This window comes from Battus philenor, unplaced genomic scaffold (assembly GCF_028537555.1).
Source record: "Battus philenor isolate CCGP_79_NKW_IND1 unplaced genomic scaffold, ilBatPhil1.0.hap1 SCAF_3, whole genome shotgun sequence".
Taxonomy (NCBI): domain Eukaryota; kingdom Metazoa; phylum Arthropoda; class Insecta; order Lepidoptera; family Papilionidae; genus Battus; species Battus philenor.
In genome coordinates this window covers 9,905,330-9,977,418 of record NW_027181693.1, presented here as the reverse complement: position 1 = coordinate 9,977,418, position 72,089 = coordinate 9,905,330, and the positions used below count along the sequence as shown (strand labels likewise).

Below are 72,089 nucleotides of genomic sequence, written 5' to 3'. Positions count from 1 at the left end.
GAACTTTGACTTCAACAAAGTGCACTTACTCTTTGAGTTGAAAATACAAATGTAGCTTAATGCGGACCTAATATTTTTTAACAAATATTACGCCGGTGACAAGTTTTTATTTTTAAGAACAATATAAATTCTATTGCGTATTCATTTTTATAAAGAAACTTCCATAATGTATTTAGAGAATAATATTGTATATTAATAATAATATTTTGACTAAAATGAATCAACAGAATTAATTAAAAGATTTAAAAAGCTAACTAACAAAAGCTAACTTCTGACTTCCAGTGAGTGGTTTTGAGACGATTAACAAAAACTTATTATTTTTACGCTTCATTATACAGCAATATTGGAAAAATACGTCAGAAAGGAACGATGACACAATTAATTGATAATAACTGAAACTTAACTCAATTTATTCAGAGTCAATATAACAGACGGTCTTACCGCTCGAGGCGATCGCTACTAGACAACCTTGATGGAGATGAATGACAAGGGCACTTTAGGGAATACTTAATATAAAATACAATAAATAAAACAACACGCTTTAAGTAACACACTCATATTAGCGCTGCGAAAGGGGTCTACCGACAAGGTGGATAGACAGCTTTGTTAATAATCATCGGAATACGCTAGATGCAGCTTCAAATCTGTTGTATTGGAAACCTCTGTGGGAGGCCTACGACTAGCATAGTAGGTCCTACTGCTGAAATAATGTTAATAATAAACATGCTTTATTATGTTTATTATATTTTTGTGTATAAGTTTAACCGTCTTAGCGAGTAAATGGCATTACAAGGTCATTCATAAAGACATCTGAAGTCCCACGATACGCAAATATGTTGCCAAATATATTTGCGTATGTTATCGTGACCTAATAATGTTTTTAAACTTAAGCAAAAAAAAAAGATCTCATTATTATAAGAATATTATCTACTGGCAAACAAAACTTTTTCTCGTGTCGTTTATTTTAAGGTTTTTATACGTAGGCGTAAAAATGTTCGTTGAATAAAATTTATTATCACAATATTCGATCAGACAGTTTACATGTGTTTATAAGTATTTAGACATTTGACAAATTTTTATTTTTGATTCTCTCTGCCTAACTGGTGTTCATTTTTACGAGGAACAAAAATAATTCTTTTTTAATTGGGCCCACAATAAATGGGTTCATTGCTAAAGTAAGAAAAAAAACTGTCGTTGTAATGTAGAGCAGCACTTCAACATTTCACTGCGCCCTCATTGAGCATTCAGCCTTTGCGCCCTTCCGACGAAACTAGATTAGTCGGAGACGCGTTTTCATTTGCCATTTTATGTCTAATTTTTTTGTACGGGTATTATAAAACGTTTTTCTTATAAATATATATCGTTACTGCTACCATTGTAAATATATTGTAATAAAGAATTAAAAAAAATCTACACCATTTTCGCAACCACTGTCGAATATAGACTTGCCCAGAAATAACCAATAAGTAAAAAAGTCGCCTGTTCTAATTTCGGATGATTCTACGCTGCGCTTGCCGGTCCATGGTCTCTACTCCGGAACTTTAAAGAAAAATGTGTTGTGTGTGTTTTAAATGTATTTATATCTTATTTTGATGCTTTTCTTGGACCGCTACGGTATTCAGAAGAGATTTTAAAGTCTTTGAGACATAAAACCATTAAATTATAAGCTTTACTGAAGCACTTTAATTATCTTTGCAATAGCTGAAATAATTGAAAAATATAGTTTCCTTCTTTAACCTAAAATATTAGCAAACCTTAATGCTATTATATAATTATGTACGAAAATTAAAATAACATATTTAAAATATGTTTTTTACTCATGTTTATATTTATACGTGGTGTAAAATCGTGTCATTATTGAAAATTAATACTTTTTAAGGGGTTACATTATTTTTATTTTGTTGACACCCAATTCTACATGAACAGCCGTAAGACGTCTATTTGGGAACATAGGCCTTATAAGTAAGTTGTTTAAGCTAACATTTGCCATCGTTGCGTACTTGTAAATAACGTACAAAGTCACGAGTTATGTTGTTGATCTCTGAAGTCATTAGATCACTGTTAGTCGAATGTAAGAAGATTCCAAAACTGCATTGTATTGGTAGTATGTTATAATTAACAAAATAATCAGTGATGTCGACAAAGAAGGCAAGGCTCTTTAAAAAAACCTTACCGAGGCTGTTTCTCCCGACATACAATAATTAAAAGTACATTAAATCTACTGTTCCAGAAAGTTCCATCCCTAAATCGGACGGTTTTGCCCCCAAGCAGAGAGAAATAGCACTTTAAATGTTTCCTCTATTTAAGTTATACAATCGTTTAGCATATTTCCTTTTAATTACGAATTAAAGTACTTCTCTTTGTTTCATTAATTGTCTTGTTTGTTCTAATGGTAAAGAGTTTTAATGTCTCATTTAATTTATACGTATCTTTTTCGGTTAACCTTATAAAGATTTGATTAAAATAAATACAACAAATTATTAAAGCGATTAAATGTAAATTATATTATGGAGTACACGATTTTGCTTTTAGGAATTTTCTACTATCATTTTATTTTCAGCACTATATTTCAATAAAGTAAAAGTATGAATACAGTAACGACTAATTATAAACGCAGTTGCGTATATTACGTATTTTTTCATGCGTTTTGCAATAATCAATGTGAAATTAAAATAAAATAAAGGAAGTTTGTTACTGATATAAAAACATATATGAAGTAAACTTCGGGTTCAAAGAACAAATATCATATGGAAAATATATATAAAAAAAATAAAAATTCATGTTAATGGATATATTTTTACTGAACGGATAGAGTTGAAAAGGAATGTGGGGTTAATACGTAAATCAAAAATTAACAAGAGACACGAACTAATTTTATTCTTGTGTACGTAAAATAATTACTTTACTGTAGTTATTACGTGCAGGGCTGTTTAATGAAATTAAAACATGAGCGGGAACGTTTCAATTTATTTGGAATGCCACCGAAGTTGCACTTCAATTGAACGTGAAAGGGACAAAGAATATTTTATATAATTTTACCATTTCTTTTCTTGCATACCAAAAGTGCGTTTGTTATTTTACATGTTAATATTATATGTATACGTCACATAACTAAATGACTTATGTCTTCTTATTTTCAGCCGATAGACGCCCACTGCAAGGCACATACCTCCTCAAAAATCGCCTCGATGACAGGTTTTGCGCTGCCAACATCAATCGACTTCCCCGCTTTAAATTAATCAAATTATAAAATACAAATCAAATTATGAATTATAAAATTTCATTGGAATTCATACACACACGGCCATTTAAATGAATGAAAACATCGCTTTGGTGAAGGTTGAACACGGACTATTTGTTTTTTTTTAAACCACTATTATTATAAGTTAATAATAAATAACTTTTGAAGCTTTTGTAATAAAAATATATACGCTTTATTAGGTAAAAATATTCTTATTATCATTATTACGCACTTTATTTGTTCCAACCATCGCTCTTTAATAAAATATAAGTTAAAAGTAATATCAGGCTAACTGGGCTTGAATATAAGGAAATATTTTATTTAGTCTGTATATTAGGTTTGCATAAAAGTATTGTCATTATTTTTTTTTTGAATAATATAAGTGTAGAAATTGTTCTGTTCCTAACTAAGATTCTCGTATCTGATCAACTAAATGGTCTTATAGAACTTTTAACACAGATTCTCTAAATTATGGCCATTAAAGCTAATTAAAAGGCAGAAGAATGTCAGGAGTATTTTTTTAACAGTTTCATTATGTAAGTCTGTATATTGAATTGACATGGTGACATATTTAAAACTGCTATTTAGCACCACACCTATCACTTAACCCGTGGACAAAGTAACATAGGGTTACGATACAGCTGTTTGGCGTAAAAAGTAATTTAATTATAAAAAATGGTCATAGGTCATTCGCAGCACGTTCACAGGTAGACTCGACGAAGCGACCTGCATTCAGCGTCACCAAGGTTGAATGTTCGTGAAGCTCCAGACGCCATCAGTTTAATGCGCTGCCCACTGCTACTTTAAATTGCAATCCGCTGGGCTTTTGTTCTTGTGTTTTGCATTTAGCTATAACTTGGGTGATTCAAGATATTCATAAATTATTATTCATACCAATAAATTTGTTTCATAGATTACGCACATGGCCATCCCTGGTTCACAGCCTGCGCATTCCATTTCACGTAATGGATTCATTAATGTGTACACAAGGCCGGTTGTTGCGATACGTCAACGATGTTGATATGTATTAAATTGCACTAAATTCTAAATATGGCCGCCGAATTTCGCTGTCACTGTTTATTCAAAGAGAGAAAAATTTGCTTCAAAGAAAAATATTCCATATTAAAAGGAAAATATTTTTACGTTTATGTTAATTGATCTATAACAAAACATTTACAGAATTATTAATAATATTTATATATATTAAATATTACCCATAAAGAATATTAAAAAGATTTTGTTATTGTGTTTATATGTAATAAACTTTGTGTATTTATGAACATAAATGTTATCAGAAAATTGAATTACTCCTTTTTATTTCAATACTAAAAGTTGTTTACTAAAATGTAACAATGTCTTGAACATTATGTTTTTTGGAGTTAGGCGATCTGATAAATAGGAGTAAGATAAGTCGAATTATTATAATTTTGTTAGGTACGACTTATATCAGGCAAAATTGTCTTACGATAATATTCGCTTATAATGGAAATTATGCTATACTTAACTGTGATCGAAGCGAAAATGTTGCTACGATTATTAAGTTAGTTGTTACTGTAATTGTAGGTACTAATATTTTCTTTTAAAGGTATTACTATAACGTTTAACTGTGCTCGATGATTAACGAGTTCGGTAACAGGTTTGTTAACAGGGTAAGATTTAACCACGAAGGTTTGTTTGCGTAATCAATTCGAGGCTTTAAATTTTTTTTTTACTGAATTTCCAAAGCGCTGCGTTCGTTATAACAACGGATAAAGCAAATTCTTTGCGGCGTGAACTCACGCTCGCATTTGCAAATGTAAGCTCTTCTCTTCCACTCACGGATGCAGGTTTTCCTACGGACTTTGAATACTAATTTCGTCAAAACCGGAATTGTGTAAGCTACCAGGAATGTTACTGGGTTTTAATACATAGCCATTGTGCGAAATTTTGCTGAAAATTGTTTGTAGAAAGAAAGAAAAATTTTGGAACTTTTATGATGAATTTCTATTGTTAATACTAAATTTGCTTATAATGTTACGTTGGATAAGTTTTGATTCCTGTAACTTAATTGCAACCATTGCACGTATAAGAAATTTTTATTATTCTTGCTTTATTTTTTTAATAAAACTTTACAATATTTCTTGTTGTGAATATGTATTTTTTTAAAAAAAGTGAATGAAATTGTGACTTAAATCAAAGCTGCAACAAAAGTTGTCGCAGACTTTGTGATTTTAAAATCGATATGTAAATGCTTTGACCGCAGGCGGAAGTAGATTTTGTTAAAGAACAGCATGCGATTTATTCTGAAAATGTAGAAATTTTAAAGTACTTTTAAGTTAAAAAATAGTTCTTTTTGTTCTCAGAGTGCATAAGCGAAAATGAGTTTGCTCGAATAAGTAGAATGTTATTAAAGAATAGTATAAAATGTAGCAAATAACTAGAACAATCAAAATATTTTAAAGCATCTGTTAAAGAACTGTTCTGACTATTTTTAACATTTTGAAAAATAATGACATTAAAACTTTTTAAATTTTTTTTTACATCTCGATTATGTCTTAGTTCTTTTGGTACGACGAAACTAACATGTATGAGGTGATAATAAATGCACATAAATACATAAATGGAGAGGTGAAACTTAATTAGTGTTATAATAAAGGATTTAAAAGAAAAAAATGAATGATAAAGTTAAAGTGATGCGGCTTGTTTATGATAATGCAGTATAGTTTTTGTAATACACAATATTCTACGAAGCACAACATCTAACAATCAAAAACACGTAAAGGATATGATTAGTAAACTATTGTTAATGTACAAAGAAACTTGAAAAAGTTTTAACTGCAATTGCAAACATTAAAGAATAAAGAATAAAATAAAGTTTGAGTGCTGAAATGCTCCATGATTGAAAACAAGCTTGAGCTCTCAGAGAGTTTCACGAGCGGATAATTGGTTACATCTTTTAAGAGTACTTCGAGAGCTAATTCTTAATATTATTATAAATTCTTGCTTTATCTAAAGTGCTAATAAATTGATAAAATAATATTTTGCTTTACGATTACTAAATGATAATTTTCATTACTTCGACACTAACATAAAATGTGATTTGTCACTAGGTACACTGAAGTGTTTATTTATATTACAATTAAAAACACTCGGAAGTGATGGGAAAATGCATGTTACAGACTGCTATAGGCTACAATCAAACTATCAGGTGAGCTAAATAATATTTGACTCCTTACTTTCTTCTGTTGTAAATAACAAACAGATTACTACCTGTCTATTCATACCGCTATATAGCTCACGCTTTCTTATTGCATATGTAGCGTCTGTCCGAAAAAGAAAGTATACTTAAGAAAGACTGGGCCTCATCAGCAAGCTTACAGTCCCTTAACAAGCCATAGAGAAAGTTATGCTTGACTCCTTTCTTCGAGATAGAATTAGACATGAGGAGATTCGTAGATTGAAAGGCAAGTTTTAGTGGCAGCTGGCAGATCAGATAGCATGCAAAACTGGTGGTCGAAACTAAAGCCGCAGTTTAAGGTTTTAGAGTGGAAACTATGGACCGGTAAGCGCAATGTAGCATATTCACCCACAAGGTAGACAGACATTGTTAATTTAGACAACGCAGGAACCAGGCAGCTTTCAATCGGTCCTGACGGAATTCTGTGTTCTATTCCAGCAGTAGAGGTCCTTCGCAGAATCAAAGTTAATTATAAGAATTAAGATTCGCATACGAATTTCTGACTAAATATCAGAATCTGTATGGATTAAAGTAAACATAACAAACAATATAGGATCAAACTAACATAACTATATTTTCAGAATTTAACGACAATAAATTTAAATAACATCGGAACATATTATTTTTATATTTAATTTGTTTAAAAAGGAAAATTGTAATGTAATTGCAAATTAAAAAAAAAACTATAATTTTAAAAGATATCATATCAACGCATGTTTTTATTAAAAATAGACTTATTAAAAAAACCACGAAGGAAAATTAAATACAGAAAATATCCGTGTTACGCGCTTTCATGTTTTTTTTCTTTGAAAATGTAATAGAAATGGAAGCGATTTAAACGCATATTAAATTTGCTTAAGAACATTTTTCCATCCAAATATAAAAAGAAAATTTTTATAGCGCGTAAGTTAACAATTTTATAGGTTTATAAAATTACTTTTTGTTGATGCTCGTTTTTTTATCAATATTTAAACAATAAACAAATCACTAAATGCGTCATAAAAATTAACTTAGTTTTTTATTTTTTTGTACTCTAACATATTGAAATAAATTCATAAAAAAGTATTGAAATCGATCGTGTTTCATTCTTTTCTTGTATTTCAGGAAATCAACACTTCTAAGTATTAATAAATAAATGTCTTTTCCGTAATATAATAATTTATTTGCATGTTTAGAACATTAACACGATATAAATATTACCATATTGTAAACCGGAATAATAAGATTGTTCCTCACATTACAAAAACTCATATTTGAGCACGTTATAAATCGCAGAACGCAAAAAGCACATATTCATTCATAACTATTATCGATAAAACTTTGGAAGACTATGTTTAGTAGACAGTAAATATGGTATTTCTACCTAAAAATTATATTTATCACATAAGTATAAAAATAATTTGTTACCCTATTTTATTTCGTACCCTCTAGTTATCCTATGGCAGTCCAATGGAATAAAATATAAACAGTACGTATTTCAGATTAATTGCTTTAAACAGGATAATAGATTTAAAAGATTTGCATGCAAATCTATATCGCCCATCTATAGCGCCCCATATCCATAAGTCAATGTTTCCAGTAATGATTAATAATGTTACGATCATACATTAAAGAAAGACGTTTTCAAAATTAAAATTAACTATTGTTTTATATCTTTCCATGCAAATTTTGTACTGTCAGAAGTTATCAGTCTGTTATATTACAAAAAAAAATAACATATTTAAGAAATATCAGGTAGGGTGATTATATAAAAGACGTAAAAACAATAAGCTTTTTTGCCGAAAATGAGTTATCCATTCGCCCCTTCAAAGCTCTCACACCTGTAATCAATCAGCCTGTATGTTGATTTATTGAGTTAACAAACAATTTCTAACAAAATGATTGCTTTTGTTCCATTTATTAATAACTTTTAGAATTATTTCATAAATTTAGGATTAAAATAGAATTTCATTGTAACGCTTTACAGCACTAGGTACACGTGTTTTAATTTAATAAGTGATTTGTACAGGAAAATAAGTGTCCCTTTTTTTTTCTTCCCCAAAACTTTTTCATATTTTCTCTTCATAAGAAACATACTTGTTCCTTAATTATAATATAAAAATAAATTGGTCTAACAATTCACGAGTTTTCCACATAGGAACATCCTTTGCGACCGATGCTATTTTTATTAATATAGCTATGTATTAGGCTATAACACATACAGAGGCGTTCGAATAACCACAAAATGAGTCATTTTTAACAAATATATGATATGCTTATAACAAATAAAACTGTGAACAAAAAAACTGTGTTCAAAAAAAACAAACATGTTGGTTTTATTTCCACGGTATTTATTTATCTGCCATCAGTATTCATAGCTCGTTAAAATGTCACTATTTATAAGAGAAACATTTGATCTTACATTTTCAGTTATGAGTTTGACTCCATGCAACAATTGTTACGTTACAAGTGCTTAGTACAACGGAATGGAGCAGACAAACAGGTCTCCAGGTTTTTTCTACATAATTCAATAGTATTTACTGAGGCTGTTATTTTATAACAAATATTTTACTCCGATTTAATTATTATGTTTCAATTAGATGAACACAAAAAGTTACTAAAATTCCATGATAGTTATAATAAAATTTGTAATAACTGTACAATTTTTAATAATCTATTTTTTATATTAAGACGTAAAGCAAATATTTCTTAATCAAAAGTAGAAAGAAGTTGTGAAACATTTTATTTCCTTTCTGTAATAAAATACACTTAAAGGTTGTTTCAAATGAAAACTTAGTCATTGAAACTTTTCAGCAGAGCCTGCGCACGAAGTATTCTGTTTTTGTGTTCTCTCAACTCTAGCGCTTTTTAGTTCGGCCAACTAGTTATTGTTTTTAGTTATACGACAATCTATATAAATATTAAAACCGTTATTTATTCATAATTTACGACCATATACGCCCATTGTCACTGACAAAGGTATAGGCTTCCCCCAAAGATACCTATGGCGCGTATACTGGACGCTGCTGCCCATCTTTAGGAAAATTGTTGTGGCAGTGGGTAGACTACGGACCTATTGTGGAGGTAGCGGACTGGCAAGCGCAGCGAAGAACGTCCACTTTCAAGGTGGATAGACGTCTTTCTTAAGCCGTTAGAAGATGTTTGATGCAGGCGTCTTCTAACCGGTCCTATTAAAAATCAATAAAAGAGATCTGTATCTTACTGCTAAAACGATGATGATTTGCAAAAGAGATGTAGCTAATGATTTTTACACCCCGCCCATTTTAATGCGAAGATTATTATTTGAAGCTAACGAAACTTATCTTTGTATGTCATGTCACCATCATCAATTCAGCCGTGAGACGTGCCCTGGCAGATTTGGGAAGCCAATTTCAATTATTAACTCGTATATATGCCAACTTTTAATAAGTTATTAAAATAATATACAAATTACTCCGACGTAAATGTACACAAGCACGGTTGTGAAACATTTACCTAAGTAAGGATAGTAATAGCACCAATACATATTAATCACACGTAAATCCATTAGTGGACAGATAGCTTATCAAATGATATAAAAGCGTTCGCTTTCATTATACATCGATTCAGTCATAATTGCGATTAATGTATATTTTGAATTTTTTATTTCAAATAATGTATTTCAATTTTTTAATTATTAAAACTCGATTAACTTGAACGACGGGCATTGCTTATGGACACTTACCATTCTAAATATCCGATGAGTATTTTTTATCGCCAGTATATTATTGCGAAAATGAGTTTATGAATGAGCACACAGATCATTACATGTATAAGGATCCCTATGACCTTTACATATTATATAGTAAAAAACGGTAATCAAAAATCTTTCCCCATTATATTCAACATTGCTAAAAATCATCAACGTTGCTAAAATTCATCATTACTAGATTTTTTTTATTTTATTTTAAAGAATAAATTAAATAAAACATTATATTACATAAAAACAATTTGAGATGAAATTCCTATGTCAGCCTAAACTTTTCCTTTGTCACCCTGGTGCTCTATTTGTTAAATTAAGATAGTGAGAAACTACATGTTTAATAATCTCTTTATCGATGGTGATTGGACATTGAAAAGAAATAAAATAAAAAAAATTGTTTCTTCATATATTGTGTTTGTATTTGCTTCTGTAGACAGTGTAGGATAATGATGTATGCTTCAAGCTTGCGGTGAACCAACGCACGCTTGCGACAATATACACAATTTAGTAGTAATTTGCGATCATCCTTTAGTCGTTAACTAATGACAGTTATGGTCAATTCTAAGTTTCCGGATTTCGTTATCAACGTTCTCCCTAACGTGATTTAAACTTCGGAAATAGATGTTATTTGCCCAATTAAATAATAATCTTAGAAGTAACTTTGCCGTGGCGTCACTGCGATATCTATTAAAAATAGCGAAACTCGGTACAGAAATCTTATTACAATGTAAACTTTTTGTAATGCGATAAATATCTTTTAAGAGTACTATTCAATATGAACAAATATGCGAAACAATAATAACAAGATATTTAAAGAAAAATTTTGAATTTGTATAAAGAATCAATAACTATTTCAGTGTCATAAAAAGAACGTGAAACAAAAGGAAATATTAAATTAAAATTTTTGAGCATCAATTCATTTCAAGTATTGACAGGAGGAAAATGAAATAGCCTTTGCTGTACAATTTCGTTTTTCCGAAAAGTCTATGAACATTGTATTTATAAAATAATAAATATTAATTTGTCACCATAATAAGTAAAACAACGCTTAAATAAACGCTAGCTTCTTTCTGATTCTTAGTAAGTAATTAGGCATGGTCTAACTAAATAAATTTGTGCCTAAACCTGTTCAAAATTATCAGCAGAATTTAAATCATTTTAGACCCCTTGAAACCTAATATTCACAAAATTTTATGCATTTTATGTACCGCATATTGCAACTACGAAATATTTCGTTCAACATGGACTATGGTCTATCTCAACAATCTCACAGTCGCTCATCGAGCCATGTAGAGTGTGCTCAGGATTTTCCTACATGATTGGGTCAGGAATAAGGAGATCTCTAGACGAAAGTAACTGACATAGCGAATTGGCAAATTAAAGTGGCATTGGCAGGGTACCATAACAGGCAAAACCGGATATTAGGATCTTAAGATTATGAAGTGAAGACCACGGACCTTCAAGTGTGTCAGACGTATCCTCACGGCGGACCCGCGACTTTATTTAAAGTCGTTAGAAGACGCTGGGAGCAGGCTGCTTTCCTATTCAAAATTTTCGACAGTATATCTCTCAATCGTATCCTTTAAAACTAAACTTGTCATAGAATAGTATACGTTTACTGGATGTTGTTTCACTTATACGTTTTCATTGTTATACTTCATATTTACACAATTTTCATCTGCAATACTTAGTTATTATTAAAGCTTTAAATTTATTCAAGTAAAATATTAACAGGAGAGGCTTTATCTGGCACAGTTGCTAGCAGTAATTCCAAATGCCACCTATTCTCGATCAATTAACTAACTTTCCGCTTTATCGCTCTACTAACACCCAAATATTTGGATAGGTGTGGGTAACTTCGCAATAACTACAACAAAGGCAGATCGAGTTCGGTAGAGAATGCTATAAACGTTTTCATATACAACAACTTGCATTGCAAGTTTAATACCATCTGTAAAATAAATAGTTATATTCCGCTTGGTTTCGACTAAAATGGAATTCATAATAGCGGTTTTAGTATTTTATATAATTACTTAACGTGAATTATTAATGTTTTACTTTAAAGTGCTAATATATTTTACAATATATACAATATTTTAATTAAAGTTAAAACTGAAATAAAAAGTATGTACGTATATGTATTCGCTTTTACATGTCTCCTTTTGTTTAGATTCTTTCTTTATGTTCTTTTTATAGGTAACTAGCTGACCTGACAGGGGTTATTCTGTGTTAGCTATGAATAATCAATTCGTACCTCGAAACGAACTGTCAAACACGCGAAGTTCTTAGCGAACTCTCAAATGTGCAGTGTCAATAGTCATTATATTTTCTGAAAATAAAAAGAAATAAAAAAAAAATAAAAAGATTCTGCGCAATTATTTAATTTTTATTCTATAAAAAATTTCCAAAATAGAAACTTGTCTGAAAAGGATGAATAAAATCGGTAGTCTTTTTCAAGTGACGTGACGTATAAACGTAGATTAAAAAATTAAAAGCGACCATTTTACAATACAATTTTAGCAGTACAAAAAGATTTTATGTTTCTATTTTCTGTTTTAATCCCTTTAATTGATTGAGATATTTCGAATTGTCAAAAAACATGTTTTTCCATCACATGACATCATCACCATCACATACTCTTAGTTGGTTGAAAATGCCTGATTATATCCAAAATAATCGTCTTCAGGAAGAGTTACTTTTCTTAACAAAACAAAACCATCGCTGGCAACAGTATCGACTTTTATTGATTTGACTGAGCCGAGCACTGCGTAGAAAATGGCCTCAATAGGCAAAAAGTACTGAATAGTTGTACTGAAGAAAAGATTCTACATGACAACGTTCGACCCCATGTAGCCAAAACCGTTCAAACCTTTTTGAAAATGCTAAAATGGGAAGTCCTACCCCATCCGTCATATTACCCACATATCGTGCCATCCTATTATTACTTCTCCCATTCGATGGCACATTGTCTGGTTGATTTGCGGTTCCGCTGATATGAGGACAAAAATGGATTCATTCATAGATTGGATGGGATAATATGTCATTTTGCAAGTACAGTATAATTTTCTAAATATACAAACATTTATTTAATCAGCATCTTTAAATTATAAATTTTAGAAACTTTTTTGTACATATAACTTTTAACTATGTCAGAGTGTTATATTTATGTTGGTTTGAGAGGTTGTAAAAAAATTATATAACATGTAGAACGATTGTGGTAGTAATATTGAGAGGTTTTGTTCTTATAATACAGAAATCACTGATATTTCCATTAGGTGTCTTTGTAACGAATTTGATATAGCACTTTTTTGTAAACAAATTAGTATTATAAAAAAGAATTGATAAAGTAGTGGTAAAAATATCTTTTCGTACAAGTTGTATAGGATTGTGCTGGCTATTGTATCGATATCATCGCCGCTACCAAATACAATGTCAATCGCCTTTATCTATTTTATCATTTAGATTTTTAAATATTTGCACTCTACGGGTTCTAGAATTTTCTTGCTAAATGGCAGAGATAGGCAAAATTATCTTTTTTTTCTTAACAAGCAAGGTATAGTAAAAATAAGAATAAAAAGATTATACGCGAAGTATTTTCAAATATAAATATACAAAGATAGTTCTGTACTTAGCTTCCAAACTATACTATTACTAATTTTAAGTGCATCAATTTTTGAGAACAATGAAATACTAGTAAAAATTGGCTTTGCGTCTTTTCTTGAAAGTTGTATTTTTGAACTTATCACTTTATTCGGTGGGGATGGCAATATATCTTAATCACAATAGTCAAGAAGAGATTACAGTCAGCGTAGCATTTTCCCTCATCATTTGTGATAGAGGTCCTTGTGCTTATTGTTTACGGTTGAGAAATATAAGAAAACATTATTTGTTTAAAACTCGCGGTAAAACTTTAGAAAAATATTGTGTTAATTTTCTAATATTTTGTATCTTAATTTAAATTAAAATACACTAAAACAATATCTGACTTGCGCCGAAATTTAAGAAGTTTTCTTAGAAATGTAATCAGCTTGATTCTGTAATTATATTAATAAGAACAATTGTTCTCAAATGTGACAATTCTACGTAACTTTTAATATCTCACTTGTCTTCAACAAATTGTTATAGTATCTTTGTAAATGTCTTCTCTCTTGCCTCGAGAACACTATACTAAATTTAAATAAAAGAATTACTTTACTAACAATCTGCCGCGAAATAATGAACCGGTTTTTAATTTTTTTGTGAGCGCGAATTGAGAATTTATTTATATTTATATATATAAAATCCTGGAAAAAGTCATAAACGTATGTTTTTGGGTTTCGATTCATAGACGCTGAAACCAATGAAATTAGTCGGCAAGTAAAACACTCGTCTCTCTCTCTCATAATTAAAGCAAAATGCGACGACACTAACGTTTCTTCAGTAATATAGCGTATCCATAATAATAATACACCATATATTGTAATACTCCTACAAAATCGAGATGGAATCTCTCTTTAAGCTTTTTAGCTACGACACGAAACTCACACAGGGTAATGCCAAGAAGACGAAAATTATCTACCTAGACGGTCACCAGAATAAAAATAGCATTTTTTTTAAAAAAAAATCGCTAATATCATTTCAATTAAAAAGCCTGAAGTATTTGTTGATCTTCCCAAAGAATTTTAATGCTACTATCGCAAAACTGGTCACGACCTCGGGGTGACAAATTTAATAATCGTATACGAAGAAATTTTGCTGAAGTGAAATAAAGAAAAACGAATTTGTACTGTCAAGTTTAACATAACGTAAATTAAATTTGATATTGTTTATTAGTCAAGCAAACGAAATTGTATTTATTATAAATTTTATCTATTTTTCTAGACACATCAAAGTTTTGCAAGTCGTGTATAAAATAAATTGAAAACAATCTTCATAGAAACAAATTTAAAAAGAACAAGAATATTACTTTACTCACCCTAATATAGAGCTATAACAGTAGTCTATAGATGAGACCATTAGTATAAAGAAAGTCTTTCCATCGTGTTGATCTCTCGCCATTTTCCAAAGGATCTCTTTGTAGATTTAGAAATGACTACGATTTGCTAAGGCTTATGTTCGGCTACTTCTGTAGGAAAGATATTAAATCCATTTCTCATAAATATCAAATGTATTAAGATGGACCATTTCTTAGTAACTGAACTCGACTGTTTGAAAATAGTTACATAAATTTAAATTGGTATATTTAATGAAGTAGTTATAAAATCTTTTTAAAATTATTTTTTGTACGTGGCTTACGACACTGAAACGATCTTACATCGAATCTCAATGAGACAGCGACTTATGGAGAGAGCTAGGCTCGGAACTTCCGGGGTCGAATGAGGAATGAGAAGATCCGTATACGGAGGAACGGTTTGGCAAATTGAACTGGCAGTAAATAGACCATATTGTAGCTAAAACAGATAGCTGCAGAACCTTAAGGTTTTGTAATGTAGACCACAGACTGGCTTTTTATTTTATTCAGGATTGTTGTGCATACTGGTATTCGTGTAAGACTTTAACAGTTTAATTAATCGCCGGGCTCGCGAGTCTTTGAGTTTCTTTTCTGGTATGTAGTTGGCCGCTTATACCATCAAATGATTCAGGTAGTGTACGGCATCTTTGAAGTATGACTTTGACGCTTCTGTGAAGTACTCCGTTAGTAAACGTTTGTTTGATAACGTTTCGCTCCAGTTGCTTTCCAGAAAAAGCAAACGTACCGGCATGGGCAGCGTAAAATGTGTAACATGTAGGTGGGCCGACGACTTTATTAAAGTCGTTGAAAGACGATAGGAGGCCGCTTTCAATCGGTCCTTTGAAACCTAAATGGAATTCAGAAGTGGACCTTCTACGGCTGAAATGATGAAGGTGATACGTGTCACTACATTATGCTTATAGCGCCATGTTATTGTTTTATACATTAGTAAATTTGACGTATATTTTTTAATATTAAACCAATCTCTATAATGCTCTATGATTTTTTTGAGTTTTTTTTAGCCTTTTTAATTATCTGACGTACCTTCTTCATAAACGTGTGCTCTTGGGAAAACAACCGTAATCATCGAGTTCGATGATTACTTCCCCTTACCCTTCGTATAGTCCCCTACAATCTCTCCCTCTCTAAGTTACTTAAAGATTAAAAGCTGATCCTGTATGTAATCACTTAATCTGGACTATTTTAAAGCTGGGCGTCCTATGGTTTTTGAACCACTCGTTAGGTTTTAGGTTTAGGTGAGACTTTGTTGTTTACGTAATGCTACGATCTTTCCATTTAAATTTATTGTAGATTTTTAAGAAGTACTGTGCCGTTTAATTTTATTTCTCGAGTCTTCTCTGACATTCCTTGCACTAGTCTTCAAAGGATTTAATAGTCTCAAACCAATTACAAAAACATAAGCATTCGACGTCTTTTAACGACTTAAATAAGGTCGTGTGTTCGTCTCGTGGATACGTCCGACACACTTGAAGGTCCGTGGTCTTTACTCCTTAAGTAGTAAGTAGCAACATTAATCTTAAGGCCTGTAGTAAGGTAGCCTATATTGCGCGCTACGTTACCTGCTAATCGCCACTACAATTTTCCACTCCGGTAAGTCCGTTACTTTTACTCGTCTACAGACCTAAAGAGATTTGTGTTCTTGACCCGACTTTGTAGTGAAATCCCGAGCACCCTCTCCATTGCTCGCTGAGCGACATTGAGCTTGTTGAGATAGACCTTAGTCGTAATGCATCGAGAGGAATTGGACGAGAAAGTATTTCGCAGTTGCAATATGCGGTACATAAAATCATTGTGAATATTAAACTTTAGAACGACTAAAATTATTCGAATTATGCTGATAACGATAAATAGATTTTGTAACACTGTAAAATTCGAGTAATTTCTGAAACTACATTTGTTTTTCGGTGACATGTATCACGAGGTTTACGATTAGATCATTCGGGAATGAAATAAAATCACACTTTTCAGTACTGCAGTCTCATTTATTTTATCGCTTGTTTTTATTATTTAAACTAATAAAGGTACATCAAAACACACACTGTATAACAAATAGATTCGAAGATATGTACTAAACTGTAACCCAGTGACTCAACATATGTTCGTAGACGCAAATCTCCATGCAACTCACGATCAGTTTGATATGTGATGTGTGGTTATGTAAAGTTAGCACATCAAAAATTAAATTAATATAGTTTATTCCGATCAAATAGTTGGTTAAATCTAAACAATCTAATGGTCAAACAGATACTTTCGCCTGAACATGAAGCATTCTAACACGTATATAATATAAACGTAACACTAAATGCCGTGTAGATAAATATTAATATTGTCATTGTTTATTTTATATTAGTTTTTACGTATAATACTTTACAAGAATACTTGATAGCGATTAAAAAATTAAAAGCTTTCATAAGATTAAAATTTTAAAGCATATTTATATATAATTTTGAACTGAAATTAGAATTTATTAGTACAATATAACATACGTTAACATCAATCCAGCTAAAAGTTTTATTACTCGCGAATTATTAAATCATAAATTCGATATTACTGATTAAACTACCTCTAACACGTACTGTTAAAAGTCACGATCGATATTTATTTGTTTTGCTCAGAGCTACGTTTAACATTAATTACCCTCTTACAATTTACAATATAAACGATAACTATCTATTCATTACGAACCTGTTAAAAAAATTCACGGGTCAATGATCAAAACAGTTAAGCGGCTTATAAAAATGTAGTTCGCACAACTATTTACATATTTACAAATAAATTGACGCTGATAAACTGTAGTTTTTTTTTGAATAAAATCAATTAAAACATTTTAATTTTTTTTTTCACATCGCTACAAAATTATTTATTAAATTCCTTAATCAAACAAAAAAATACATCAAAAAACAGATTTTCAAATAATAATTTTATGAGTTTTATTGCCTTAACCATTATAATCATGGTTATGTAAACGAAGATTCTAAAATAAATAATTAATAAATTATAGGAAAAGGAGTAATTAAAACAGGTCCTTACATTTATACAAATTATAATGGGAACTATGGCACTGTTTACGATAGTATAAATAACCATTTATAATTTACAATAAAATTACTACAATATAAACGTACGAATTGTCTTTAATGTAAAAAATATCATCAAAAATGTTATCCGTTTTGCATTGGGAATGTTCAGTAAAAATTTTATAACAAAAAAATGGAATGTTGTTTAAAAGCACAATCAATATTATTAATACTTAATTTTTAGTTATACAATAGTTATTATCAATAACGATTACTTTCTTTTAATTTTAGGTCTGCTTACACGAAGGGGAACTATTAAATAGCAACCATTCTACACTTAATAATTTAAACCACCTATTTTATGACAGTACATATACTAATGCGTGTCATCCATACAAATTTTTTATTGACATATGAGTTATTTATGAAGTGCCGTCCAAGCACCGATTTCATCAATGGGAAACAATTTAAAAACTATATACAACTAAAACTATCACATAACGTAATATGGCAACAATCTCTTTTGGTTAAAGATATTAATAATCTCTTAGTTTTTATAGAGAGGGGATTTTTCCTAAGCGATAGCTCTACGATTAATTGCAACGCGACAGTTTGCGTTAACTGCATTGCTATGATTTAAACTATGCACATCTGATCTGTTAGTTATCAAGATTTTAGTTTAGTAGGATCGCAAAATTAATTAACTAAAACTATTGAAATAAAATTACATGGTTAGCAGTGACTTAAAATGGTGATTTTTTACTAAAGGAAAGGCGAAAACATTTTCTATTTTTAATTTTTTTTTTAAAAGTAAAACTAATCAATGTGAATTCTTTTACGAAAGTTTTTTTTCGTAAGCTTTGTAAGAATTGACATAATTTGTTTAAATTTCGCATTAAGTGGGTATAAATACTAATCACAATGCCGAATCTTTGAGGTGGGTCGAATCGGTGTCTTGAGATTTAAATATCTTCCGCCTGATTTAACGCTAGAAACGCAGCCACGAAGACCCGTATACATCGACGCTGGCAGTCCGAGCGGCAGTGATGGAGAACCTCCTAAAAACAATGTTTGTAAAAACTTGATAATTAAAACCTAACTTTCTTTCCAAAAACATGAGAGAATTTTTTATTCATATAATAGCAAATACTTTGCAATATGTCTTTTTCATAGAATAAATACTCGCAAAATATGGTAAGAAATATGAAATATGTGTTTTAAATAATATAAATAAGTGTTTAAAAAATATATAAATATTGGAATTGCAGCTGTCTATAAATTGCCGAATGTTACCAGATCATCATGTTTTAATCGTTCTATTGATACAAAACCTTTTATAAATGAAAATATTTAAATGTAAGATTTTAAAATAAACATTAAAAAGACGTACCTATCCATAACTTGGGATTCGCTTTCGAGGGTACTAAAAGTGACTGCGAGTACCCTCTAAGAGGTGGAGTGTCATCCACCTGTAACATTGCAAGCCTTTTTCTTCGTCTTATCGTGGCTGTATGCCAAAACCCATCGTCAACTCTCACTTTTGATTCTATAGACTGAAACCAATCCTCATGTGGTGCTAAGTTAATTTCCTTTATATCAGTATCCGTATAAATTAATTGAAGTCGCCCCAGTGTTAATCCGAGACCAATAAAGTCTCGTGGCCGAATTCCAATCTTGCGTCTCCATAGTAAGAGTCCTGAGTCATTGTGAGTCCTAAACTTTATTTCGTAGCGTATACCGCGAATGTCACGGTTCCTGAAATATATTTAATGGTATATTTTTTCATGTTCTGTTTGATTAAGCCGATCACATCAAAGGCTAAATTATTGGGATGATATTTTAAATATGTCCAATAAATTAACCTTTGAAATTTATTTGATAGAATAAAAATGCGACGATTATAAATAATATTTGTGATATTAAAAATTAAAATAGTAATATTTTGTAGTAAATAATGACGTTATTATATAATGATACATCACATAAAGATGATAAGTGTAAAAATGTACACTTTACCTAATCTAATTTACTGCACTGGCGTTGTGTTAATAATTATTATATAAATTATAGCCCGGATCATCCTTTATATGTTATCTTACGTCATAGAGTCCTTCACCGTCATCATTGTTAGTTTGTAAGCTAGAAATATACAGATATTGTTAACCAGAAATGTTAATAAATTATTTGTTTTAATATATATAATATATTTACTATAAATGAGAATTATTAAAATATGATTTAAAACTTCTATGGAGGTACAATTATTCGCTTCTCTCACCTGCGGCTTCCTTTACTTCTGTACGAGTAATAATTATTTCCGTCGAACTTAATGGGCGCTCCGTCATTTAGCATTTCCACTTTTAATTGCACTTCGCAATTTCTTCCTTGGTATCCGTCGCGGCAAATGCACTTATACTCGTTTAATAGAGGTATACAGGATCCGTTATTTTTACATGGAGTAATGCCTATCAAAAAAAAATTGTATCATGAATCTTTTATAAAACAGAATCGGACGGCGGGTCCGTCAGACTTAATACTATTCACAATTCTTTAACACAATATGCTGTTAAACAGCACCACGACTGCCTCTTAGTTAATAGTATATGTAACGGCCATATCATACTTATAAATTCAATTAACAAGTGGCACAGAGAGGTATTTCTCTATTGCAGTCGACTATCTATATAACATTACAGTGGGAAGTATTAGTAAGTTCTGATTTTGATGATCTGATCTGATGGGGGAACTAGCGAATTCTCCGCTTTTAACGCTCCCGGTGGCGGCGCTCATCGACGCTCATTTTTTTTTGGATCTCAACTCGACGCGCTTTCCTAATGTGCCATATTAAATTTATCATATATAAATGAAAATGAAAGACTTATATTCATACATCATTAGAGCTTAAATTGGGAGTGCGAGAAATTTCTTTTCACGAATGCCGCAGTAAACACAAATATGATTCATTAGTCGACAGGGCCCCGATTATGATCCTGCGCAGCATTTCCGTCTAATAGCGCTTATAAACAGAGTCCCTGCGACACACTTTATACAATTGGCGGCACGGTGCCTAATTCCAATAAAAAGAAACCTCAAAAAGGATTTGCACAAAATAATGTAATTCAGGAACTAGAAAAATTAAATACTGTGCATGTCTCGACAGAATACAGGAAAAAGGTCAATAGTTTGATCATAAACAAAACTCACCGTCGCCGCAAGGTGGTCCAGTATACTTAGTGACGCCACTCGTGGCACATGGTAACCGGTACTCGTCTTGTCTTACCGCACATTTAGCTGTATCAGCATTATATAAAGCAAGGGGATTTCCATTGATAAAAACCTGTTGCATAGCACCTATAAAACTGCTGGTCACTCCCGACATTTTATGGGGACGGATATATGCTCTGAAAAAAGGGTCAAAATTTCAAATACCTTCGCGATTCGAGAAATAAGATTGATGACTTCCTAAGTGTAGCTCAACCCCTTCATAACAGAATTTAAATGAAAAAAGGGATTTAATGGAACGTATTTACATAAAAAATGGCCAATGTACCTAAACATAATTTATTAATATTTGTATGTATTTAATATTATTTATATTGGCTTTAATACATTATATTTGTAAATACATATATCTTTTATAAAAAGTTAAGCAGTATGGAGTTTTTTGAAATTTTGAGGATAGCATATTAGACGAATAGAAAGATTATCAGTTCATGATTATTACAATCGTTGTTGCTATTGTTTATACTAGGTCAGTGAAAAATATATCACTTGCATTTAGCAGTTACATTGTGGTAATAGATTTATATATAGAATATGCAGTGTTTCCTCCAACCAGTTCTGCACAGGCATTATTTTGTATACAAGTCTTGAATTATACTAATCGTTATGAATTATCGATATTTTTATTTTGAATTATAAATCGCGGACCATTCTATTCACGCGAACTCATTTCGACGAAGCTGTGATAGCCCGCAAGTCTAACAGCGTCAACTTCAACAGGAAAAAAGAGAGAGAGAGCCCTAAATGCTTTTGTTGAATGCGCATTGCTTGAAACACAGAAAATCAGAAACGTTATTCTCAATTAACCTAACGGTCTTATTAGTATTTACTGATTCCGCAGGATTGAGAAAGCGGAGTGAGAAAGGCATTTAGCCTTAATCTCGTTTACGTAGCTTAGCTCTAGGGCTCCCACAGGAACCTCAGCTCAAACCTTCACATAACGGTGGGTGCTCCATAATCTGACCAGACGCAAAGGCTCTTTAGAGAGAATCTTGATTTTGTCTGTCATTCAATACGCGTTTAGCAATCCGACTTAAGGGCGATTGAGAGTCCCGAACCTCGGTTGGTTGGTTGCTATTACCTAGCTAACATTACTACTAATTTGAAAAGTTCTAGCGCTGGGAGTCGGAAGAAACTCCATCAATGCATGTATTTAGTTTCTCTACGTTCTTAACTGACTTGTTTTTGATTGGCTGCAGATTGCTTTGGAAACTATTGAAACGGATAGTCGAGAGCATGTTTCGACCGCAGAATGGCGCGACGTTTGATTGGCCCAGGAGGTATTATTTTGTAGGTGTCGGCACTCACGATACTTTAATTTGGATGTATATCGGCAAAAAAGGTAAAGAAAAAGCTTCTTTAACCATAAGGTTTATTTAAATTAATTTCTATACACTTTGAAAATACGTAGGAACTCGTAGTGAGGTACTGAGTACTTGGAAACTGGTAGGAGTGATGTAATAGAGTCTACAGTTACATTTTATTTGGATAGAAAAGATTAACAAATGAAAAAGTATAGAACGGTAATAACAGCTTAACTTAACCATCTCGGCGATCATTTCTCCTTATTTAAATTACCTAGGCGTTCTGTGTCAAACCCGTTTTAATGTTCTCGCAGTAAAACTTACTGAAGAGAACATTTCGTTTAATAAAGTGGAGGTGGAGGAAAAACGCTTTATTAGAAGTTTTGAACTTGCTCCGAACATGATCGAGGTATAATTTCAGACAAGAATCGTAACATATTAACATATATTTTCAGTTTGGAATTTGTGAGCATTATGATTAAAAATTTATGAACAATAAATAGTTTTAAAATTAACTAAAAGAACATAATTTACGACACACCCCGTTATTTTGATCCGTGTCCCGCCTTAGATTAAAATTTTGATATATCTATTATGTACGCTAACCATAATTATTATAGTAATGTAAGAATTATTCAATTGATAAATTAAGTTTAAGACTAATTCATATAGTATCCTTATATTTGTCGTGAAATAAGAAATAAACACATTTGTTTTATACAATTTAACAAGAAGTTTTTATTGAAGTAAATATCATACTTACGGCAAAGAACCGATGAAAAGTGGCAGTGTTAGTTCTAGATTAGTAAGAGGTGGTGCAGAATGTCCTCTTTGAGTTGGGTGATGGTCGAGTTGGAGACTGCCGTGTCGGCCCACCCGGGTGACGCGCACTCTGTGCCAGCGGCCTTTTGTAATCGGTACGGGCGAACTATTGAGAAAATAATTTTATTTATTAATATTTTAAACAGCTAAGTGTTTTAAGTAAACTTATTTCTAAATTTATGATATTGAACATCACTGATAAATAACTAAAGCTAATTTGTTTTCAAAATCACAAAAATAAAAAAAACACTCTAATAAATGCTTCGCTTACGTGATGTTTGCGATCCCGCTCCCTAAATTATATCTAAACTGTAGGTAGCCATTAACTAAGTTAATCGCAATAAAATCTCCCTTGGCTTTATTAGACTGGCCCGTATAAAGCAGCATTCCAGAGAATCGGTTCGTTAAAAACCAAATTTCAATACGGAACGCTTTACCCAAGCCTTCGAGTGGCATTAATTCTATGTAGCTTGTGCCATTAAATTGCGGAGACCAAGTTTCTTGTACAACAGTGACATCTGCAATTAATTAAATTCTTATAGAAAAACGTGACAAGAATTATGAATGAATCTATACAGAATAAATAATATTTTTTACCATTATTGCAAGTATTTCCATTAGAGCCAATTTCTCCTCCGAACAAACAGCGACATACGTGTCCGCCTTCGGACCCAATGTCACACAATAGGCCTTCGTCATATCCGCAGGGATTTGATTCACATGGATCTAATCTCTCGTCACAATTGGCTCCTTGAAACCCGATAGCGCAGATACAAGTATATTCAGTAGCCGATCCATCTATAGGCTTACACGTAGCCTCATTCTTACAAGGCATGCTCATACAAGGGTTAGATTGGCACTCTCGAACGTTTTCTATAGACACAACTAATGAGTCCGGCCGGCCCAATTTCTTTGTCACTTGATGACGTATTATTCTCAAGTATTTCACACAGCCGACAAAGCCGGCTCGGGTGCCGATATTGTCGAAGATCCTGAACAAAGGCATTCATTACTTTATGATCGCTGGTTGAAAGAGAAAGTAATTAATTACGCAGAAGCGATAATGTTTCCGAAGAAAACAAAGTGAGAACTACACATGAGAGCTCACCTGGAAAAATTCGTTGGAACACTGCCAATGTACGTATCATCTGCGAGATCAAGAGCTTTTAAATTGCCGGCGGACTGACCCGCTACGTCTTCCATGTCATCAACCGATAAAATACCGTCACGGTGATATCTCTTCGCCGATACTTTGTGATATTCGTTGAGAGTGATTTTTTCGAGAGAAGTTAAGATTATTGCTCCGTTACCAAGGTTATATCTAAAATATATGTATAATAAATTTTACATATACTAATAGTACTTTATTACCAGTTCTGTATACATATTCATTAGTTATTTGTATACGAAATGATGAAAACATAGTGCCTTTAAATATGTAGTATGTGTATATATATATATATATATATATAGTATATATGTGGTGTATATATACTATGTATATATATATACATATATATGTGTAAATATAAACATAAATTAATACAAATTAGCGGCAAATAAAATAATTAGTCCAATTTTAAAATTGTATTTAGTTCTTATTAAACGTTATCATATTACATTGTACTCACCTAAATTCTAAATATCCATTTACTAAGGCCAACGAAACAAAATCACCAGTACCATCGGCTTTTTGTTGATTATATAAAATTACTCCATTTTCTGAGAACGTCTTAAATTCTATATCGATATTTAACTTATGGTACGCTTTCAGCGGTTTCAAGCGTATGTAAGAAGAGCCGTCGAAAGAGGGAGTTTCAATATATGCACTCGTTAAGCCGTCTTTGATAAGCGTTTCACAGTTCAAGCCGGTATAAAGACCAGTACAGACACACGTGTATGTAGAACCGGGTAGATCTATGCACGATCCAAGGTTATGACAAGGTTCAGACAAGCATGCGCTGTACTCTTCTGTTGTTTCTTGTGTTAATTGTTCTGAAAGAAAATAATGTAATAATTTTTGGCGTTATCATAGACAAAGTTACAAACTGCTAATTATATTATTGTTATTGTTAAATTGACACTGAATACTGCGATAATTTAAAAATAAAGGCTTAATAAGGGCGATGTTATAAAGTACTGAAAGAAATTTTCGTACTGGGAAACGAATTTTACAGCATTGAATAAAGAATCGAAACACGTACATGACCGTAATTTACCACGTGCACGCTAAATAACGTAACATTCTACGCGGTACCTCCACCACAGATTACACATGATTACATTTCCATTATCCATCATAGTCATTATACAGTTTTATGTTTCATTTTATGGCAATTAATAATTACATACACACAGTACTATAAAAATGTAGTATATATTTTTAACAAGTCTAAAAAGTATAATTAAGGTACTGTTTTTTTTTATATTTAACACTTTAGAGCAATCAAATTAAATTTAAAATTTTCGTGGGACTTAACACTGTCTGTGCATTATATACGTAAAAAAGATTTCCGCCCATTTACTGACATATCACGGTTTTGGAACCATAAGCCTTAGACACTTGATTTCTGTAAGAATATTCTTTTTACGAAGTAGCGGTCAATCGACAATTTTACGAAATTCTCTCTGCAAATGATTTGAGGGGGAGTTCATTCAATTCATAAAGCAAGCGAGAGACAGCTAGATATAAAAAAGAACTATTATAATTATGATTAATATTATATGAATAATGATAGCCTTGTTGTCTACTATAGTACTACACCGCATATTAGAAATGCACGGCGAGGTAAAACAGAGCCGAGGAAAAAAGAGCATAACCGCCACAGCCGCGAGCGTTGACGGCAGAGTCACTAGAGGAGCGTCCCATACTACCACCGTCCCGTCACGCGCCCATCTAAGGCGCGGTACAGCGGTTTCAATAGCACTATAGACCCCGACACACACAAACAGTGACAGTAAATCTTCTGAGAAAACAAGCGTTTTATATAATAGAAAATTAAAAAAAAGAAACCTGTTATTCTTTCTCTTCTTTTTCGAATCATTATGTTATTAACCTCCTCAAGTTAGTTATAATTGACCTTTACATAAACTTTACGTGTGTTACTTTACCAGTGCAAGCTTTCCTGTGTACAGTGGGAGCATATCCAGGTCGACATACGCAACCGCCTCTAGCACAGTAAGCGCCCGGTAGAGCTGAACAATCGGCATCTTCAGTGCATAAATCTCCCAGCAGCGCACCCACAACTCCAACTGTAGCCGTCGTCGCTGTTTGCGAACCTAATTTCATTACTGTATCTTAGCTAACCATAACTTTTTTGAATATTTTTTAAATATTATCGTTTTGTGAAGGTAAAATTGCAACTTACTATTGTCAGGAAATCTATCCCTTAAAGGTGCAAGTTATTATACGACTTTTCATATTCAAAACGTTCTTTAACGTTCAAAAATAATGACAAACATGTGCTTTCGGTGTGAAAGCAATAATCATACATAAACTTACAAGTATGTAAAACTTTCTTTAAAACTCTCATCACATTTTTCTTATCGTTTTATTTCGCTCACATATTTTATATGTATATCAAAACCTTAGACATTGTAAGGTTTTAGCCAATGGGTAATCAAAATATATAAATATTAATGCAAATACGTATAAATGTTTTCGTTAATAAAAAGCCATTATTAATCAAGTATGGCCTAAGAGTTCCCCGTTGATAATGAAGTATATGATTTAGGCAAAAAAATATCGCTATGGGCTATCAAAGAGCATTATTTTATGTTATTTACATACATTTAAATAGCAACAAAATAAATAATTACTTACATTGCACAATATAATAATTTTTCCTCGATATTATTATAACTTTTGTACTGTTCGAAACGTTTTTGTGTAAAACATTTTACATATCACATACATGTAAATTTTATAGGAATAAATATACTAATATTTGCAATTAAGAAATGTTATACTTTCTAAATTATATGATGTAATTATTAAAACAGCATAACTAACAAGGTATTTGCTTCATATTATGTGATACGCTCTCCTAAAAGGGGCTTGTTCAGTCTAGGATTTTTGCAAAAATTTATAAACTATCGCAGAAACAAACGTGACAATCAAAGACATACTTTTATTGATCCCAGTTATTTGTTATAATAGATGAGCAAAAAGTACGAAAAAATCCTACGAATATTTGTAATGTGCATCTACAGTAAAAGGACCACCATTGTGCAGCGGGCTTTGATATGCGTTCTTGATGTCTTGTCATTACTCAGTAATGTGATTGTTTAAATCAACGTGGGACAGACTATATCACCCACAACTTATCAAGTAATATTTATTAACATGTATTTTAGAAAACTAAGCGTTGCAAGCGATTTTAAATCATTAATGCCGTAAGATAAGAAAATTTATATTTTTATTGTATGTTAAATATACTTGAAAAATATTTATTATGTATGAATTCACCGGAAATAAAGGCAAATAATTACTAACAGGAACAATCAGAACTGTTACAAAGTAATAATGTAATAATTTTGAATTTTGGTTATCGTTTATATTCCGCGATATCCAATAATGTAAATTTGCTTACCTTTGAATTTCTGTCCGGATAGGATACTATCGAAATCACTCGGAGTTTCCTTCCGGTTCCAATCGTATTTGTTGTAGTATTTGTCGGGGTTGAGCAAGTGCCTTGTAGATTTTGAAGCAGCCCCGTCATCCTGTTGAGTGAACTGAATGGGCGAGGAGGGTCGCGGTGGTCCGGCAGTGCCGGGTACTTCGGATAGTTTGCAAGGCCCAAAGGCTTGAACCACAATATCCTCTTGCGTGCGACACGCTTGCAATTTAAGGTGGCACTCCGACTCGTAGGTCTTGCCATCGCTCCCGCATACCTGTTGGTTTTATTGAACGTTGTGACGATTGTGACTCAAGTGCCGACCTGCACGAAATTTTCCGTGAAAGTCAGTAGTAACATTACAGAATACGAGTTTTTATTACGGTTAATGTTATATGTTTTGGGAAAATTAGAGGTTACCTGTTAAATTTATTTTAAAAGTATAACGGCCTGAGGTTGTTTAAATATGCGAAATTTAGTAGCGATTACGCTCGAAAGTATACATTCACATCCTCAACTATTTTTAATTAAAGTTTCCTTAAAAGCTCAACAGTAATTATTATTCTTGTTTGCAATTTTTTTCTATCCGATGGGACCCCGATGTATGTAAGACACCCCGCCCGCAAATTCAGCTGCTGCCCCCCTTCCTCTATAGGTTTCCGAAAAGACCAATTGCGATCAGTCTGCTTCCAGAGTCTTCCACGACCTCAACTAGATCATCTATCCACCTTTTGGGTAGATGTGCTGCGTTGTACTTGGTGGTCCATGATCTCCACTCCAAAAGCTTAAGCTACTCTTGTCGTCACGGTACCGATGCACTGAATAGATCTCACCATCTCCTGTTTTAGTTGTTGTAAGAATTGGCTAATCTCCTGAACACACTTCAAATTAAAAAAAACTGCGCTCAGCACCTCGCGCGCCAAGCGAGGCGATAACTGGCATATACCTTCTTATGAGGACCCAAATTTATTGGTTTGTAATTTAGAGATATATTAGTATTTATAACTCATTCATATCATAACCATTTTTTTCTGCCAATAGATGGCCACTGCAATACTTATGCCTACCTCGAAAGTCGAATTCCCGTGACCTTAACTTCATCATCGGTCCACCTTGTAGGGGGCCAAGCCACATTATAGTTATGATGTAAAATAAATTACTACAAAAGCGTAGATTCATAATTAATAAATAATTAATGTCAAGATATAGTTATGTATACCAGCATGTTTGTGTGGGTGTCTGGACACGGTGCAGCGGCGCATTCGCAGAGAGCGCCGCCCGTGCGTTCCGTACACACAGCGCCGAAGTAGCATGACAGTTCCGCACACGAATCCGCCAGGCCTCCTATTTCAGCTAACAAAATTAACTTTAGAGTCGATGGTTCTATAATGATTTTAAAAAAATAAAAAGGGATATATCGTAATCTTCATTTCAACTGTAGGTCATCAACTAGTACTTATAGACCTCTCCCATAGATTTTGCAGAATGTATCCAACGCTTTCCGACATTAGCAATATCATCAATTAACCTTGTGAGTGGGTGTTTTACACTGCACTTACTGGTCAGTGATCCCCACCCAATAATCTTTGGACCCTAGCAGTCGTTTTACACTATGTGACCTGCACACTGCTTTTTCAACTTGCCAATCTTCTAGATTGTTTTGCCGATTACTTTCGTTGTTCTATGAATTTCTCTATGGCACCGAATCAAATCCGTCATCTTCGGGGTTCGTTAAGCGACACAAAGCTACCCAATGAGAACCGAAGAGATATAGTAAGCAAAAATAAATATTACAGTATAATTTTTATTAATTCATTTTAAAATTTATAACGTAGTTACATTTCATTAAAATATTTTTATGATTAGAACTGTTTGATATTAATTCTCAAGCCAACACAAAGTTTTCTACGGAAGAACAATTCTATCGTTTATATTTCACTTTATAACCTTAACGAATACAACAAACTAGATTATTTCTATATTTATAAATATTTTAACTAGGTGAACCATGTTGTTATCTTATAGATATTATTGACATTTAAATTATTACATGAATGTTTTTTTTAATATTTTTTCTTTGTTTTTAATTGGCATTTGTTTGTTAATTGGTTTTGTAAAACTGAATAAAATAAAGAATCTAAACAAAGATAATTAAATCGATTGTATTTAAACTAAAAATCTATAACGTAATTAACCAAACAGATCTATCATTTTAACAAAAAGTGATGGAAAATCTAGATTAAAAATCGACATTTCTTGGTATGTAATCAATCCGGAAGCAATATTTTTTGTACCTGCGGAACCTCGTCATTTTCAGGCATTAGAAATTGAATAATTATCATATGAATTCTGTGCTATGTTTTCATATGATTAGTGATAACCCAGCGTCAAACGACGAAGATTTTCGATCGTCAATCGCGCGTCCGATTCTTGGGATACAGTCTTAAGTAATTCACACTTTGTGGATTAATTATATGGGAATTCCAATGCTTACAAACAAGTTTCCAGAGAATAGGCTGGGGCTACCTCTGCGTATCGGAATACCATACTGCGATCGCCCACTCACATACCGATCGTGGCGATTATGGTAAATCCCCCGTAAATACCTTTGGGAGATTGATATGCCTTCTAGTGGACGTCTATGGGCGACGTCACGTGAACCGAGTTACTAATGTCTTTAAGTACAGTGGCCTGCGATCGCAGGTTCAAATATGATTAATATTCTTAGGAAACAATTACAAAGGAATACAATATTAATTATTGTTATATTGGTTAATAGTGTATTACTTCAGCAATATGCCGCAGACATTAACGCCCGAAAAATTGATTAAGAAAAGGTTTTATACATATGACACAATTATTTTTAAGTATGTTATAAGACCAAAGTCACAGGATCGTCCTGAACATTCCTCACAAAAAGTTTTTATGTCTTAGCATTGAAGGTAAAAAGTGTACAACGAATTTACGATAAATTATTATTGCATACTTCTCTTTTCTATAATTAATAAGTTCAAACTTTGTCGTTAAAAGTCGTTTAATACGTCAATTATAATAAAGATTTTCCATGAGTTAAATGTCAATATAATTTTAGTTTATATAAATATAATCATTAATAAATATTGTTCAAATAAAATAATATTATACGCGACCGGGCGTAAAAAATAGTAACATTCTACATTTAAACTAATTCTTAGTTTATCTTGCAATAAAAAGAAAGTTACAGGATCAAGTCCTGGCCATACTTTATCAAAAAATTCAGCGCACTGAGTTAAAAAAAATGCGTGTTAATGTAAACATTATAAAGCCCACTGTTACATAATACGTCAATCAAAACACAGGTTTCCTAAAATTAAAGTATCAATACAATTTTGTTTTACGTTAAATGATATAAAAAACTTACGATCAGAGCAACCGTTGGGTCCCAGGCGGCGGCGATGGTCGGCACACACGGTACACTTTTGTCCTTGCACGCCGCTGCGACACACGCAACGTCCCGTCATCTGTTCGCAATCCTCCCTCACCGATCCGAACGCCGAACACCCGCAAGCTAATTGTACATATTTATATATATGAAACACTCACTCACACCTTAGATTAAATTATACGTTTTCATTATATGTTACTCTATACATATTTATAAACGAAATAAATACTAGTTGAGAACCTAGAGCCTCACAAATTTTGCACTGATATTTATAAAATAAAGATTGTTATCAGTATATACTACCTCGTATATATATAAGTTTCCCAACTTTGTCCTAACTCATCACGCATTTCTGCAAACATAAAGTTAAGAATCTTCGCGTTTGGTGGGAATATTTGTTTTGCCGAGTGAAGTTTAGCCAAGAATGAAGCCCGATGAATGGTTGTATAATGGGTGGAGAGTTAATTAAAAAATGAATATTTTCAAACTGTAAGTAACTCTAAACAGTAAAAATTAGCCAAAAATTTTTTTTGGAATGTAAAAATTACCAAGAAGAGCTGTAATGAAAATGAAATTCCACTCACCAAACACAATTTTAGTCACGCAAAGCGGGTGAGGACCGATAGTTTTATAAATTAGTCACGTATAAGCGATTTGAGAAATAACGATTACTGTTAATATTTGTATTGGTAACTGGAAAAATTTCTATTTTATGTTCTATTAACTACAGATTTTTTAATTGCTAAACGCCTATTGAAGCTGATTATAACATAAAAATATGAACACAAATTTTATTTTACGACAATGATTTTTAATCAAAATGTAATTTTAATAAATGAAGTTAATCAAGAGTGTAAATATAAATGTAGGACGTACGAATGCATCCGGTGTGTCCCGAGCCGATACGAGGCAGCCCCCAGTATCCGGGCTCGCATCTGTCACATTTAAGTCCCCCAACTCCGGGACGGCAGACACACTGACCGCTATCATCGCATCGATCCGAAACCGAGCCAAGCCGATTGCAACCGCAAGTCGGGCCCGTGATCGGACATCCCTCCTCATTAGGACCGATCGCCGTAGTTGAGCCATCAGAACAACATCCAAATTCAGTTTCCGAACAGTGCAATACTTTCTTTTCTTCCGAATGTTTCGTGTCATCTAAAAATAAAAACATGTAATATATTATTAACATCGTCTCTGTTTGCTCTTAGTGAACATTTAATCAAATGACTTTTAACCATTTTAGATTAAAGTAAAAAATTTTACGATCAAACAAAAAAAATAATACATAAAAATACGTTCGTACGCTTCAATAACTATCTGTTTGCCAAAGTAAGATAAGGAAAGACAGTAAAAAACATTTAACATTTTTCTTACTTTTAGGACAGCACCTTGCGGCTGAGACAGTTATGTGACAATAACTTCCGGTAGGACAGTCTTGACGATGCGGCCCATTGCCACAATCGATTTCCAATCCAGTAGTGAGATCTATCATGGCTTTTGTATTGCCACAGGGCCGAACTTCCATACCTATGACAAAGACGTTTAAATAAAAAAATGCGTACCTACCTTTCTATTTTATATTCTACATTGGTCATTATTTTCCCAGCATGCATTCAAAACTAACCTTTACATAAATCCAAGGGTCGCAACCTAAGCTCCAGCTGCTTTTGACAGCCTTCCTTCCGCATTGCGCATAAACTAGGGTAAAGTCTAAAGTCTGACGCGCAGACTGGAAAGTATTCCTCGTCGGCCGGACATTCAAAGAGGCAAGAACAGCGCGGATAGCCGTCGCCTCCGATTTCACAGCTGGCGCCAAAGTCGCATCGGATGTCTCGGCACACAGAGGGGTTGGCCGTGCCCCCTAGATCTGTCGCACCCAATTGATCCGTCGACCCTTCCTCCGTCTCTGTTGTGGTCATTGCGGTCGTAGCTACCCACACCGGTCCAAATATTTGCGTGTTAGTCATGCAATAAAGCGGAAAGTTAGTTAATTGATCGGGGATAGGGCGCTGTATTGGAATTATTGTTAACAGTTGATCCCGTTATCACAGTCCGATCGCTAATATTTTGTTGAAATACATTTGCAACACCGGCGATAGCATAAATTCCAATTTCGAAATACAAAATTCATTCGTTATTTGCAGGTATAGAGCTTTGATAAATTGTGTTTATCGTTAGGTTATACAACGAGTATAAAATTAAGATAGTTATATTATAAGTGTAATAGTGATAATATCAAAACATACTCATAGCTATGGGCGGTACAACAGCTAGTCTGTCCTTGCAATCGCCGTAGAATATAACATGAAGGGCAGCTGGTGGAAGCAGTCTGCAAGCTGCTTTCTGAAGCTCACATTCGTTGGGATAGGTCTGCATTGTGCTGCCGCAAACCGGTTCACGTGGAGCATTTGTACAGTCAGTTGGACAAACGCATTCCCCAGCGATGCAATGGGCTCCGAAAGCACATTGCACCCCATCACAAAGTGCTGTAGAAAAAAATTAGTTTCAAACACGATGAATAAAAATGTCCTTAAAATTACTGCCTAAAAGGAAAGTATCCAAAACTTCCGTTAAACGATTATGCATTGAAATTTTGAGTAAATTGGATGACGAAAACATAGATTAAAATAATTCACAAACACCTTTTAAAACTTCTTTTCCTTTTCATTCTCGCGCGAGCAAAATTACGAACTTTCTCTTTTCCGCAATGAAGGCTAAGAGAAGACATCCGTGAAAATTTAATAACGATTGTTTACCACTTCTCCGCAAAATGAAAGCCTCGTGGAAGCGGTCGATTACTGCTGGACGAGAAACGTAAAATGCTTTCGCCAGTATTAAAACTCATTTTTTGCTGAGTTTCACGGAATATGAAATAAGTCGTTAATTAAAAATTTCAAATACAGTCCTTCTTCAAATATTAAAATTTTCATTTGGCCAAGGATTTTGTAAAACTGTTAAGACTGATATTAATTTTGGATTTTAAAGTTGATTCTTGTAAATAATAAACTAATAGATAAACGTATTATTCGTTAACTATCAAAATTATAAAAATCTACTTGCATAGACAATTTTTGTATGAAACGATATTATGTAATTTTAGCAGATGACATAACTAAAGATTTTAATACCGATTAATATATGTTTTAACATTCAAGTTTTAAGAATTTAACATTATTTTGCTTTTCATTGCCGTTGAATCGATGGCTCTTTTATTAAACAGTCGACTAGTAATTAAAATTTTGGGCGTTCGACATTGGCACAAAAGCTTATTGTTAACCCCAAGCTCTTTTGCTTCATTTTCTTTCTAAATGTTGCTCCGTGAACCTTTTCACCTTTGCTTTTGTTATTCGAAAATACCTCATTTATGCATGAATATAACTCGACCAGATTAAAATTGGATTCTCAAGAGGTAGGCTTTCAAAGAACAATTATTTTGCAAATTAAAATACCACTTGCTTTATTAGTATGTTATAATTAAACACCGAAAATTAAAATTTAACGACATATAAAATGTACAATAAAATTGAGGTTTAATTTCAACGTGAAATTCAAACAAAATCAGACAAATAAAATAAAATTGGTACCTACGCGAATCTCAAAGGAAAAATTATAAAATTAACCAGATTAAAATTTATAAGAGCTAAGCAAATTTTATCATTTAACAATAATAAAATCGAAGATAGGTTTTACTCTCCATCACAAACAAACCTAAGGATTCGGGTTATATAAAATATATATATATATATATATATATATATATATATATATATATATATATATATATAAAAAGAAGAGATTAAAAAAATTTCAACATACTTCTGTGGTGTACTTTACCATATCTAATTCTAATTCTTCATAATCTAATTCTAGTTTGTTGGTGTATAATTCATAAATAATGTAATAAAGTCAAAGATATGTTACATAAATTCGAAAGCAATTACTTATAAGATCACTGTTTTAAAATTAAAAAAATGTGAAATCGAATACACTTTCAATGTTCAAAAATTGTGTGATCGATCATAAATAATATGAAAATCATTTAGATAAACCTAATCAAGCAGGTATTTGTTACGATAACGGTGGATTTACATGACTTACCGCAATCGCCTTTGTAAGCAAGCCGCAAGTCGTTCTGCTCGCGACATGCCGTCGAGTCGAGTTCACATTGTGACATGTACGTTTGGCCGTCTGAGCCGCACACAACGTCTGATTCCTGATGTTAATTAAATATTACATTATTTGATACAATAACCTCACCCTTCACACATTCAGTGGATTAAATTAAGTAAATAAATAAATCTTAATACAATTCCTCGAAAGTTATTACAGTAAATGCATTGCATTAACAATTTACTTATTAAAAAGTAAATTCAAAAATTATCATAAATTTGCATAAAACCATAACTTTTTTTCAAATGCAGATGTCTTGGCTTATATAAGTATATAGAATGATGAATTATAAGTGTAAAAATTTTAAAGGGATGAATATATAGCTTCTTTGTCAGCAAAAAGATTTAAAACCTTTATACCGATTTCAGATCAAAGTAAACGCTCAAATTCTATTGGAATGCCATAGACTAATACTTTCAGGAAGTAAACAATTTGCAGGGACAGATAGTTGTCAATCAAGTCCGAATTTATTAAACGCTTTATCGTATCCTTTTTATCATTACGTTATTTATTATTTCTGAAACCATTGATTTTTGGATAGGGTGTACCATTAGTTAATAGCGAATAAGCTATACACTCATTTTAAAGCTTTTAATTTTTTAAACAATCGTCCTGTTTAAAGTAATGTTGTATTAAGTTCTTAATACGAAAATTGTTTTAAATTGTCGACGCGATAAAAGTTTTAAACAATTTGCAAGATGCAGCTGTGCTTTATGCAGATTTAAATGAGCTGAACTTGTTTACGACTTAAATTGAGATGATGCTCCTTTTATTCTTCCGTAGTTTTAAACAACCTAATTTCTCATATTTATTTTAGTACAAATATTCTTTCCCATTAAATAATTCCAGATATTTATTATTAGGTAAGTACCAATACAAAATGAATGATTAATTAAATATACAATTTATCTCATTTACTAACAGAAAATAACTAAAATTGAAATATAGTTTTCAAATTGATACAAATGAAACACTCAAAAAATATTACCTGTGCTTCAGTACAGTTGTGGTTGCAACGACAGGCTGGGCGGCCAGTATCAACATCTAACATGCAGTCTCCCCCTCCTTGGCACACGATGTCGGCACAAGATTCTGAATAAAATTATTTTGTGATACATTTTTGTATACCACATATTTATTTCTGATATATATTTATATATATTTCAGATCTAATGTATTTTTATTCTTAAAAACAATGCGGTCAGTCAGCCTTATACTTGACACCGTTTCGAACTAGGATACATATTTTATTATTACACGGTGTGGTCGACCAAGAATTACGTATCACAGCTACATCAGCTTCGTTCATATTTTTTTTAAAACATACCAAGGTATATGTTATTAGCCAGATGATATAATAAAGCTATCAAACTGAAACATAACGATTTTATCAACATTTATAATCATAAAAAACGAATTTATGACTTACTTAACATATTTTTATCACTATATGAGACACTAATATTTAGAATTTCTCGTATATACACTTAATAATAAAAAAACTAATTTCGGCGAAGAATTACGAAGATAATAAATTATGAAATGGCTTTGTTCCGGATTTCTCTACGAGATCTAATCACGAATGAGAAGATCGATAGAAGAACGAAAGTAGCAGACATAGCACAGCAGATTAGCAAGTTGAAGTGATAGAGTGTCGGTCTCATAGTGTGCAGAACTGATGGTGAGGCATTGAGGTTCTTGAGAGACCACGGTCTGGCTAGCGCAGCGTAAGACGACCACCCCCGAGGTAGACAGACGACCTTGTTAAAGTCGCGGTAGACAGTGAATATAGGCTAATCTAAATGTCTAACAGATAACTCCGTGCTGTACAAGGTTCCATAATAACAAATTTTGAAATCTACTTTTACGCATCAAAGTAACTCAATCAGATATAATATGATTCTTAATAACGATACGGATGCGAATTTAAAGAACAAACGTATTGCGACTTAAAATACACTGTGGAATCGTAAATATATATTAATATTCAAAGAGCTAATCGGGAAAAGATATTATAATCATATATAGATAAGATATTATAAACTTTAAATGTGAGTTATTTTTTTAACTATCTTATCTAAATGATGATACCTTTGTATTAAATAAGTAGTAATGTTTGAGACAAGTATTTCTGTCAGTCTGTCGTTTAAATGTCTGCATTCTTTGTTTCTAGATATGATATGATACATTTCATTAGGCAAGAGTTTCAACTGTTATTACGCTTTTAAACCACACTTTAAAAAATACATATTCAAAATAAATTTTCCAAAACATTTTTTCAGTCATTTTCAACGACTTGGATTTAGTTTTAAAATTATATCATTGACAGTGCCACTTGAAGTACTTGTTACTAGTTATTATATACAAGTTTCACTGTTTATCGCGTCATACCTCTGAATATTCAGATAGCACTTAAAAAAATTACATCCCTTATTATCATTCCGTTAAAGCAAGTACTAAACCTACACGGTGTACGTTTTCTCATTGATTATTCATAAAAGGTAATTGCAATAGTCGCTACGCTACATAGTCTGTGAAGGATGTCATTACCCATCCTATGATTTGCTATTCTCGTTGTTTCTTCACAGATTGACGTAGGGCACACTAAAGACTTGCATTATGCGAACTTTTCATTGTACTGTTAGATTTTAATTTATTATTCTTGTCTCATATATTCCGATTTGAATCATACTTTTAAACTTAAATAAGAACTGATCATGTATATAAACGTTAATTCAAATAAAATTTCTTAATTATCGTACAATTTGAAGGTTTTATTTTTCTACGTATTTAATATAACGTTATACATTTCTAGTAGTATTCACATAGACGGAATTAGCATTGAGCTACTACAACTCGAACGTGTGGCAAGAGACTTCAATAACGCAAACTCGCAACCTCCTAAGCCTTTAAGATGCCAGGTGTCTACTAATACGATTACGTGTCAAGCGTAATGATTATTACAAGGCCTTCCAAGAAAATTAACCTACAAAGTAATTATGTCATAAAGATTAGATTAGATGCATTTCCTCTGTAAATTATGACATATATATATGTATTAATGTCATAATTTACAGAATATTGCAATATATATATATAATAAAAACCCAAGCAATTAGTAAATTATACATAATGTACACAGCTACAAACGTAATGGGTAAAAGAAACAGATAAAAGCGCATTGATGCTGGAAAAGAATGTAATGTCTAAAGTCTTCATTACTCACATATTAGAGCAAGAGTTCACATTAGAAATTCGTAATACTTTGGCTATATACATGCACTAAAAAAACGCCTGATAAAAACGATGATGTAATGAAGAGTCTTGTTATCCAGGGTATGAATGGCTCAAAATGCATAGGGTCATTGAGCTTTGTAATGAATGGATCAAGCGAGGACCCTCACGGAATCGCCCCTGAATCACTACGTGCCGATTGCTTCGGAGAGAGTAACGTGGCGGGAAAAAGTTACAAAGTCCGTGCAAGGACTCACATAAATACGACTAATTTGACTAGAGCATACGTCTAAGAAGAAGATGAATAAATAGTTTCAGCTTTTAGTTTACTGTATTATAGTAACTTTTAGTTACAAACATCATCTTTGTAGCCATAGAACGTTCATTGCTGGACATAAAGCCCATGCATAGATTTTCAATAAGATCAGTTGTAAGCGATCTGCACATAGCTTCTTCTCGCACTTAGATCTTTACTAGTTCGTCTTTGTATCTGTACGCCTTACGCTGCGCAAGTCGGTCTGTGATCTCTGCTCTAGAACGTTAAGACCAACGACTAACAGCGGACAACGGTTCTGCATACTGCGCGGCCTGACTACTACCATTAAAACTTGCCAAACATCTGAATTATGCTGATTACTTTAGTTCGCCTTCGAAATCTCAACATTCATGATTCGACCTAGAGAAATACCGAGCATTGTTGTTCATTATATAGCTTAAATAAATGTCGAATTCAAGACCTACTATATGGCTTATCGACAGTATATATAATTACCGCTGAAAAAACGTTAGGTTACGCTTCTACACCTTAGACTACTAAATGAAAAACCCTGCTCTTAGTAGAAAGTCCTATTGAAAAAACTATAATTATTAATTAACTATTATTGTTTACTCATCTACAAGTTAGTTCTAGAAAAAAAATTGAATACAATCAAACTACGCGTAATTTAGCATTTATATACTTAAGTCGAATATAAAGCAATACGCCACAGAAGGTAGCGAACTATTTTAACAAAAACTTCTGTTTTTTTTAAGGTTATTTCTTATTTTACATTCTTTAGACACATCAGAATTCAAATACTTAATTCATACTAATTAAAAAAGTACTAGACAATTTTTTACAGATAACGCATGACAAGTATGGAAATAGTAGAAAGACAATAAAGAAACATTCAGCATCATATCAGTACTATTTCAGTAGCATAAACCACCTTTTCTCTTCTTTTCAGGCGATAAACGCTTACTACAAGGCATGGGCCGCCCTCAAATATTGCTGCGATAACCGGTCTTGCGCTTCCCGCATCCAGCGACTAACCGCGATCTTAACTAGGTAGACGGTTCACTTAGTGGGAGACTATTCACGCCGCTTCTACCGCCTCGTGGTTGTTACTTAAGAACCTTTCGGCCCCATTGCACAAGTGGTGTGCCACGCCCACTGCCAATTCCAACGAGCAATTCTTCGAACTACGTTGGTTTCTTTGGTTCTTCTGCGGATCTCCTCAATTCTAATTCAATCACGCAACGAAACTTTGGGCATAACTCTCTATTGCTCTCTGGGTGACCTAGAACCTTCTTATAAGGCCCGTCGTAAGCGGTAAATATTAAAGTTAGTAAATACCAAAACGAAATCCTTGTTGCAATTTTTCAGCAAAAAAAAATCATGTACGTGATATTAAAAAGAGCGTTCTTTAGTACGTTGACAGGATTTCAAACGCATTTTATTGACAACTTTATAAAAGAGAGATTTTCTTCAGAGGAAATTGATAGCTATTTTTTCGGAGAAGGAATTTCCTAATTGATTCTGTCTTTCATTTATATTCACCACAGCTGGAATGCTGTTTCATCTCGAACATTAAACGTTTTATGAAACAGAAATTTATAGAATTAATAATGTAAATTTTTACAGTGCAGGAGCTATTTGTTTATTTATACTTTATTGTACACCAAAATAATATTAAACATACATCTAAAAGGAAATGTAAAAAAAATAGACAAAAGTGTTATATATCTAGATATATAACAATTTCTACAAAGTACACCAGACAACCTTTGGACGGCGATGATATTTGCTGCGAATGAGTTACAATGCTATTATTTAATTTAACACTTTTTACACAATGTCTAAAGGTCAACTTAACTCCGCAGGTATTTTTACCAGTTAACCATTTGCAGGGTGGAAAGATATATTAATAATGGCAGGCGAATTAATTGGTGAATAAAAAAGAGAAAAATATCTATGTATTGGACCACTCAAAATCCTAGTTGTTAAATTTAGAAACTGTTACATAAAGATATAAATGACGTAAATAACAATGAAAGTGTAATAATACACTTGTATAAATGTGTACCAAATTGTTTTATATTAAAAGGTATACGTCATTTTAATGAAAAGTTTCAAGGTGTCGCAAGCAAAAGTTTAATTTTGTAATTTATAGGGCGATATTAATTAACGAAGGTAGCGTAACAAAGTTTATGTAATTGGAATAAAATTTGTTCCTCAATTGTATAATGATATAATTATAGTTACTTACGACAAGTTCCGTTGTAGAGAACATGTATTTCGTTTTCTTTCATGTTCGACTGGCACGCGTGCATGCGCATTTTGCACTCGCTGCCGTAGGTGTTGTGGTCGGAGGCACATACCGGCGCTAACGTTGCGTCGCACACCGGACAAGCACATTGGGCGGCTCCGCTACGGGATATGCACGCGCCTCCCCAGGGACAACTTGCCCGAGCGCAAGGATTCTCTACACCTACATAAAACAAACAAAACTTGCACATATTTATTTATTTTAATATAAAATATTAATTATTACTTGATCTGCACTGCCTAATTAAATGTGATTCATAAAAATATTTAAAATAATTTTTTTATTTTTTTTTAAATTAATAAAATGCATTTTATTAACTAACGTAATCTCAACCCTTTTTGCGGGTGAAACTTCATATAATCCATTCGTAACAGGCATCTACTTAGTACAAGGAACATTATTACAAAATTTAAGTTTCTAAGTCTTGAGGTTCCAGAGATATCCTGATGAGTCAGTACATAAGCGAAAATCTATTATAAATATTGTGTCAATTATAAATAAATTCGCTTCTATTATATTTGCGCGACTGGTTTTGTACTGTCAAAAATGATCGACTGTCATGATCCAATAAGGAAGAATAAATTATCTAAACATATTTCAAAGTAATCTCTTTATTAATTGATTCAATATCTTGATATTTACAAAGATTTCATAACTTTCAAGAATTTATTAATAATGTGATAATATTTTTATAGTAATTTTTCATGGTACACGACAATTTCTGTTTAATTATATTTTCAAGTTTAGTTCTGGAATTTTTGAGCTATGAAAAAGAAAGAGGGTGAAAAATAAAAGTGTTGTTTTTATTAATTTCCTTTTGATTTTTAATGAATTTATTTATTAATCGAACCTGATAATTGAAAAAGCTCGATTGATCGAGCCGGTGTCGAGTTTCACCAACACATTTAGCAATTTATTTAAGTTTATATTATAGATATGATACGTAGAGTAATGAAATATATTTGTATTTACCGCAGGGACCCATGTAAGCCACTCGTATATCCCTGTTGTCCAAGCAAGACGTACGATCGAGTAAGCATGGATTGTCGTAAGTACGTCCGTCTGTACCGCACACGGGACGTATGAAATCCTCGCAATCGGGGCCGCACACACACACAGCCACCCCGTGAGCGTCGAGCAAGCAACGCTCGCGAACGCCGCATTTCACCGTCTCACATGGATGTTGAGCTATTTAAAATAATTTTTTTATGTACTAATAGTTTACACATTCCATATTTGACTGTAGTATAGGAGGTTTTTCAACAAGAAGTTTGTTTTTTAATTCAAAACGATTGAAAAAAACAGTCTATATATTGAAATCGAAAATTAAAAGGTACCCCCGTTGACAAAATGAAATCATTGTTTCCTATGTTTTATGTAATGCTATACACCAATACATAAAACTTTAATTTGATGTTACGCAAAAAGTATTCATTGCTAAAAGTGTTCATTTTGAATAAGTATCTGTTTAAGGAAAAGTGTTTTTTTCATATATATTTTTTTGATTTTTTGATTTATATGATAACAAACGTATTTTATAGTTGTTTACTGTTTCTACAAACAGAAATCTATTCTTTAATAAAAATTTATTTTACCTTTCATCGCCAATCTATTTCATTAATGACGTCACAATTTTGAGGTTAGGATTATTAATTCAATTGGTTCTAAAGACATTTTCAACATAACGATAGAAAAAATAATACAGCTGAATATTGGTAAAAAAAAGATTCTATTAATTCAGTTTTAATTGTATTCATTGTCTTTCAAAATAATCGTCAGTGATTGCATTTTTTATTAGGTTTTATATTAAATATTATCTTTACCATTATAATTATATAACTTTTACTATATTAGCATTTTAAGGTTTTTACTACAAAGGCACAAAGTTTTAGATCTAAAAATCTAATGTTAAAATCAAAACTTTTTTAAAATACTTGTGCATACTCTAAGTATATTATTTTATTTATTTATAAAATCGGATCTGTTTATATAAAAATTAGCGAAAGGTTCATGGACAAAAGTTTACAGACTCAATATGATACGACTCCTCTGGATGATAAGTTAATAACACTACAAAATTGAATTATTTCGCTCCTGTCGCAATTCCTGGGAGAGGCGACGCTTCGATGCTCGTGTCCAATTACATTATTTCAGAACAAAATATCTCTCAGTACAAACTAAAAAAGTGCTTATGTTGTGTTTATTCTAAAATGATTTGAATTAATTTGGACGTGAACTACAAACAAAAATATGAAACTCTAATCGATTTTACATGTCATGGCTTAATTAAAAAAAAAAAAAAACTTTTTATTTTTTCTTCATTTTGTGTGTTAGGTGTGAAATTTTTTTATCACTGATTAACCTAAAACAGTATCTCATCATTTCAAATAAAGAACATCTACAGCTGGCTTTAAAATGTAGTTCATTTGATCACACCCAACGCCTTCCCGTTACCTTAACCGAGTCGTTTGTCCATCTGGTTAGGAAATGTTCTACCTTGCGCTTGGCGGTATATGGTCTCCACGCTAGGCCAACTTTAAGGTCCCAACTGTTCTATCCGTTATTCGGGTGGCCAACTACCACTGCGAGGTTGCCTATAAGGTTCAAAGTGAGTGACCACAATACTCACTATTATCACCATTTACTTAAATAAACAAAGCAGTTTTATGGTTTAGTGGATATATACTTTATATTACTATGATGTGAGGTCTATATTATACTAGATATCAAAAGAAATATTGTTAATGAAAAATTATAATTATTAGTAAGTTACCGGAAGCACATTCTCCTCGATAAGCGATTGACAGCTGTTGGCGGGTTCGACACGACTCGCGGCGCAAGGCGCACTCGCTCGGATAATCTTTATAATCCGAGCCGCACACTGCAGCCCCGGGTCTTACGATGAGATCGCACGGAGGGCCGCACCGACACGCGGGCACCCTCGCTTCGTTCAGCTGGCAAACTCCTCCATCCGCACAATCGTGATCTGCGCACGGATCTATGTCCAATAAACAATACATAATTAATTTCACAAATAAACCACAACCAGCAAACACTTACGATCGCAATCTCGATGTATAATAGCAATGTCTAAAATAATATGTTATTATGGCGTTAGGTTGTTTGTTACCAGTCATGAATATCAGCACTGAAACATAGTCGGGCACTTCGGACCTTACTGGCAAGTTCATAGTCGTTATATTATTTCATTTTTAATTATAGTACTGTAATGACAGAGAGTACAAAAGAAAATTGAAATAATTTTGGTAAATGAAAGGCTAAAAATAAAAAGAGGAGGTGTTTCACGACAATCTATATAAATTCAACCGTGACGTGTTATTCTAATATGACGATATTATTGTTCATAATAAACTTAACTAACGTCTTAAGTAATATAGATCCGCATTAAAACCCAAGACCAAATACTTAGCTTGCTTTACGAAACTAAGATGTTTACCTTATGCCAACAAAAAGACGAGCTATTATACTATATTCAGAGGTAATTCCAACGCTACAATACAAAATAACTTACATTTAATTCAATATCGCGCTTAATAGATTGTATAAAGCACAAAGCAATACACAAACGAAACCTCTAACGCTTCAAACATTTGCTAATGTTAATTAACATTCGTGACACCTCGTAATGTAATTTCATTACTCATTTCAATACGAAATTACTCTTGGCTAAATTATCTCGTTTCATCAAATAAAATTAGGACGCGTTCATATCGGGGCCCTGGATATTATATCAGCTACAAACACATGCGCGTATTCATATGAATGTTCTTAATACAACCCAACGTTACTTCATTTTCCTGGAACAATATATAGGCCCTTTAACCTAATTTATCGTAAGGTATTTGAAGAAAAAAGAACACGTTTGTTTGAGTGTAGTTCATATGTAGAGGTAGATGAATCCTTTGGGGATGCAGTCCCACAATAAAATTAATTTTGTATAAAAACAATGGCAAAGTAATGAAATGAAGTAAAAGAAAGATTTCACAAAGGAACTTGGAACGTACGGGCATTCGGTCTTGTACAAATTTAGCTCAGATCGAATGTTCCGGGACAAGTTTTGTGAAAAGGGTTCAGAGAGTCTGCGAGTGTATAAAACACAATAGATTAAATTACATTTATAAAACGAAAACAGAAAACAGATTTGTTTTCTAACCATTCCTTTGGAGAAACAGAGGCAAAAAAAATTAAAATGTTTGATCTATATATGTATATATAGATATATACATATGTATATTATACTAAAGAAACAAGTTAATGGAATACTATTAGAATGCACTTTTTTGTACATTTAATATTTTAATGCATGCAATTGTGATATTTTAAAGCTATGGTATAACCTCGATACGAACAAACCCGTGAAAAATGGATTCAATTAAGTTACTGTTAAGTTTAATAATGTCGTCATATTATTTAAATTTATTAATTTCAATACTTTTTACAGAAACATAACGGCGAACTAAGTACTTTAATTGATATACTTAATTAGTGTAATGTGAAAGAATCATTATTAAATGAATTACATAATAATGATACATGTAAAAAAATTATGTTGGTGGCAAATGACGATATCGTCGCTATAAGTAACCCGGCGATATTTGGGGGCAGCGGCGACATTTCATACAGACAAAATGAAATGTTCACCCTTTTTGTACATCGCATCTATTATTAAGGAGCAACCTCTTCTTAACGAGTTCCATTCATGGCCAAGATGCGGTCCAACAAAACACGGCTAAACGGCCGCTTTAATTAATTCTCGTCATTAAAAGAAATTCTCATGATAATGTTCAGTTTATATTTTTTTCGTAATGTATTATTATTTTTCATTTTGCGACAACCTTTATAAGCTGTTAAAATATATAGTATAATTTTTCACTCATGAGTTAAACACAGCGATTGGGTCTTCTTATTTATATTTCATTAAAATCTATTAACATTATGACCTTTAAGCTATAAAAACCTAACTCGGCCCGAACCCTGAATTCAATTACCAATCGGCCAATATTTGTGTAAGACAAATTGCACGTTTTTTAATTTGATTGTATTTGTCGTTTTACCGCTTTTGCCGATAGATGTTTTTAATCGCCTTTAAATTCCATATTAAAATTTGTCTTTTAATTTAAACCTTATTAAATACTAATAATCCACACATAGTTTTTTATTTACTTTATACTTTGTAAATAAAGGGTTCGGTTGCTATTGCTTTCGATCAAAGAAAGAAGTGAACAAAAAATCTTATTAAAATAAAATGTAACAGCAACAAATTTACAGTAATTACTAAAATGAAATTGTTTGTTCTTGTCATCGACATCTTTATTGTTTACATAAGAACACAAAAATAACTTTTTGGTAAGAACCAAATGCAATTAAAACCAACCGTAGCGATAGTTAAAACCAAGACGAAGAAAATGCAGCCTCGGCTCGTTTTCTCCGTTCCGTCTGGAAAAAAGTTGATGCTCCCATATACTTTTTTCAAACTCAAAAAACTAGCGAGGCGAGACTATCGCCTAATGGAATATATAGTTCTGAAGTATGTGTGATTTTATATAAGATTTTTAAGCAATTTTTTTACACATATCAACAGTACATTTTTTTGTTTAACACATTTTAATGCAGCTTATATTCAAAATCCATTTAATGTTATATTAATATTTGAATTATAATTAACAAATCATTTAATTATAAATCAAAACCTTTTCAGATCCTCCTTTTTATGATTTATATTCATATGTATACTAATTGTATCCAGCCAACACATGGCCCAAAATATTGTAGCCAAGTTTAACACTTATAGGTTAAATATGTGTATATTTACTTTTATAATAAACTGTAGCCCCTATACGGATAAAATTTACCATAATTCTTACTTAACTGACCTATACTTGGCAAAAGAAATGTTCCTACCAAATTTTAAGTCTCTAAGAATTAGGATTCCATAGATATCGCGCCAGTACGTTAGTGGAAATCTATTATTAATTTTAAAGGATTTTTTTATCTGTAAATCTAAAAAAAATTCTTACCACACTTTCCGTGATATCGAATTGTAATATTCAGTTGATTATCACACGCGTGTTTATCCAGGTGACATGCTGACGGGTACTCCGTTCCATCTGTACCGCAAACTGGCTTCCGTTTTTGACAGCTGCGTGGACACCGGCATTCGGCTTGCCCGTAGGTGACCACGCATCGTGCTCCTACCGGACAGGTAACACTAGCGCAGGGGTCCCCGGCTTCTAGTTTAATTAAAAATAATAAAAAACATACAAAATAGACATTATAGGAAATTTATCGAGGTAAAATATAAAGCTATTTAAAGAAATTTCATATTGATAAATATCAGTACATAAAAAGCTGTCTTTACTATACTTATCAGTAATAATTTTAGCATTAAAAAACATATGTTTAAAATAAAACTGAAAAACGTTCTATTGCATACTGAAATAGAAGATAAATCGTACACATAGTAACTGTGGTAAAAAGTTCTGCGCTTTGTTTTTTTTTTTTAATTTCGTCAACGTTACATATTGGAATAATCGACGTTGATCAAATACACTCCGTCGTTCAGTCTTATTTATTAACTTTATCCACTTCGATTACATTTCTGGTTTGGAAGAACTCGACGGCCTTAGAATAAAAATCCATTTACTCATTCTCATCATAGATAAATTTATAAAATAACTATGGATAGTGTGGACTTTCAAAATTTTTGAGTCTTTTATTTCTACTTTAGATCTCCAAAGAGCCAAGATTATATTACATACCTTTATTCATTATAGGTAAAAGTGGCAAAACACATAAATCGTAGCAGTATACAATGACGTGTTACAAATTATAAAACGTAAAAAACTGTCTAAAAACATGATTTTATTAATGCATTTCGAAATTAATCGTGTAATTTATGTAAATAATTTCACTCACCGCATTCGCCTTCGTGTTTAACGCGTAAGTTGAGTCTTCTTTCACAGGCTTCTTTACGCAGATAACAGTGGTTGCGGTAAGTGCGACCTGCAGTGGAGCATACCGGCGTTGGGGCGGAGGGACAAGTGACAGGACACGCGCAGTGCGCACGTCCGTCACCCAAAGATACACATTCGGCTCCCCAGCGACAAAACGTCTTTTCACAAGCCTCTGCAACACATAAATTTTATAGACATATTTTACTTTTCATTATCATTTCAGCCGCAGACCTTCAACTACTGGACATAGGTCTTTTCCGCAAATTTCCAATACGACCATTTGCTAGCAGCCCCTATCCAGCGCCTTGCGAACTTAATGTCCACTTCAGGGTGGACGTTCTTCGCTGTGCATGCCGATCCATGATCTTGACTCAGGTTCTGGAGTCACAGCAGCTGTTCTGCATACAATGTGGTCTTTGTTGTGCTGGTTATGTTCGTCTGTCTACGGATCTCTTCATTCTTTATTTGATCTTGTAGAAAATTCCCGGAGCATAGTCCTCTTCATGGCTCATCAAGCGATTAAGAGTTTGCCAGATATGCCTTAAGTGAGAGACCATGTTTTAGTGCTGTAATTCTTTGGTCGTATACCTTCGCCTTATAACTCTGAGCGATACAAGATTTACTTACATTAAGTATAAAATATGAAAAGCTCGAATCATCCTGTTTCATTATTCTCTTGTAAAACCTAAAACTCTTTGGAAGTACGTGATTGCTCAGAAAATTCCAAAGAATAGCACAATTTCCAATTTTCTACCTGAGAAGTCGAAGCCGTGACTAAATTATTAAGAAGGACTAAAATAAGATGTGAACATCCGCTTTACGGGGCATAGTGTTAGAGCAGGCTTTAGGGATTACCGATCTCTATCACCTAGTTAAAATTCTAAGCAGACATTTCTGAGCGCGAAGTCACAAGCCGGCGGTTTAGTTAAAGTTAATTTACAATTTTCTTCTTGACTCAAAGAGGTTAATTTTACTCTGTTGAGATTTTCTTTTCACAAAGTTTTTAAACTTTTAATTGTAATTGTTCGGAATCAATTACTTTGTCTTATGTTTGAAACAATCTAGTAAATGTTTTAATATTGAACCCAAAAAAACATAAACGAGTTAAAAGTTTTCTAAATACTTTACTGTTTTATAAACAGGTACTTTTAAATGTTTTTAAGCACTATTTTTCCAACCAGAAGTATGACATAACGTATGACTTTGCTTTACAAATTGACTTCCGTTTCTCTCATCAAAGCAGAAAAGCTATAGAAACGTGGAATTTTGTTAATATTTATTACATTTACCTTTTCAGAAAGAAGATCAAACGTCACGATTCTCCCGCAAACTCATTTCCTCGACTTTTATATAAAGACCCTTGACGAATCCGCTTAACGGAAAGAAAACAGTCGGAAATAACAATTTCGTTAGAAACAAAATGTAAGAATGCGAATCGCTGTAGAAGAAGCCCGAGATAAATGGAACCGAGAGGAAAGATAAAAATTATGGCGGATGCCTTGTGAATGAAACAAAATTAGGATATTTTGCCTGCCCCTTTTTTTTAGGTAGGTACGCGCAAACTGCTTAAATTATATATAAGCATTTGTACATAAATTCGTAGTTATGCGGGTAAAAGGTACAAGGGGAGGCAACCCTTACTACGGCGCGTTTATTAAACTCAATAAAGCTCCCCGAGGATTTTATATAATATTGCCAAAATAAACCTGACAACCGCCAGTGCCGCTTCGTAACCGTGAAAGTTAGGAGGTAATTCGGAAGTCGTATGAATCATGCCGCACACACTCGGAATTCTATTATTCTTATTCAAATAACAGCAATTTTAAAATAACGCAGTCTTATTACAAAGACATGCGAAAAGGAAAAACAAGTTACTGAGTTTTTGATTTAAACTCTTCAAACATTTTTACAAATAAATTAAATAATTACGAAAACTTAATTTTTATCAATACTCGCAACAAATAGAGCTAAAATGTAACATCGTTATAAAAGAAAAGTTTCCATAATAAAAACCGTTTGCTAAACACTGGCGTCAAATAAACATTTTCTGTTTAAGTCAGCTGAAACGTATTACATAAATTGTAGAACAGTAAATTTTGAATAAAGGACTATTTTAATTACGATTTAGGTGTTAAGAATAAGATAATTAATTACTTTTTCAAGTTTTAAGTGGCGTGAAATTAATAAACACGCGTAGTGGTACGTAATTAAAGGATTCTCTTAAAATTTAATGAGGAAAAAGTATTTGAGTCTAAATTTTGACTACCTGAATATTAAAATTCGATAAATCAATTAGCCATAGATAAAAAAACTTATAAATATCACTTATTGTTAAAAACATAAAACGCCTCCTCGACTAAAAACAGACTATAAAAAGGTTTATGACAAAAAATTAACAACAGATTTTGTGTTATCTATGTTCAAAGAAATTTTAGCTAGTAAACATAAATAAAATGTTGAGGACGGTCATAATTTTAATCTTTATTAATTATTCAATGAAATTTACCTTCCGGAGCAGGTGGTCTTGGTTGATAATGTAAATCTGAAACAATGAAATTTTAATTTGAATGGCTTAACAATTATTTTGATACATTATGTAGAATTTATGTTTATTTGCATACATTGCTGACACTGTAATAGAAGCGAATCATTATATACAAGGTATAAAACAGTAAACATATTTCGATTCGATATTATGTGTTGCATTTAGCTGAAATAATGAATGTCAACACCAAAACTATTAAGATTATATCTATTTTGAGTACAGCTTCATTGTAGCGCTAGTTACAGGGCTACCGAAATCGCTATACCGTCACTAAGATAGTCGCACGGCGAAACGGATAGGAGTATCAAGGCTAGGGATATCCCAAGGAGCGGTACAGCGGTTTCGGTAGCACTATAATAAATACAGTTTAAAATCAGTTTTTGAGCTTAAAAAATCACTTTTTACAAGACAATTGATGTGGTGGTAATAATTATTTCAAATTCGGGGTAGTATATTTCTTTTCTAACTGTATATTCAATGCAGTACGTTTCATTACTTTTATTTATTTTACAATGAGTAAGGCCTTTTTCACTACGTGTTTTTTATCTAAATCAACATTAAAATATAACAAGACTTTGTTTGTGGTCTCTTCACTAGAGGTCCTCTTAAGTTTTGTATCGCATAGTGCTGCATGTAAGTAGATAGATATATAGATACTCTATCATAGCATAGAATAACCCCTTGACTATTGCTTACCTTTCCGGACCATTACAAATTATGTGAGAAATTTATGAAAATAAAATAGGGAATCCGTAATGTCTTTCGTTAATAAAAAATAAATTCGTTAATGCCACCAGTTTACCAAAAAACATCGAAGGGTTTATAGCTCAAACGCACGCTTTGAATGGAGTCTCGTGTTTTAAAACTAACAATACAACAGTAACGACTAGCATGTTTTTTTAGCACATGGGTGTCTAATATAAAATAAAATTTTAGATCATATAAATATATATATGAAGACGTAAAAGTAATGCATTTAATTAAAATTAGTAATGAACGCAATATAATACGCTAGGCAAATATTTGGTTCGTTTACATAAACGCTACTCGAACAGAAAACTAAAATTTTCTTTACGCAATGAACTAAATAAAGATAAATGTAGAAACTTTTAACGTTACTATGTTTTTGTTTTAGTACGAAGAATTTTCCCCGCAGATAGTTCGTAGTCGGAAATAAAATTAAAAATTCTTACATTTTTCACAAAGTTTTATTCTGATGCAGTTTTTATAGATATCCCCCTTATGCGAACAATCTGATAAAAATGCTTTTTAATATTAACGTTTTCTTTTCTAAATAAACCCATACTCTACTATAATATTTTACCTAAAACAATTTAAAATAAATCTTATATTTAAAACGTTGCACAAATCAAAACTTATCCAAAGAAAGGGATAAAAGTAAAAGAATAAAAATTAAGCTTATATTACAATAAATATTTACTTAAGTTATTGAACTTCAAAATAAATAAATGCAAATTATTTTTACTTTAACACAACAAAAAGTACGAATAAATCTGTGTACCATACAGACAATATTAACATAATCATGGATAGATAAAATAATTAATAATTTTTCGTGAAGAATTAAGTTGCTAATTATCGGCTTTGATACAGTTCACAAAAGATAATAAAAGGTTAAAAAGTGGACATTTGCAATTTAAGAGTGCAATAAATGACACAACTTAAAACTTTACAAATGTGTTGCATTATTTTTAAGAATAGAATATCATTACAGCATAAGCTATAGTTTTTTTTACAGGAAATATAGAAAAAAACGGTACGTAATAATAATCAAATTTTCATTTTCAAATAATGAATATTTTTTTGGACGAAGGAAAATATTTTGTTCATAGTATAAATGTAATATCATTAGTGATATACGCATGTATTTTTGATAAATAAGAAAGACAATAAAATATAACATACTTTGTCTACCAATAAATTACTTTAAATTTTTACTGCAGGAGTTCAAAACTAGCGTTAACTAGAAAAGAATCAAAAGTTCACCTTTCCTTCTAAAAGTTTAACCAGAGATAACTGGAAGCGTTCACAAGCAGAGCTATGCTGAACCGGTGCGCCATATTGTTTTATTGCAAATTGGTTGGACGTAGGCCGCGCCTGTCCTTTACATATACGAGGCTATTAAACAACGACCGAGTGACCAGTCACGTGTTAAACGAATCCGATCGCTGTACTATATTTGTGGGAGTGAAAAAAGAGAGATCGCTGAAGATTCGAGAGACTTTCATACATACAGAATCCATCATTTCTGATGTTACTAACTTTGTCATCATAATTTGACCTGTAGCACGTCTACTGTTAGACGTAACCTTCTTACTAATTTGCAATGAGACCGGTCAAAAGCGGCCTGCATTCCGATTCTAACAGCGAACTTAAAAAGATTGTCTATCCACTATGTGAGTGAATGTTCTACACTGCGTTTGTCGGTCCATTATCTCCATGCCAACCTTGAGGCAATAGCGGCCATCTAGACAGCTCTCTTCAACATCTGACAAAACATATTTTTACGAATTTTATTTAAACGAATTAAAATTATTTCCAACAAATTCCTTTTAACATAATAATAACATTTTTAGGGAGATGAGAATAAACTTCTTTTTAAATGCTTGTACCCGAATTTTTTTATACATCCTGCCTTACCCTCAGTTCTCGTAATCGCTTTATAATGCCACATATCTAAACGTTGAAATAAAAAATGCCAACGGCTGAAAAATTCAAGCAACGAATCGTTTGTTCAGGCGTCGCTTTGTAAGCATTTTTTAAATGTTAAGGGTCTCCGGAAATGTCAAGATTTATTTCAGTTGTAATTTCCTTTAACGTAAAATAAATATTTACGACTTATGGAGAAAAAAATACCCCTTTCACGATTAAAAATCTGGAATAAAAAATATAATATAAGGTAAAATTAAGTGGATATCGTCTCCCAAAATCTTGAGACGTTTCAATCGAGAAACCTGAGATTAAGTCCGGTAGAAAAGTAAGAGGAAACTAGAGTGAAATCGATTCACACCACGAATCAAGTAGAAGCGGTTGTTGTGGCGCCGCAACAAATTGAAATTGATATCATCGGTGGGCGGCGGGTGGCCGGAAATTACGAATGTCTGACATAATCACGCACTTGCCACGAGGTGTCCGACGAACGCCTGCTAAATCAACTCGCGATTTTCTCGCTACGCCTCAATCAAAAGTGCTTCACTTCAAATAAATTACGCTAGATGTAAAAACAACAATTAATTTAAATGACACTTTACATGTTCAATTACTACTTATGCACGTTTTTGTGAACGCTCGGGTGATTCTTATTAAAGTAAAAACCTGCGTGCCGTACAGTCGTTCGTCATTTTCATTATCGTTGTATAAATTATAGCTTCATACTCAATTATTCCATAGGGCAGGACACAGCGAGGCGGTATGCGTGATTCATAAACTTTGACCTACAATCATTGCCGGCATCTCTTGTTAATCCGACCCGATTTATAACAATTATTATTCAATATTAAGTATTTTATTAAACAAGGCCTTCGATTTATATGTTTCTTCCTCATGTATATGTTTCTAGTAAATTATTTATTGATCCCTAAGCTGTCACGTGTTTTTAAAACTATTTTTCACCCAAAAAAATAAATCAATTTGACAAGAAAAACTAAATACCAATTCTTTCACGACAATAATTCATATATCGTTAGCCTGATTTAAAAATTTTCGTTGAAATATTTTTTATTGTTTTCGGGTTAAACCACGTACGTTCCACGTCATTGCTAGCTTTCGGATGTCGTTGATTTATGGGAAAAAGTCTTAATGTCTAATCGTTATTTTAGTGATTATGTTAGTGTTTTGTTTATTACACTGTGTCTTACAGTTTGTGGACAAGAAAAATAAAGAGCCGGTATAGCTCTACCTGCTTTACATTAATATATCCACCGGTTCTGAGAATTGAATAAATACGTGTCCATTTCATGCATGAAAAAATTATTAAGTTCGTAGGAAGACTGCTAATATCGTTGTGTCTTTGTGCCAACATGTGTCTTTTTAATAAAACTAATTTGTATTAAAATGTAAGAAAATCATACCTACTTTTATTATACTAGCCAATACAATATTTTAGTACTCTATATCACCTGGTAATTTTTTTTACATAGACATGCTAAAAACAAAATGAAGCAGTTCAATATGAAAAAAATCATTACTATAAAATAAAACTAGTCAAGACGTTGACAGAATTCTGTGGTCATCTGCACAAACGTATACGGGTGAGAAACTTAGTGACTGGAAAAGTCGAAGGCGAAGGCCCGTGCGGTCATAATTCTGTTGGCCGGATCAATGTCGCTCGTTTCTTGACGCCAATCTCCATGCTGGGGGCCAAAGATAGAAACAAGTGGTGCAGCCTAATGAACTTCAATATTACGCCATATCCAGGGGATCACAATCTTCAACAATGACAACAAAAATTCAAAGAAAAGGAGTATTTTCATGCAGTGCACTTCAATAGGCTAACGTAAAAACCTAAAAGACTAAAGAACCTTGTTCCAATTTTCGGCGCTTGGTAGCATAAGCTTTAACGTAAACAGCGATGTACACACCATCGTGCTATAACAAAAGACTTCTCTTCGAGAGTACTCTAGATATCTGTATCGCGCCCAACATAAAGTTACAATGGCTAAAACAAAATTTATTAAGCAAATTTAGTCAAATAAAACTTTACAATATAAATAAGATTTGATCTGAGTAACTTAATATAATATTTACATAAATCAACTAAAAAGCAATTATCAAAAAAAAATGTTACATAAGTTATTTAGACTTGTGATTGAAATAAAATTGAAGCTAATGTTAGTTAAGAAATGTAGTGAATAATGGTTGCCTTATAGCTATTTGAATCTGCATTACAAATATAGCTAAATTAGGCAGACTGGGCTGTAAATTGACAATCTGAAATTCCATAAGAATTTTGTGTTCAAGCGGTGTGAAAATTAACCAATCGATTAGCCATTTGTGCTCAGCTTCCAAAGCTAAAATTGAACGTGACTCGTGAATCAGTCCCCGCTGCCGCCCGCTGAAAATTAATTCTCTTGATAAAAAAAAATAAAAGCAAACGATGGCTTCGACTTTTCGACAATCTATAGCGTAGAGTCAAACAATTCTTTACATTTTTATTCTACAGCTACAATTCATGTATTCATTTAACAGGATAACGTACCAAACGAAATTTCAATGGGTTATTCATACTAAAATACTGACATGTTTTTTGCTCATTTTATCACCCAATTAGGATCATTTACAGTTATCACTTGTACTATGAAAAGAATTCCATTAGAGCCTAAATTGATAAAAAATAGAATCAGATCGAGTCCTCCAATTCTGGCGCCTCCAACCTAAAGCTTTCTTTCCGAGGATTCTGAATGCGACCTGATGTGAGAAGACCTTACAGCCTTTTCAGACGTTTTAAACGCCTTTTAAAGTTTTTTTTTTATTTAAGACAGTAGTAAAGCAATTCATTCCCGAGCTTTATTATGATTTAAAAATCCATCACACTTAAGAATTTTTAAAAAAATTGTTTTACAACTTAAACTTTTCAAATTTGTTACATCATAATTCGAAGACAAGCTTATTTTTATAAATACATTGCTATTTTTTTTTTTGATATTCTTATGAACATAGAAAAGATTATCAAACTAAACACCTTGAAATGTTTCCCGATTTATGATATATTATAAATCTGTGAGAATAGATTAAATCTATTTTATCAAATTATCACATAATATTGAAGTGTTCTGATTACAAACGTATTGTTGTTCGTAACATGGTACGTTTTGTAAGCATTAAAAAAATAAATTTATAATTATTCTCAATGCGATGTGTTTACATAAAACCTGAATTATTTTTAGTAACAGCGTGTCCGTTTTTTTTTTGTTAATGTCGCCTGCCTGTTCTCTGAACGAAACGTCAGTCATATTTTAATAAAAAATTCTTTCACGATAAAATAGCGGTGCAAAATTTTTTTTTTTCGTAAAACGGCAATGACTTTGGAGTGGCATAGTTGCTTTTTACTGTTTTTATTTATTGAATGTTACTCTTAATTTATTTTTACATATGAAAAGAATATCTATATAAGAATATACAATATATGTAAGAATATGAATTGATATATCGTGACAAAATAGGTTGATGTTTGTCTTATTGATAAAAGTCGAAGTACTAAAAGATGAAAGGACTTGATGTATGTATTGGAGGCATTTGTAGATTTACTGTTTTTGTTCTACGGCTTCTTTACAATATTTATTAACTTCCATATGTATGTATATATAGTATATATATTGGAAAAGTATAAATGTTTTTAAACTATAAACAAGTTGGTAAATACACTTAATTACGTGATTGAAAACTTGATAGATGGAATAAAAGAAAATCAATTCGTATCACATTGTTTAGCCTTAAAAACGTTAACAAAGAGAGTGCTCACTTCGTTCATTAAACTCAATCAACAGATACCGAAGTTAGTCGAGAGGTGAGGCCACTGGGAATACTCGAGTGTGTGTATTCACATGTAATCTTACATTTATACAACTGTATTGAAATTATATACGTAATCTACAAATAGTAAATACAAACTTGAAAATAATATAATAATTAATAATTGGAAGTAAGGAAAACTATAAACCGTAGCTATAAGTGATAAGATAAAAATTTCCCTACGAGATGAAGTCAAAAGTGAGAAAATCCATAGACGAACGAAAGTAACCAATATGACCAGCAATCGTAGCAATGGATAAGTGGAAGTGACAGCGGGCAAGTGGCAGCACGCAGAACAGATAGTCGCTGGGTTCTGGAATGGAGATTACAGACCGAAAAGAGCTGAGTAGAATGTCCATCGACAAAGAATGAGCATATATTCTGTACAGTGTATTCTTTTTACTGTAACTCATAATTTAAAATTGCAATATTCGCTGTTATACCTCAAATTTATTGCAATCTTTTAATTATTTAATTTAATAAAAGGAACTTTGTCTGACTATTTAAAATTTATTTTCTTTTCAAATAGTCTAAATGCGACTTGAAAATCTTGTACGTAAAATTCGGAGTGAGGCCAAAATAAATGCTCTGTCAGAGAGAAAAACGAGCGGTACGTAGCCAGTTACCCTCAACCACGGACTTAACGCTTATCACTATTTCATTTCAACGAAATCAAGGCTAAATTAAAAACAAAAGTTGTAACGTAACTTACATTTATTTGATTCATTAAAAACATCTGTGTATTCACACAGAAAATTATATTGGAGTAACTTGTGTTATTTCAATATATACGTATTTAAAACATGATGCTGAGTTATTGACTAATTGAAAATTGCTTTTTGATTTTCGTAAAAAGAAAGCTATTCCTATGTATAAATATCTTTATCCAGATGAAGTATCCAATACTGTTTAGAGAACTTTAAAATAAACTAAGCTTTTTGACCTTCTTTATTGAAACTAATAAATTATGAATTATTTATATACAGAAACATAAAAAAAATTAGGAAAATGGTGTATTATTACAAACTAACGCATGTTTTAAAAAAGACTCGATTTTTTTATTATATTTTAGAGCAGTTTAGTTTTTCAGTAATTATGTACTTCGCTTCACAGAATTGTCTATAAATATAAATATTACGGTGGAAGGAAAAATAATCTCGAGTGCCTACCGCAAAGAAGTGCCTTGTCCAAAGTCCTAAAAAAACAATTTGTACGAAGAGAACTCAATGGATGCACTTTCCTTAAGACTTTTTTTTTGGTCCTTTAATAGAAAAACTATATACGACAAAACGTTAGCTACATGTGGAACTTTGTAACATTACAGTGTCATATAGAAATACATAATAATTAATACATTATCAAAAAACTCTTTATAAAGATGAATGAACGAAAACACTTGATAAGCAACTAAAATCATTGTTTAATATGATAAATAATGATGTTTCTAATATGTTACGATTCGCTGATAATTTTGTTTATTCGTTTGATAATAAATGTTTATTAGTATAAACGAAACATAAATAGAAGTTGTCAGTTACCTGATCTCTTTGTTTAATTGTTCAAAAAAGAAATATCTTCAGATAATAACAATATAAATACTTGATAAACACAAAAACTTGATAAAACGAATCAGAAAATAGAATATAAGTGCTTTTAGATAGGCGTAATATTGTTTCTCTATGTAATACACAATATTTATATAACATCTCTTTATGATTTATTATTAGCTCATCTTTTTATATTGATATTGTCTGAACATATTCTATTAAAAACAACGACAATACAACTTAATGTACATAATTGTACAAGGAACGAGTTCTGTACAAAATATGTATAATATATATATTATAGATAAATATAACTATAATAGGATACATGTTTTAAGTGAAAATAAATAAGAAAAGTTAATAGTAGCAATATATACTTACAATTGTTAGTTAATAAGAACCCTGTTGAAACACCCAGCAACACTAAGAAAAATAATAGTAGGAGAACTATTAGAGCCGGACGACAATAGTGCATCCAGCAATAGTCTTCGGAATTGGAAGGTTGTGCATTTGACGACCAAATGCAACATTTGTTACAAGCAGCGTCAGGTGACGGGGTGGAACGTATGACTGCACTGTTTCCTTGTTGATTTACAATCACTCCTTGAACAGGCGCGTCACTTCTTTGACCAAAGCTAGCACTCTTTTCTGAATGTCGCGCAAAACCTGAACTATCATCGTCTTGAGGGTTGCCGTAAACTCCATATGAGGCAACCATGTCAACACCGGATAACGATCTCGTAGTCTCATTGCCAATACTATCTTGAACAATATTATTGTCTGAACTTGGCCAACATTCACATGAACAGCGGTCCTCTTTCCTTCTCTGTCGTGCTTGAGGGCCATCTGATCTTCTCATTGGTTGACCTTCTACTTTTTTTTCGTCTTCTTTCTTAATCTTGGCTTCTTGAGAAATCGTATCGTTATTGACTCCATAACTAGGTTGGAGATTTTTATGATTTTCTATATACCAATGTCTCTCCTCCGCTCTGAGGGTTGTATCGTTGTTACCCTCGTATACATCTGCGTAGTTCGAAAGTGGGTGTGAAGTAGGGCTGTAAAGGGGAACCGCCGTAAGTTGCCCATAGCCACGCTCATATTGCGGCGGTCGGTTATTACTTGCATAATATGTGTCGGTTGCAGGCACGGTAAAATCGTAACCCGGCCTGTTCATCTTTTGAATTCGCACGCCTCATTTGATTTTATTTTCCTCTAAATGTATCATTTTATTAAGCTGTGAAAATAATTTCATTATCTTTACTACGATGCCATCGACACTAAAGTAACAATTAAGATTCAAGTAGATTAATTTAATAAAAAGGTTTTATTCAACACTAAATAAAAGTTCTTCGATAGATAGCGCACGAAGGTATGTTGGTAGTTTGGTAAACTTTGCTGATTCTGATGTTACACTCTGAGGCAGAAAGTTATATAGTAGAATACATATACATTTAAGTACATTACTCTGCTGTGTTCGACGGAGTATTTATCTTTTGTGTTACAACAAGTACCCGTACCTTGCCTTTACTGGTAAACATAGACAAAGAAGTAGCGACTTGGGTAAATAAACTTGTCTAACTTAAATTAACTTTACCAATTTTCTTGATTTGTCTTATTGTAGTTAAATCTATTGTTAGCAATATAAAAAAGATATATTTCAAAAGCGCCTTGAAAACAATTATAGTAAGCAACATGATATATAATTTTACTCTTGCTTTACATCAACTTTATATTCTATAAAGCTCTTTAATAAAAGGTCTTCGACCTTTAGGTAGGATCGATAACATAGCAGTAAATCCTTGTGGTAGGTAGGATAATCCGTTCCAAATAATTTAATTAAAAACAAACTAAAGTAATTACATGAAGTTTGATATCGTTTGTTTTACTTTACAGCAAGATTGCATTTATATGTAACATTATTCTTAACAGCAACTATGAGATTTACATTAGAACAAAAGCCGTCAATAATTATTATATATAAATATTATATAAAACGTACTACGTACGTACGTGTCTATATCCGATAAGTTATAAATTTCTATTTATAAATTAGTACTAAATTAAAAATAGCTGACATTGATTTTAGCTTTAGAAATTTTGTCTTATGAATAGAAATGTATGAAAATATGTGCGCACTATCAAAAATGTACATTCCGTTCTAAAATAACCATTATTAATAGTTAGAATATGGTTATATTTATCGGTTAAAAAATCTACTTTCAAGATATTAAATAAGTTTTTTTTCCTCCGATAACATAGGTATCATTAAAAAGGAGAAAGCAGTATATTTTAAACTTTTGTTGTTCTCCACGGTTTAAGGTTTCATGGGTTCTAATTGCCATGATATATTCAAGTATTTACACGTAGTTGTTTGTTTAATTTGGACTTTTTACACATTATATACACATTTTTCATTTGAAGTGCAACAAATGTACATTATAAAAGTAAACCTCGAGTAACGTACTTAACTTGTAGTAGTTTGTACAGCCAAAATCTGATTAGTTTTAAAGAAATTTGGATAATTCAATATTTTAAGATATTTAAACTTCTGTTATTTAAGGTTACAAAAATATATATCCGACGTTTCAGTTCCAAAATAAGGCAACAAAATGTGAAACTTCCTTGTGATAAACTTGCGAATGATTAGCTCTTTTTTATCGTCACTTCTTCCAGTAATTTCAAATATGTATTACGATATTCTTTCATGGTAGAACCGAATCGTAGTAACATATGCAGTTTAGAACTTATCAAGAAATAACATGTCCCATATTTATACTGCTATAATGCAAGAGTGCCAAAGTAGTGGGCGTTTGGTATATGTCATTAACAACGTATAGCCTAGCGTTAAGCGATTTTAATACTGTAATCTGGGTCGTACGTTAAAGTACAATATGTCTGATCACGTGAAAAATATACGAAGCGTAAAATTTTCAAAGTGTTACATGTTGAAGTAATAAAGGCACACCCTATACAATGATTTCAGAAATATTAAATAACATAATGATAATATAGTAATAAGATGCGATATTATAATTCGAAATACCACATTAAAATTCTTTATTGTCTGACAGATAGTACTGTCTTTGCAGACTTTCTACTGCAAGAAATAATTGAATGTGCCAGTAGAGTTTCAGAGAGACATTTACACAGAATAATTAGAAATAGTTGTAAAAAATTTTTAAAAATCTTTTTGCTGACAAATAAACTATACGTTGATCATCTTCAAAGCTTTTACACCAATCACCCCCTATAAGTGTGGATAAAACCACTACTTTATAATATGTACGGTGGTTATGAGTTTGTTATAATTAACATATGAAGGTAGTCAATAACGCATTTAAAAGTATTTTTTGTACATGATACGATAAACACGTAGTGCTTATAGATATATTCCTCAATTCTCCATAGGGAGAAATTCAAATGCGTTGATACCTGCGATGAATAAGGTATAATGCCTTTTCATCGGTAATTGGCTCTTCCGTCTCCTTCCCTCACATATCACAATACATTGCAGTGTTAAATGTCTATATTATAATAGCGTTCTACAAAGAGGTGACACAACCTTCGTTAAATCGGCACTTTTCCCTTACATCTATTTTGTAAATTTTTCAGATTCTGTTCTTAATACCTAGTGAAATACTATAAATTCAAAATATAAATTAATGATTATTTTTAGTTTTGCATTAAAGTAATGTAAAATAGCTATTATTCTTTTTGTGTCATCAATGTTTTGGTTTGACATTAAACGGTTTAATCAAATTCTTTAACAATTTATAAGCTATTTAAGTCGGTTATTACAGTGATAGCAAATATCAGATCAGTTCTCTGATTTTCGCTAAAGAGGACTGCAGTTCGTTAAATAAATTTAAAATAAAGTAAAAAAAAGCAAAGCGAAAAAAAATTGGGATAACTTTCTTCTTCCATTTTCTTTTTTTAACAGATAGCTTCTATCGGACAGACATTTTAATACAACATCTGTGAATCTTACTATCTAATAGTTAATAATAAATATACTAAAAATCAAGTGTAAATGATAATTTTTAGTGCAAATTTAGCTTTTCTAACAAACATCATCTCCTTTTCTAATTTTTCATTACGCGTTAACTACATTTACGTGTGTAGTGATAATTTGTAACAAAAAAGAAATAAAAAAAATAGAAACGACCGAACACCGTAAACTTTACAGACAATAACAAAGTTTAACAGTTGGACTAATTACTTTATGAACTACAGGTCTAATTGAATAATCAACTTTATTATAAGACAAAACTTTTCATTCGTATCGCTACCAGCGAGGCACCTCCGTGTTATTGCCTCGGGCGTGTTTTAACATTATTTCGGAGCTACCTCGCAGGCCATTAGAGACGGAAATTGTTTAACATCGGAATAAGTTTCTGTGATTCTCATGCGCGATAAAGGGGTCTTCTTTTCCGGAATGGATGCTTCGTTCCGAGTTTAAGTGGCTCGTATCAGTGCGACCAATCCTGTTCTATATCACACTTATGCAATATTAGGGATGGATAATCTTATGATTAAGGCCGAGGATTACTATAACAGCAAGTTGGCTGGCGGTTAACTAGGTCCGTCTCTCTTAATACGAATACTTATTTTTATTTAAATCATGTTAGTAACTGTGTCTGTGGCCTGTAAGCCTAACAAAGAGCTGTTATTAATAAAATTTATTTTTAAGTCATAGGATACAAGGCGTTCAAGTTGCAAATGCTCCACATGATTTTACTGTACAAAAACCTGAGCAATATCACCTACATCATACTCAGTATTAAAAATTAGGAGGCACGTGATAATAGCCGAGTATTAACATAACACTAGCTATCACTACTTTTTCGCTACAAATTAAATGAACTGGTAAAAAAGTAATTTTAACAAGACTAGTCTTTTCAATATAGTTTCTTTTTGATTTTTAAAAACACAAACATAAATAAATCTTTCTGCATGGTTAATATGTTTTAATTTAAAACATTAAAATATATAATTTTAGTGTAAATGGCATCAGAACAATCTCAATCGGTAAGCGAGCTTTCAATGGAAGGTTATTTTTATTAATAATAAAAATGAAATAACAAACAGACACTTTAAAACAAACTAAACTCTCTTGAAACTACATTCAACAAAAACACAGTCACTATTTCACACAGAACACAATAAGGATAAAATAATGTTCTAATCATTTAGTTCCCATGGCAGAACGAATCTAGGTTGTTATAAAATGTTGGGCTGAAATCAAGATACGCGGTGATTGAAACCGGCTCGTGGTGCGTAGAGCAACGTAACCTCGTGAGGGCGGCGCGGCGCGAACTGCCAGCCGCCCGTACGTCGAACCCCGCCCGCCCTCAGACCCGCCGCCTCTGTCACCGCTATTCTGTCCTAATCCCAACGAGTTTTCATTAATGTTGTTATCGGTATAAAAGTTACCAGAAGACAAACTAAGAACTTGCAGCTTTAATTAACTGTCTGTAAAGTAACATTAAACAACTCAAATTTAAACTTTCGAACGACATTCGTTCAACCCTTGTTTGAACAATGGGTGGTGATTGACTTGTTATTCATAATTGTTTGCATTCTGTGCCACGTCCGTAGTTCGCTAATAGTAAATACAAACTGCCGTATTCGAGTAAGCGTGTTCTCATATACATAAAGTCGACAAAGGCAAATAGCAAACGTAGATATTACATTTAGGTACACATGTACACAACGACTCATTGCAGTATTGTTTACGTACCGCCGAGCATTAATGAAAACAATAAGACTAAGTGTATAAAGGCTGCACTCAGTAGATGCACTGGCATTTTGCGCTGCAGAACTCTTTTATTCTCTACTATAAGTGTTTATGTGTTTCATATAGAGAGCAGTGATATGAGTACGTCTAGCCAGCTCTGTTTGACCTCAATACATCAAAATGATTCTTCGTAACCTACTTTTTCAACCATTCAAGTATGACAAACTACGTCGACGTATCAAGTAGCGCCCGAAAGCGAGTAAGAAAAATGACAAGTGAATTTAATTCAGCCTTTTTCTCTCTGGAAGCAAAGGGACATTCAGGAGCGAGGCGACGATCGGATAAACAATTGACTCGGCATGTGTGGGCACATCTCGTGTTTATCATTCCTAATAAAACGAACGGTTTCTTTGCCGGAGATCGATCGAGCGCGAGTAGAAATTGCAAGAATTATTGATATAGATGGCGGCTCATACAAAAACTTTATAAAAGGAAGTGGAGCGAACAAACTGGCGGGGACAAACTTTTATGCTAGGATGCGACGAGAACGCGAACGTTACTTATCTACTGCCGCCGAGCTGACAGCTGCAGATGAAAAATTGAAATTGTGTGAGATAAAACTACCTAACTGCCGCTGCACTGCCGGCCAAACAATGTGGCGACAACAAGAACGCTATAATTTAAAAGTCACTGCGCATTACTTAACTTTTTTCTTTAAAAACTCTACAACGCTCTTGTCATCTTTCACTTCTCTTGGCAAGTATGAATAGGTAATGCGAACTTAACTTTGAACTCGACTTTTCTAAAGATTTATTTGTCAAAAATTTACTTTTATTAAAAGGAAGCAACGGAAAAAGGGACGAAAAGGGACAATATGCAAATCCTAATACGCGTAATTTCCGTTTCCTATATCAATTCCATTCGACCGATAGGACTTGAATAGTGCGACGGCGTCACGCGCCCCTGACATGCAATAATAACGAACTGTTGAAAACGTCAAACGAAGGCCCTTCCCTATTTATGGAACTCCGGCTTCGTGAAAAGTCTCGCGTAAATCAAAGTCATAAATTCTCCTATCGTGAATGAACATTTCTCGCGGAGATGTCTACACTGGCTGAATGGATAACGTCGACCCTCCCTCTTAGGATCACCTCCACGAGTCATTTGCTTTTGTTCGTTGAGCAATTAATAACGGCCAGAAGGGCGGTTACCAACCGCAAACGCCATTGGCATATCAGTAATGATCTAGCGTGCCACCACGAACAATCTCAGGTTCAACTATTGATCATGCTTAGTAATACGAGCGGATTTATGAAATCGCTTCAGGCAAATCTCCATATTCTCCGCAGTTTTAAATCACATCAGCTGACTCGCGGACGTCCATACATTAGGATATTATACTCGGCTTTATTCAAACGCTTTGTGGCTTGAACTTTAAAAGATTTTTAATAGTTTAACCAAAAGTTTTTCTTGCTTTAATTTTATGCGCTATTAATATAGCTAACACTTCTAACTAATGTTTAGAAAAAAACTTAATGAATTCTCGTTCCATTTTATAAATAACAAAATCTTATTAACTTTAAAGAAAACTCTACCGTAACTTACTTTTTAGATCCAAATTCATCTCACTCTACATCACATTAGGTTTCCCTATAAACATTGGATAAGTTCTACATTGTTGTTTACGGCAAACTTGGAACTTCGCAAGAGCAATTCACCTCATAAATTTTCGTGTAATAACAGCTCGCAGTTTCCCCAGACACTTGTAAGAGCGCCGCAATAAGCTACGGTGCTAAGTAACCGGGTCACCGTCGCATCGATAGCTTATTCGTTCACACGTTGTGTTAATGGTCTTGCTACGAGCCCAACTTCGGTAGAAGCGACTCCTATTATATCAATATCGCCGGGGTTGCTCCCCGCTGCTCTAGCTACAGTTGATTGAAACTTTACATCAGTGACGCTGTAATATTCGGAAACTTAGGTTGAAAAAAAATTTCCTATACTTGATGATAATAAAACACTGGAGAAAATATTTAAAAAGTGATTTGTTTACTTTTTATTAATCATTTGTATTAGCCAACAGTATTACCATCGCGCGCTAAATAAATGACTTTTATGTTTTTAATTTTCTGTGATGGAGACCATGAATTCGCAAGCGATGCGTAAGACAAATACCGCCTGCCTCTAACAAGGCCTATTAACATAGAAGTCTTTGAGACAGGCCTATGCCCAACAGGGGGCGTTCTGCGCCTGAAGTGACAATGACTTTTATTCCTATTACAGGTACCCAATAATATTTGATAAGAAGGATAAGGAGTCAGAATTCACTACGAAGGCCCAATGCGCATTGACAAATGCCGAATAATTTTTTTTCTATCGACGTTTATCAGCAATATGGATATCACATAACTCTCTCGGTATATGATCAGAAATAAATCTTTTGATTTGCATTTGTGTTACAGTCCTTAACCATTGATTATTAGTTAAGTAAAACAGAGATTTTTATTATTTATAAAAGTGGTTGTAAACTTATTATTCATATAACCTATTAACTGTATATTGTACATCAATAAAGCAACAACTAAAAAAAGACACGGAATAGATAAAATATACAAAATAACATATATTAAGTAACACACAACACACATGTTATTAAGTACAAACGTCTGTTTCATTGTAACTGGAAATTTCTCGTGGAACCGGAGAACCAAGTCCATCCAAAGTTAATTCCTTTACGTTAATACAATCCCAATAATATACTTCTATATTATGTACCCATATTAAAACTCTTGGACTGGTTTTAATAACATTTAAGTCTTTGTGTCAATCTTTACATAACCGTCCCGATATCTTGGCCCGTAGTCTGTAAACATTGACTAGGCAAACCAGCTAACATTCCATTTTAACTATCAAGTGTAGGCATAACTTACCGTTGACATAGATTTTTGTTTACTTTATCGAAAATCAACTTTGTATTACGAGGAAGTAGTAAACTTCAATTTAATTAAAACACCTTATACCTTGTTTTAACTTTAAATAAATTTTGACTTTTTTTACTATATCTATCAAACATTGTCGCTAAATCAATAAAATTTCTTAATTAACCTTTTTGAAACAAAACTTTTTTTTAAAAAAAAAAGAGTTTTTAGTGCTACAGCTGTGCCACAAGTGCGGCGGGGTGGAGACCAAGGTAAAAGAGCCTGAGTGCCATAGACGTTGGTGTTAACGGAATGGAGCGGCTGATGCTCTCCCCTCCATACCTCAGTATCGCCACGCGTATATGTACGGTGGCGCAGTACAGCGATTTCGATAGCATGATATTAAAACAAGAGCAGTCTTAGCGATAGAGGACTTGCGATCGAAGATAGCGATTTCGAGTCCCGGGATATTGGATTAGATTTAATTCACACTTTGTTAATTAATTGTATAGGAATGCCACTGCCCACAAACGAATTTTCAAAAGGATGGGCAGCAGCGTCCTCTGTTTCCCCATAGATAATTTGAGGGAGGCCTTTATTTAGTGGGCGTCTATACAGAATTTATTTTATAAATTGGGTTGGTATAGTCTCCTTACTGTTTTCTTTATTGCTAAAACGATAGTGCCGTACCCGTAATGTATATGTAATGTTATGTAATACAAAATCATGTCTCATTATTCTCATACTGTATGATACATAACATTATCCATGGATATTCAATAGACCTGTTTAATAAATAACTTTTTAACATGTAGGTGGTTCAACGAGTACGTGGTTACAGAATATGCTTGTACTACAATTATTATTCTATAATAATAACTGATTTTACTGACAGATTTTACGTGGACAGATTCATAAATAATTATTTTTATTTAAAATTAAAACTTTTTGTGTCAATATTAAAAATTATTAAAATGATCTTTTTGAAACCCTGAAAACTGCGCAGTCTCTGATTTGGGCATGCTTTTTGGCAAAGGCCTCCAACGATTTTTGGGGCGACCAGCCGTGGGAGATTCATTGTTTATTATTGTTATGGTACTTTTCGTTCCGGTTTGAATGTTTGATAAAGTTTAAGATATAGATAAAATAAACTTTTTTATTTTTATTTTTAAATAGATTTTATTTTTGACTCTACTCATCTTCGCAACGTTTTATAGTTGTAGAGAAGAAGCAGGAAGAAACCCCACACGTCACACGTCTTTTAAAAAAGGTTAACAATACGGGTTCAGGTATATATACTTTCTATTAGACACAGCCTAAATGAAAACAAAATAATCAATTAACGCCATTGTCGAGGATAAGTAATAATAAAGATATATAATTATAAGTAATAATAAATTGAAAGGCGTTTTGGTTAATCCTTTTATTTTCTTTTTTACCTTATTTATAACTGCCTTTCTAAGCTCGCCAAGCCATGAAAGTTGAAAATAAACACTAAAACCTTGATTAGTTCAGTTAAGTGTTCGTATGTTTGCGTTTTAGGTATCTTCAATTTTGCTGCATTCTATTAATTCCATATTTCCGACTTGTTCTGATATTCTTCCCGAAATTATAGAGTTTTTAAACCTTATTTAATTCACCCAGTTGTAGTATACTTACTCAGGCAAAAACATAATAAAAAGTGTTACATTTCGTTACGTTTGTAGGCTTTTTATATAAAAAATAGGACAAAACTAATAAATAGATTATAATGTAGAAATAGGGTACAGTTTGTTGACAGTATTGCATGATATATGAATATATGTTGTAAACACCATGATAACAGAAATTGAGAATCAAACTTTGATCAATCTATTGACTTTATGTAAAATAATTTTATTTAATTGTAGTAATAAAGTTAATTCATTACTGTGTTCGTAACATTTGTTTTAATAAAGATAAATCAGATGATAAATCTGTAAACGCCGCAGTGAATCCGGTCCAAAAAAATGAAGATTTCGGTATTTCACTTTTTTATCAATCGATATACATGTTGGCATTTTTTTGCATTAATAAAATAAAAATCTTTTGAAATTCACATTTGTAAAAACTAATTTAAGTAAGGTTCAGTGACAATGTACAATGGATTTTTAAGAAGACCGGCACTGCGCAACCGGCAACCGCATCGTAATTAGTTGAATGTTATTTAAACTAAGAGACCCTCGCCAAAATACTTCTATAATATAATAGATGATAAGAATATGAAAATATTCATACGAATTCACGTTTTACTTTGCTCTGCTTTTAAAACTTATAACTGTCTAAAAAATACATTTTCAGAAATAATGAATTTAACAAAAACTAATTATAATGGCTAAATATTGGTTTAAATACGCTTATTTCTATTGCAAAATAAATTGTATAGAAATATCGTATAACTAATAACATACTATATTTTACGTTAATTAGATCCATCGAGTACGACGTCTGAAGATTATTTTCTTAAATATTAGGGAGTAACTATAAATAGGAGACGTATTAAAAATTCTGTTTCTATTAAACTCTCTTATCTAAAAAAATCATGTACAGTAAATTTAATTTATTTTAATTTTATTTTAAAAACTTAAATTATTAAAGTAAAGTTCTAGGATCCGTGGCATCGTCCTCTTAAGTAAATTAATAAATTGATCAAGAACGTTTTCGAGCAAAAATAAAATTTGGTAGATGCCGGGTTTAATTTCATATCACGTTCGTGCTGGAAAGCTGACCGCTATATAGGTTCGTGAAGTTTCACTATAAATCATAACGCCATTTCAATTTACCGAGTCCAACACGACGCTAATAGTTCAGGCATTGCCCGTTGCCCTCTGTGTGCTAAAAGACCTAAATCTGTATTCAAGCAAGGATACGATCATTAGTTTGTGCAATTTTCTTTGCATTCAGTATACGAATGCTATCGTAGAGATTGGTATTGGAGGAATGAATAATACTTTATAATTGCTTTTGGGATCTGACTTGGAAATCAAGTTGACCGACTGGACTTTGATAAGTGCCACTTAGAGATAAGGAAGATGATGCGATCTCGTTACATAGATGGAGTCGCCGCCTCTTACCATTATATGTACAAACACCTTACGAACATATCAGAAGAGTGTCGTATTCTGATAAATATATTAACGCCGCATATTCGCAATTGCATTTGCGAATTAATATGCAAAAACTCTCTCGGGGAATATTTTTACGATTTGTAGGGATAATCCCATGAAGTTTTAAATTGAATTCAAAGTAACCGCTTCGCGATTTTTTGTTTTACATTTTTAATTAACATTATTATAACACTGACATTTAAGTCTCAGTTCGTCTATAATTGAACAAGGCTTTACTGAATTGAAACATAAATAAATAACCGTAACATCGTAGCATTTTCATCGAAAAATATTATTAGTAAAATAGAGGATAAAAGATTTACTTTAAAAAATTACGAAGATGTTATTATTTTCCAGCGGGACTGATGAAAGCGATTACTATTTCTACTGATTAATATTTCTAACCAAGCTATTTACGTAGCTATGTTAGGAATTTTAATTTACAATTCTATTTAGTTGCTCCAAGTGAGTATCTTTAGAGCAATCATTTTAATACTGTACATAAGAACTTCACTTCATAAGGTGAATTTAGATAGCGAAATTCCATCACGTTTTACAATTTTACGCTAATAGACAGAACTGGAACGACATTTCTGTTTATAATTACCTTTACGTGTTTCATTAGCAATTCGCAGTTTGGTTATCACAAGTACCTTTCATAAATACAGTACACGTTATGATTCTGTCACTTAATCGAAGTGACAAGCAAGATAACTGGAATTACTTGAACGGCTCTCGGTGTGAAGTGAATAGTTTAGCTATTCACTTAGTGCTATGATCGACAGTGCTGAAGCCGAAGTTTCAGGAAGCACGTACATGTAATATTATTGATTACGGAGAGCAGCGGTCCAGACCCATTTGAATTGCCAATGAGCTTGTTAGAATTGGCCTCGACACGACTCTCGAGGAACGATAAAAACTTCATTTCTTTTCAGCTGATTGGGCGAGATAACGTGTCGAATTACTATTCACAATTCTGCTTTGTAAGCCTGTGTGCACTTCAAAAGAAATATCATTAGAATGATATGTAAATTCATACTCACATCTCAGATATGCATGTAT

At 32.4% G+C, this 72,089-nt stretch overlaps 1 protein-coding gene across 1 annotated transcript; it reads right to left on the bottom strand.

Moving 5' to 3' along the window:
• Positions 1-19,119: 19,119 nt before the first annotated feature.
• LOC137926936 (agrin-like) lies at positions 19,120-60,421 on the bottom strand. The gene is made up of 26 exons (XM_068770684.1): positions 59,629-60,421; positions 51,131-51,166; positions 48,587-48,796; positions 47,689-47,901; positions 44,424-44,648; positions 42,623-42,838; positions 41,591-41,812; positions 36,817-36,920; positions 35,757-35,871; positions 33,905-34,144; positions 33,283-33,588; positions 33,033-33,185; positions 32,532-32,813; positions 31,632-31,778; positions 29,451-29,584; positions 28,208-28,508; positions 26,727-26,894; positions 25,247-25,610; positions 24,724-24,936; positions 24,213-24,607; positions 23,887-24,133; positions 23,557-23,721; positions 21,412-21,608; positions 20,486-20,672; positions 19,598-19,962; positions 19,120-19,265 (listed from the first exon to the last, which is right to left on the bottom strand). The coding sequence occupies exons 1-26, from the start codon at positions 60,419-60,421 to the stop codon at positions 19,120-19,122; spliced, it is 6,144 nt and encodes a 2,047-aa protein (XP_068626785.1).
• Positions 60,422-72,089: the final 11,668 nt, after the last annotated feature.

What these genes read in the sequence shown, in the direction of transcription:
- LOC137926936 (XM_068770684.1), bottom strand. Translation starts at nt 60,421, where the DNA reads ATGAACAGGCCGGGTTACGATTTTACCGTGCCTGCAACCGACACATAT. An exon ending in ATCCGGACAGAAATTCAAAG is followed by an intron (nt 26,895 to 28,207) that starts GTAAGCAAATTT and finishes TAATGAAATTAG; the next exon opens with GTTCGCAAACAGCGACGACG. An exon ending in GTTCCAACGAATTTTTCCAG is followed by an intron (nt 24,608 to 24,723) that starts GTGAGCTCTCAT and finishes GCCTTTGTTCAG; the next exon opens with GATCTTCGACAATATCGGCA.